The following is a 72,089-nucleotide window of genomic DNA, read 5'->3' as shown; positions in this document are numbered from 1 at the left end:
CAGCAAAATGTCACAAATAGAAACAGGTGAATTCATTTACATTTCAAATCGTACGACTGTAAAACGTATTATATTAATTGATGGCAGATTTTTTCCTTTATTTTACGAACTATGATTTAAATCAATGGTTTGATGCATCGTTAACCGATATCATTGGAAATGAAAATAACAACGAATCAAAGAGCATTGAAATGTGGGATAACGTATAAACACGAGAAGCATGTGTCCTACAGCGAATCGGCTGTCCACTAGCGCGGCTTCTCCTTGGCCCGTGTGATGAAAATGTACACTCAACGTGGTGGGTTTGAAATGTTTGCAGTTTGATAACTAAATTTTATTTTCCAACAATAAAACTATTTCATTACATAGACAAGATCACAAAGAACGCCCCTTGTTCAATGACAGTCATACAATCTATTTTTTTTTTATTACGAGAGCAAAAAAGCAATACTTCGTAGGTAATGGTATAATCTTTTTCCATTCACTCTTTAATATCGTTTAAATCTGAATTCTTTGTGTTTGCAGCAAAATAAATAAACCCGTGTGTGTATTACAGTAAGGCGCATATCTTGTGTATTGGATAACGGTAGACCGCTCGCTAGTCCAGCCGCTACCCATTTCCTCGGCCGCGGGCAAGGATCGGATACGTATAATTGTTTACATACATGAAGCTCGGAAAACAGCTAGCTAGATTTTAAATGCGACTCAAATACATTGCATAGAAGTATTTCTTTTACCCATAATGTGTTTCCCCTGAAAAGAATTAAAACGTTTAACACTTTCCGAATGCAAGCTAGTACACTGTCTATGGTAGTAGGTAAAGGTATAATCTTTTTTTATTTACTATTAAAATCACTAAAATCGGAAGTTTTGTGTTTGCAGCTACATATAAAAATTCATGTGTGCATTACAGCAAGACACAAATCTTGTGTATTTGATAACGGCAGACCCGTTCGCTAGTCCAGTCGTGACCTACTTCCTCGGCTGCGGGCAAGGGTGGATACGTAACTGTTCACATATACGGAATACAGCTAGATTTAAAATGCGACTCAAATGAATTGCATAGAAACATAATGTGTTTCACTAGAAAATAACTAAAATGTTTAAACACTTTCCGTATATAAACTGGTATCCTTTATGTCAGTTATACGCACAAATACCCCGTTTACTTGCCAAATAAAACACAAATACATGGTAACAAGTTTGGCTTTTTACACTCATATTACGCAATACCCGAACAAAATAGTATTGTTATGACATTAATAAGATCATAATGAACAACTTTTGCAGCGACAGCCATATTGAAATCTTAACCAATTTTGAGTTATAAAGTGAAAACTTTGAAGGGTTCTAGGCCCTTAATTTGAGGGGCCAGCCCCTTTTTCTAGATGTCAAAGAAAAGATCTTGTAAATATAATTTTTTTTTCTTCTACATGTCTTAACAAAATATTTGTGAGAAAAAAGATAATCTAAGAAAACCAGGCAAAATCACAACACTTTTTTAATCTCATTTTTCGAGCCCTACCGAGCTTTAGCGCCTTTTGTGCCTGAAAGTGATTAATGCCTTATTACATATCTACAATCTTTTGTCTATCATTCCTGAAAATTTGAACTAAATATCTTTTATAGTTTTTCATAACTCACTTGGACAAGCCGTCCCTCTGAAAATCAAGAAAACGTCGATATTTCAAAAACGGAAATGACGTCATCAACCAAAAAAATTTCCGATCAAGTTTAAATTAATATCAATAAGATCTGAAAATTTTATGAAAATTGATCAAAGAGTTTCTGAGTAATCGCTGACACAAAATCGGTAAGAAAAAAAAAGGAGAAGAATGAGAAAAAAAACCCGAAGAAAAACAATAAGGTCTTCCGTTGGAAACGGAAGACCTTAATAATAAAAGGAAACAATAGCATAACAAGAGGGTCTTCCGTTGGAAACGGAAGACCCTAAGAATAAGAAGAATAAGAAGAACTAGACACGATCTCGTTGCGAGCAACGAGGAGGTCTTCCGTCTGATTTTAGAAATTGAGACTGATGTTTGATCTTGATTTTGCTATTTACCAGCTATACATGATTTAAAACAGGAAAAGAGGGTCTACATTTTAAGGCCCACATACTATTTTGTTTCAGGTGTAAGAGCTTTGTTCAACAAGTGTTACGAAATTCGTCACCGTTCTTGAGATATCTGTGAAAAACGTTTAAGGGGTCGGTCCCTTATCTCCTAATTGTGGCCACTGAACCCAATTCTTTTTTTAGGTTGCATGCTGTTAAGTATATCATTTTGAGCATCTTTTCTTTTATACTGCATTTCAAAATATTTTCCCTTTTTGAGATACAGTCATTTCATGCATATCTTTTACAAATGTATGCTATGCTATGGTATGCGATTTTAATGATATGCTATGAGATTTGTATGCTATGCTATGAGATTTGTATGCTATGCTATGAGAAATTGAAATGAAGGGTTTAATGATATGGTATGCTATGCTATGCTATGGTATGCTATGAGATTTGAACTAAAATGCCTCCATACACAGAAGAGTTCCACACATTTCGAAGTAAAATAATAAGAATGCAATGTTAACCACAAATCTTTTATGTAAACATTTATTTTTTTAAATAAAAACATTTAAAACCGAGGTAAAAGAATGTTGTATGCTATGCTATGGTATGCTATGGTATGATATGACGAATGCGATTCTATGAGATTGTATGCTATGCTATGAGATTCCAATGGTATGCTATGAGATTTCAATGCTTTGCTATGAGATTTCAATGCTATGCTATGCTATGGTGTATGCTGTAAAAGATATGCTTGAAACGACTGTATATAGGTGATCAAAATTTTAGACTTTTGACCCCTAAAAACCCCTAATTACATAATACATTAGAAAATCATTATTTTGTTAGGCTACATAAATGTAAGATAAACATATCTGCTTCTATGATCTATTACAAAATATCCCTCGGTAAAAAGCTATAGGAAAAAGACTTTAGAGCCCTCTACGTCCCTACCTTTAGGGTCCAGCCCCTTTTTCTTGGTATCAGATGAAAGGCCATTTTGAGATATCTGAGAAAGAATGTTTAAGGGGCCGGTCCCTTATCTCCTTATTGGGGCCGCTGAACCAATTTTTTTTTAGGTTGCATGTTGTTAAGTATATTATTTTGAGCATCTTTTCTTTAATACTGCATTTCAAAATATTTTTCCTTTTTTAGATAAAGGTGATCAAAGTTTTAGACTTTTGACCCCTAAAAATCCCTAATTACGTAATACGTGAGAAAATCATTATATTGTTAAGCTACATAAGTGTTAGATAAACATATTTGCTTTTATAATCTATCACGAAATATCCCTCGGTTAAGAACTATAGTAAAAAGACTTTAGAGCCCTCTAGGTCCCTAATTTGAGGGGCCAGCCCCTTTTTCTTGGTATCAGATGAAAGGTCAATTGATTATAAAGACATTTTGTTCAACAAGTGTTTAGAAATTTGTTACCGTTCTTGAGATATCTAAGAAAGAATGTTTTAGGGGCCGGTCCCTTATCTCCTTATTGGGGCCACTGAGCCAAAATTTTAAGGTTTCAGGTTTTTAAGTACATCATTTTGAGCATCTTTTCCTTTATATTGCATTTCAAAATATTTTTCCTTTTTGAGATATAGGTGATCAAAGTTTTGGACTTTTGACCCCTAAAAATCCCTAATTACGTAACATATGAGAAAATCGTTATACTGCTTGGCTTTATAACTGTAAGATAAACATATTTGTTTCTATAATTTATTACAAAATATCCCTCAGTAAAGAGTTATGGGTAAAATACTTTAGAGCCATCTAGATCCCTAATTCAAGGGGCCAGCCCCCTTTTTTTTATATCAGCAGAAAGGTCTTGTAAATTTAAACTTTTTTTACATTGCATGTTTTAACAAAATATTTTCCAGAAAAGAGATAAAGAGAAAAAAGCACAAAAATTCACGACGCTTTTTTAATGTCAATTTTCGAGCCATAGCGAGCTTTGGCACCAGTAGTGCTAAACATACAAAACAACAATCATGCAAAACTTCAATCTTTCCTTTACCTACCGTGGAAATTTGGGCTTAATATCTCTTATACTTTAGGAGAACAACAGAAGACAAAATACCCATATAAAAATTAGAAAAATCTCAATATCTCAAAAACGGATGTGACGTCATCAACACAAAAAATTTCCAATCAAGTTCAGACCACTATCTATCACATCCAAAATTTTGATTGAGATCGGTCGAGTCGTTCCTGAGATATCGCGTGCACAAAAAAAGGGGAAAAAATAATAATAACTAGACACGATCTCGTTGCGAGCAACGAGGAGGTCTTCCGTTCGATTTTTAGAATGAAATATGACATCATCGACTTTGATTTTCGACAGCAAACATGTTATGGAAAAGGAGTAGAGTACTAATGCTTTATTGTATTGTTTTTGTATAAGTTCTCTTGCTTTTTTAACCTAATCTGGCTATAATAACCTTTCACAAAATGGCTCTCATTATAGGGCTATAGATAAAAGATTTTAGAGCTCTTTGATTCCCTAATTTAATGGGCAAGTCCCTTTTTCTTGGATTCAAATGAAAGGACATTTAATTCTGAACACATTTTGTCAGCAAGTGTTTAGAAAATTGTTGGCCCCTAAAAACCCTTAATTACGTAACACATGATAAAATCAATACATTGCTTGAATATATAACTATAAGATAAACACATTTGCTTCTATAATATTTCACAAAATATTTCTCAGTAAAGGGCTACAGATTAAAGACTTGAGAGCCCTTTGGTCTCCTTTTATTAGGGGCCAGCCCCTTTTTCTTGATATGGAATGAAATGTCATTAAATTCTAAACAAATTTTGTTCAACACATGTTTAGTAATTCGTTACCGTTTTGGAGATAGATGAGAAAGAAGGTTTTAGGGGCCGGTCCCTTATCTCCTTTTAGGGGCCGTTCAACGAAATTTTGACGGTTGCAATTTGTTGAGAACATCATTTTGAACAACTTTTCTTTTATACTGCATTACAAAATATTTTTCCTTTCTGAGATATGGGTGATCAAATTTTTTGACTTTTGGCCCCTAAAAACCCTTAATTACGTAACACATGATTAAATCATTATATTGCTTGAATACAGAACTATAAGATAAACACATTTGCTCTTATAATATTTCACAAAATATCTCTCAGTAAAGGGCTACAGATTAAAGATTTTAGAGCCCTTTGGTCCCCTAATTTGAGGGGCCAGCCCTTTTTTCTTGATTTCAAATAAAAGGTCATTTAATTCTACACAAATTTTGTTCAACAAGTGTTTAGAAATTCGTTACCGTTTTGGAGATATATGAGAAAGAAGGTTTTAGGGGGCGGTCCCTTTTCTCCTTTTTGGGGCCGTTTAACGAAATTTTGACTGTTGCATGTTGTAAAGTACATCATTTTAAACAACTTTTCTTATGTACTGCATTACAAAATATTTTTCCTTTGTGAGATAAGGGTGATCGAAATTTTGGACTTTTGGCCCCTAAAAACCCTTAATTACGTAACACATCATAAAATCATTACATTGCTTGAATACATAACTGTGAGATAAACATATTTGCTTCTATAATCTATTACAAAATATCCCTTGGTGAAGAGCTATGGGTAAAAGACTTTAGAGCCTTCTAGGTCCCTAATTTTAGGGGCCAGCCCCTTTTTCCTGATATCAGCCGTAAGGTCTTGTAAATATGAGCCTTTTTTACATTACATGTTTTATTAAAATATTTTCCAGAAAAAAGATAAAGAGAGAAAAGCACAAAAATTTACGACGTTTTTTTAATGTCAATTTTCGAGCCCTAGCGAGCTTTGGCGCCAGAAGTGCTAAACTTACAAAACAACAACCATGCAAAACTTCAATCTTTCCTTAACCAACCGTAGAAATTTGAGCTTAATATCTCTTATACTTTAGGAGAACGACAGAAGACAAAATACCCATATAAAAATTAGAAAAATCTCAATATCTCAAAAACGGATGTGACGTCATCAACACAAAAAAAATTTAATCAGGTTCAGACCAATATCTATCGTATCTGAAACTTTCATTTGAGATCGGCCGAGCCGTTTCTGAGAAATCGCGTGCACAAAAATAGGAAGAAAAAAAATAATAATAACTAGATTCGATCTCGTTGCGAGCAACGAGTGGGTCTTCCGCCCGATTTTTGAATAGAATACATCAAACTTATCAATTCAAATATAAAACCGTAGATCTAAGAGAAAAATAGTGAAAAAAAATTTGCGGCACTCGAGGCTTGAACCCGGGTCGCCTGGGCCATTTCCACGACTATATCGACTGAGCTACTCGGACTCCCGCTTCAGGACTTTGACGCTTAATTTCTCGAGAACGCCTTGATCGATGTTAAAACAAATTACATATTCTGAATCAGTAAAAGGGTCACTATCATCTAATTTGAAAAAAATATATCAAAACAAAAAGTTGAAAATTTTCATTTTTTAAATCTGCTTCCGGTGACGACCGGAAGTGACGGCCAACATTCTCTTGACCGAGGTGCACGAGGATATTGCTAGAAATATCATCTCTGAAAATTTCAGCTCTGTATCTTTACTCGTTTTTGAGAAACATCGCCAACAAAATTGACTTTTAAAAATCGTAAAACGGCGATAACTTCCGACCGGAAGTGATATTTTAAAAATTGTTCCGGCGGTATAAAATTCGTTTGACTAGGCATCAGCCCTGAAAATTTTAAGAAAATCGAACGAGTCATCTCCGAGAAATCGCCTGCACAAAATTTGTAAGACAAAAAAAGAATAATAATAATAACTAGACACGATCTCGTTGCAAGCAACGAGGAGGTCTTCCGTCCGATTTTTAGAAGAGGAAATGACCTTGCCTTTTATCTTCATCAACGAAACATATCAGGAAATGCAGATGTGAAAAGAGCGATGGATGAAGGATTATACACCCCGTTGGATCCCTTATTTAAAGGACCAGCCCCATTTTATTTCATATTAAATAAGAGGTCTTTTGACCTAATAACAGGTCTAATGACCTGTAATAAAAAGAAAAAAAAAGAGCGTCTGCCTTTGTAAACGGAAGACCCTAATAACAATAAGAATAGAAGGGTCTTAATTAGTTGAAATTAAAGGCCCAAGATCAAACATCATATCTCAAAACATGGCTGACGCGAAATAATTCTCGAATTTGTCTTTGAATTTGAGGCGTTTCCGCCCGGGAGAGGAGCTGAGTTTTTATATGAGATGAAAAACAACGTGTAAGATTTCTGACTATTCAGGTTTGGTAACAGTGCGATGTCATTTGAAATATTGATGCGTGTTTGTGTCTGGAGGGGGGGGGGGGGGCGGGTGGGGGGGATGAAAAGACTCGAGCTTGATTTTCGTCTTAAATAAATCGAGAATAGAATTTTGAGGTGTTGATCTCGGATTCGGTTAACAGCAATTAGGGGAAGTCATAAAACAATGACTGATGCATTTTACCCATGTATTTCAGTGTTGATAATTTTTTTTGTGTCGTTTACTATTATGTTTGACTGGGTTTTTTTTCAGCAGAATTGATAAGATCTTTATAAAATTAATGTAGAAATAACGAAATCAGTAACACGTAAATTTATTCGGTAAAAATTTGATGACAGTAGTTTCACAGTTTTGATATTCGTAAGTAGTTCACACGCTATCGTAGATACAGACGAAACGGAAAACAAGAAATATACATGCAACAGAAATATTATGCGGCTGCTTACATCCTTTGTACTGTGTAAATTTTAAGTCCCCGTACAGGCTATACTCGCCGTTTGATATCAGGAATTTCTTCTTAATTTTTCAATCCGCTGCATATTTGGCAGACAACAAGAATGGGGTCCAAAACATTTACATAAAATTTCATTAGGATTGAGTGAGGGGCTCGGGAGTTAGAACTTTTTTCTACAGTACATGTCAAGCACGCCAATCGAAACTCAAATGCCCAAAAATTCATAACTCTGTTAATAAGGAACGAATAGGTCTGGTCATTAGTACAGTAATCTAGTATTAAACTAGGTTGAAAATAAAGGTTCAAGATCAAAGATCCAGTAAAATCAGGCCAGAAAAACTAAATAATTTTGTGAATAGGAAGGTGGGGGGGGGGGGTGCGTGTACTGTGTAAATTTCATTCCCACGTTTAGGCAATAAGCACCGTTTAATCTCAGGAATTTCGTCTTTATTGTTCTATCCGCTGAATATTTGACAGACAATAAGAATGGGGTCCGAGGTTTATTTTCACGAATTTTCAGTAGGATTGAGTAAAGCGCTTGGGAGTTAGAATTTTTTTTAGAGTGCATCATGGTGCATGTCAAACACGACAATTGAAACTCAAAGGCCAAAAACTTCATAACTCTGTTAATAAGGAAAGAATTGGTCTGGTAATTAGTAAAGTAATCTAAAATGGTACTTAGTTGAAATTAAAGGCCCAAGATCAAAGATCAAGTAAAATCGGGCCAGAAAAACTAAATGATTTTATGAATTGGGAGGAGGGGGAGGGGGGTTGGTCGGGGACATCTTTATTAAACGTAGAATATTAAATTCTAAATATCACATATTACACAATTTCTAAAAAAAAAAATACATATGTTAGAACATTGTATAAGCCACTGTACCATTGATTTGAAATTTAAAATCTCAAAATCTTAATTATGATTTTTTCTTTGATATTTACTTTTATTCTAATATATGTATAACGTTAACATTAGGTACATGGAGAAGAATGCAACAGGTCAAAACGTCAAAAAATGGGCGGGAACAAATTGACGCGGACGTCTGAGAAAACACTGGATTGAAACTGTTGTTATAAGAAGCGTATTTTCAATCCACCTCAGCAATTTTAATTTGCTATATAAGTTAATAGAAAAACATTTTATTTCATCAATAATAGTGATTTTATTTCATCAATAGTAATCGGATCCCCATCCGAGAGAGATTATACGCAGGGCAAAGCATATTGTCCGATGACTCGTCAAAAGTCTGAAACCAAGTGGGGGCGATTTTGAAACGGGGTTTATTCCCAGGGGAGAATAACAAATTCCGATTTAATAAATTAATACATATATTATACCCAGATAAAAATTTTCGCCAGGCTAATTTATACGGATATGCACATTCATTGTTTATCTAGCTATTATAAGAGAGAGAGAGAGAGAGAGAGAGAGAGAGAGAGAGAGAGAGAGAGAGAGAGAGAGAGAGAGAGAGAGATGGAGATGGACAGAGAGAGAGAGAAAGAGAGATGAGTTAATCAAAAATCGATCCGGTAAAGAAATTGTTAATTTTTTTATCTGCTTCTTTAATTTGATACATCGATTATTATTATTTTGTCTCAAGTTTATCTTTGCCGACTAACACTGTGTGATAAAAAAATTCTGCAAAGTCGGAAAATAAAATAACATACATCTAACAAATGCAGCATGGTTAATTATCCCCTCTTTTCCCGAATCCACTCGATACCCCAGTGTTATGTCTAAACGATCAGTGTTAAACAATCAGTTAATAACAGGAAATTTATGAATTTTCGACCCCGCTGCTTAATCACTAATCCCGCTTTTGGGCGAACATGTACATGTTTGTAGACTTTTGTAAATAAATATAAACTTTATAAGACTGAGTGTAAGTGATTATAATCCCAATCCACCCTGCCGTAATGATTTTTATAAATCAAAAGTGAATAATCAGACTCTTTGTTTTAACAGTGTATTTCAACGATCAGTGTTTACATCTGTTAATACATAGGCCCAAACACAAATACAAGGGTGGTCAGAGAGAGAGAGAGAGAGAGAGAGAGAGAGAGAGAGAGAGAGAGAGAGAGAGAGAGAGAGATTTCATACTGTTTTATAGTGTTCAGGAAATCAATATATAAGCAACATATGTCAATAAACGCATGTATACATGCATGCGTGTATCTTTATAATTATGTGAATAAATACTAATCAGTCCTCCTTTTAAAGCCATGTAGAATATCGTTGGTGCATTGCTAAATGTTGTGTGCATACAATCATGGAGATGGCGGCATTTCTTTGATGCCGGCAAAGCGACCCAGTGAACTCTAATGCGGTCGTACTGCAGGGGCGCTTCGGCGGCATGTCTTTGATGCCGGCGATGCGACGAGCGTCTGAATTAAGCAAACTGCTGACAGAAACGAGCTGTATATTTGTACTAAAAAAGCTGTTATTATTTTTATTTATGATAAAAATAAAACGGAAAACAATAAAAACCACCATTTTAAAGATAAAATCGTTAAAGAAAACAAATTTAGGGAAGAAAAAATAATCGGCACTCGGGGACGGAACCCGGGTCGCCTGGGCACAAGTCCAACACTCTAACGACTGAGCTACGCGGACTCTCGCTTCATAACTTTTGAGCTCAAAATCTCAGGAATGCTTTGATCGATTTTAAAACGAATTTCGTATTCTGAAGTGTTTTAGGCGTCTCTATCGAATAAAAACATAAATAAAATTCAAGTTTAAAAAATTGAAAAATTAAGGTTTTTCATTTCCTTCCGGTGACGATCGGAAGTGACGGCGGACGTTCGGATATGCGAAGGGCACTGCGGCCGTTCACTCTCTACCATCTCTGAAAATTTGAAGGTTATACCCTAAATACTTTTTGAGAAAAATCGTGAACAAGCAAAAACGTAAAATCTTTAATATCTCGGTACCGGAAGTGACAACCAAAAAAAGCTCGTGTAATTTTCTTACAAATTTTGTCATGAATAAGATTTGAAAGTTTCATTAAAATCGGCTGAAGCATTTTTGAGAAAACGTGACAGAAAAAAAAAAACAATAAAAATAATAGTGAAAAAGAAACAAAGCAATAACAATAAGGTCTTCCGTTGGAAACGGAAGACCTTAATAATAAGAAAAGTGAAAAAGAAACATTACAATAATAGAAGGGTCTTCCGCTGAAGACGGAACACCCTAATAAGAAAAGTGAAAAAGAAACATTACAATAATAGAAGGGTCTTCCGCTGAAGACGGAAGACCCTAATAACTAGACACGATCTCGTTGCGAGCAACGAGGAGGTCTTCCGTTCGATTTTTAGAATGAAATATGACATCATCGAGTTTGATCTTTGACAGCAAACATGTTATGGAAAAGGAGTGAAGTACTAATGCTTTATTGTATTGTTTTTGTATAAGTTCTCTTGCTTTTTTAACCTAATCTAGCTTTAATAACCTTTCACAAAATGGCTCTCATTATAGGGCTATAGATAAAAGATTTTAGAGCTCTTTGATCACCTAATTTAAGGGGCAAGTCCTTTTTTCTTGGATTCAAATGAAAGGACATTTAATTCTGAACACATCTTGTCAGCAAGTGTTTAGAAAATTGTTGTCCCCTAAAAACCCTTAATTACGTAACACATGATAAAATCATTACATTGCTTGAATATATAACTATAAGATAAACACATTTGCTTCTATAACATTTCACAAAATATTTCTCAGTAAAGGGCTACAGATTAAAGACTTTAGAGCCCTTTGGTCCCCTTTTATTAGGGGCCAGCCCCTTTTTCTTGACATGGAATGAAAGGTCATTAAATTCTAAACAAATTTTGTTCAACACATGTTTAGTAATTCGTTACCGTTTTGGAGATAGATGAGAAAGAAGGTTTTAGGGGCCGGTCCCTTATCTCCTTTTAGGGGCCGTTCAACGAAATTCTGACGGTTGCAATTTGTTGAGAACATCATTTTGAACAACTTTTCTTTTATACTGCATTACAAAATATTTTTCCTTTCTGAGATAAGGGTGATCAAATTTTTTTAACTTTTGGCCCCTAAAAACCCTTAAATACGTAACACATGATAAAATCATTACATTGCTTGAATACCGAACTATAAGATAAACACATTTGCTTCTATACTATATCACAAAATATCTCTCAGTAAAGGGCTACAGATTAAAGATTTTAGAGCCCTTTGGTCCCCTAATTTGAGGGGCCAGCGCCTTCTTCTTGATTTCGATTAAAAGGTCATTTAATTCTACACAAATTTTGTTCAACAAGTGTTTAGAATTTCGTTACCGTTTTGGAGATATATGAGAAAGAAGGTTTTAGGGGCCGGTCCCTTATCTTCTTTTAGGGGCCGTTCAACTAAATTTTGACGGTTGCAATTTGTTTAGAACATCATTTTGAACAACTTTTCTTTTATACTGCATTACAAAATATTTTTCCTTTCTGAGATATGGGTGATCGAAATATTGGACTTTTGGCCCCTAAAAACCCCTAATTACGTAACATATGAGAAAATCCTTATACTGCTTGGCTTCATAACTGTATAATAAACATATTTGCTTCTATAATTTATTACAAAATATCCCTCGGTAAAGTGTTATGGTTAAAAGACTTTAGAGCCCTCTAGGTCCCTTATTTGAGGGGTCAGCCCTGCATGTTTTAACAAAATATTTTCCAGAAAAGAGATAAAGAGAGAAAAGCACAAAAATTCACGACGCTTTTTTAATGTCAATTTTCGAGCCGTAGCGAGCTTTGGCGCCAGTAGTGCTAAACATACAAAACAACAATCATGCAAAACCTCAATCTTTCCTTTACCTACCGTAGAAATTTGAGCTTAATATCTCTTATAGTTTAGGAGAACAACAGAAGACAAAATACCCATATAAAAATTAGAAAAATCTCAATATCTCAAAAACGGATGTGACGTCATCAACACAATTTTTTTTTAATCAAGTTCCGACCAATATCTATCAGATCTGAAAATTTCATTGAGATCAGCCGAGCCGTTTCTGAGAAATCGCGTGCACAAAAATAGGAAGAAAAAAAATAATAAGAACTAGATTCGATCTCGTTGCGAGCAACGAGTGGGTCTTCCGTCCAATTTTTGAATAGATAAGATTAAACTTATTAATTCAAAGATAAAATCATAGATCTAAGCGAAAAAAAGAGAAAAAAATTTTGCGGCACTCGAGGCTTGAACCTGGGTCGCCAGGGCCATGTCCACGACTATAACGACTGAGCTACTCGGACTCCGCTTCAGAACTTTGACGCTTAATTTCTCGAGAATGCCTTGATCGATTTTAAAACTAATTACATATTCTTAATCAGTAAAAGGGTCACTATAAGGTGAAAAGACTTGAAAGAAAAATATTAAAAAATAAAAAAGTTTAAAAATTCAATTTTTCAAATTTCCTTCCGGTGACGACCGGAAGTGACGGCGGACCTTCTCTTGACCGAGGTACATTAGAAAAACGCTGGATCTATCATCTCTGAAAATTTCAGCCCTATATCTTTACTCGTTTTTGAGAAACTTGACAGACAAAATTGACTTTAAAAAATCGTTTATTGACGATAACTTCCGACCGGAAGTGAATTTTGAAAAAATCTCACTAGGGTACAAACTTCATATAACGAGGCATCATCAGTGAAAATTTGAAGCAAATCGAATCAGCCACTTCCGAGAAATCGCCTGCACAAAATGTGTAAGGAAAAAAAGAATAATAATAATAAAATTGAAAAAGAAACAATAGAATAATAGAAGGGTCTTCCGCTGAAGACGGAAGACCCTATTAATAGAATTGAAAAAGAAACCGAAGAATAATAGAAGGGTCTTCCGCTGAAGACGGAAGACCCTAATGATATGGAAAAAGGAGTGAAGTACTAATGCTTTATTGCATCGCTTTTTATAAGTTCTATTACATTGCTTTTTTAAATGCTTGCATTTCCTCCAATTAAGATTGAAAAGATTACTTTTGTTTACATTTGGTCCCTAAAAACCCTAATAAGGTAACACAAGAGAAAATCATTATATTGTTGGGATATAGAAACGTATTATACTTAATCTAGCATTAATAACCTTTCACAAAATGGCTCTCATTAAAGGGCTATAGATGAACAATTTTAGAGCCCTTTGATCCCTTAATTTAAGGGGCCAGCCCCTTTTTCTTGAAATCAAATGAAAGGACATTTAATTCTGAAAACATGTTGTGAACAAGTGTTTCAAAATTCGTTACCGTTCTGGAGATATCTGAGAAAGAAGGTTTTAGGGGTCGATCTCTTATCTCCTTATAGGGGCCGTTTGGCGAAATTTTGAAGATTGCATATGTTTAAGAACATCTTTTTGAACAACTTTTCTTCTGTATTGCATTTCAAAATATTTTTCCTTTCTGAGATATGGGTGATCAAAATTTTGGACTTTTGGCCCCTAAAATCCTTTAATTACGTAATACATGATAAAATCATTACATTGCTTGGACACATAACAGTGCGATAAACATATTTGCTTCTATAACCTTTCACAAAATATCTCTCATTAAAGAACTACAGATTAAAGACTTTAGAGCCCTTTGGTCCCTTAATTTGAGGGGCCAGCCCCTTTTTCTTGATATCAAATGAAAGGTCATTTAATTCTAAACACATTTTGTTCAACAAGTGTTTAGAAATTCGTTACCATTCTGGAGATATATGACAAAGAAGGTTTTAGGGGCCGATCCCTTATCTCCCTATAGGGGCCGTTTAACAAAATTTTGAAGGTTGCATTTTGTTAAGAACATCATTTTGAACAACTTTTCTTCTGTACTGCATTACAAAATATTTTTCCTTTCTGAGATATGGGTGATCGAAATTTTGGACTTTTGGCCCCTAAAAACCCTTAATTACGTAACACATAATGAAATCATTACATTGCTTGAATACATAACATTAAGATAAACATATTTGCTTCTATAATCTATTACAAAATATCCCACGGTAAAGAGTTACGGGTAAAAGATTTTAGAGCCCTCTAGGTCCCTAATTTGAGGGGCCAGCCCCTTGTTCTTGATATCAGCTGAAAGATCTTGTAAATATAAACTTTTTTTACGTTACATGTTTTAACAAAATATTTTCCAGAAAAGAGATAAAGAGAGAAAAGCACAAAAATTAACGACGCTTTTTTAATGTCAATTTTCGAGCCATAGCGAGCTTTGGCGCCAATAGTGCTAAACATACAAAACAACAATCATGCAAAACTTGAATCTTTCCTTTACCAACTGTAGAAATTTGAGCTCAAAATCTCTTATAGTTTAGGAGAACGGCCGCAGACAAAATACCCATATAAAAATTAGAAAAATCTCAAAATCTCAAAAACGGATGTGACGTCATCAATGCAAAAAATTTGCTATCATGTTCAGACCACTATCTATCACATCTGAAAATTTGTAGGAGATCGGTTGAGCCGTTTCTGAGAAATCGCGTGCACAAAAATGGGAAGAAAAAAAAAGAATAAAAATAATAGGGAAAAAGAAACCGAAGAATAACAATAAGGTCTTCCGTTGGAAACGGAAGACCTTAATAAGAATAGGGAAAAAGAAACAAAGCAATAACAATAAGGTCTTCCGTTGGAAACGGAAGACCTTAATAAGAAGAATAGGGAAAAAGAAACAAAGCAATAACAATAAGGTCTTCCGTTTCCAACGGAAGACCTTAATAAGAAAGTCGACAAAAACAATATGTCTCCCCTTTGAAAGGGGAGACATAATTAATTTTGCACCATTACGGAGATCCTATGGAATTGTAGCCCTCTCCAGTAAACATCAGATATAAAAAAAATCGGAGAGGGCTACATTATTGCAGCTAATTGGAGGAGGATGGTCTAGAATTGTTTAAAAAGTTTTCTTTCTATTTGTTCTCTACAGTAAATTATTTTTTTTTAAATTTGCTTTAAATGAAAGACCATACCTGAATGTGAGATGAATGGAAAAACTGCTATTTTCTGTGTGATGAACTGAAAGACTGCTATTTCTAAAAAAAGAAATGAATATTAAAAATAGATTAAAAGGCTAAATAAGGCACAAATAAATAAAATAAAATCTGCACAAATGTAAAAAGAAACTACTTACATAATAATTACTTCCATCTTTTTGGGGAGTAAAATTAACTTGTTCAATTTGAGATTGTAAAGCGATTTTCAACTTGATTTTTATGAAAAAGAGATGCATTTTTCCCTCCAATTTTTTTGCACTTTTTAAGTTTATTCTGATTGGATATTAGTGTTGTTTTGTTATATATTGTGAATGTTGAACTTCCCTCCAAAAACTATTTTACTCCTACTCATTGGATGCAGAAAACAAATTCTTTGCAGCTGGTACAGCGTAAGATTTTCTGATTGGATATTAGCGTTGTCTTGTTATACATTGTAAATGTTAAATTTCCCTCCAAAAACTATTTTACTTTTTCTGATTGGATGCAGAGAACGAGTTCTTTGCAGCTGATACAGTGTGTTAAAACAGGTTAATGATATGATATATTATCCTACGGGTGTAGATAAAATTGATACGGTAACCCATTCAAAGTTTGATAAGATTGTACTTATAATGCTGTGTAAAGTGACGAGAAAGAATTTTTTTTGTTTAGTTGACATCGATTTTAAAAATTAAAGAGAAGCGCATAGTTTATATATTGAATGTATAACTTGATACACTGGTAATGGGTTTTAAAAAAAAAATGTTTGCGTATATTTAAGAAAGTGCTGAATAAGTGAAATACCTTTCAAATAGGATGACCTTATTGAATGAGAAGTGCAAATTACCCTCACCCTCCCTTTTTGCAAGTATTTGTAAGAATGAATCACCCCATGAATGTGAGATGTTTTGACTGGTAAAAGGGCACAAAGCTGCTGACTTTATATTTTTCACTTCTTTTGGAAAGGTTTGACCAAATAAAAGTAATTGCATTTACAATAAAATCAACCCGATTAGAAACCTTTCTGACTTTTTATATCAAGTTAATTTCAATTTTTTTCTTTTTTTTTTTATTAGTGAATTCTGTTGACAAATAATTGTGCTGATTCAATTTATTTTAACACGGATTTACTACACTTCCCTTAAAGCAATGAACTGATGGTCAAAAGGCACATTTTGTGTCATCATGTATAAGTCCGCTCTTTACAAGTTTTGAAACTTTGGGAGTACTTCAATTATAGAACTAATTGCTACACCCGATTTTCTATTACCTTTTTTGACCCTCTAATGTTTTGAGACAAAGTGCGGTACTGATAACATTTTTACCTTATATAAGTAAAGGTAAAACTGTTATCAGTACCGCACTTTGTCTTCATTTCACACCGAGTATCTTTTATTACGTGTTGAATAGTAAAAATGTCATTTGCTGTTTTTCTCCTGTTCGGAATTGTTGGACTGTCTGCTCAACATTGTAATTATGTGAACCGTTGTTGTCGGGAAACCACTCGTGGGTTTGATTGCGCCTTAAAGAGAGATCCATGTTCCTGTATTTCTCTATGCGGGGTGGCGGACAACACGATTGTGGACATCGGTCGCGCTACCCACAGAATATTTGCTTCAGAGAAACTAATTGTCCACCAGCAGAGCTCCACAGTCTATACAAGGATGCCATGTCCAGGTATATTTTTAACAATATTTATTCAAAGTTATGTTTTATTATGTAAAAAGAAAGTATGAAAGGGGGATGGAGTTACGAGTTTGTAATTGCTTAAAAAAGAAACGAATAAAAATCTAAATTAACAGAAAGTATTATAAAAAAAACATATGCTAGTTTATAAGAAAAAATATATAATTGAGAAGGGTGGATGGCCATTTCGGAATAATTTCGCATGCTACGTCATCATTTTTCACCTATTGAGCTTTATTGAGTGCGCATCTTTCGAAGAAGATGGTAGGTGGATGAAATGTGGATTGTCATTCCGACATTTAAAATTTTGTATATTTAGTATGATGGCTTTGATGGAAAGAAAATACTAGTTAGATTGTGAAAGGTGTTAGATGTACTTAGCTCACGATCCACTGATTTTCCCACTAAGAGATCGGATTGCAGTCGACGGTTACCTGTCAAAGTCTCATACCCCGCGATTTAATTTACGGAGCACGAGGTCACATTTTTTTAGTTGACGCATTGCAATGCATATAAAAGGGGGAAAAGGAATAAACATAAGAAAGTTGATATATAAAGAAGAGAATACCTATGTGTGTTTTGTCATAAAAATACATACATATTTTTCAAACAGATATACCATTCGAATTTCATCGATTTTTTGGTAACAATATGGTGCACAAGCGGGGCCAAATTTCTATAAAACACTCTCACCAGGATTTTCATACACCTAACCAAATATACGAGCTTTACTTTTTGAAATTTACTGCAGAATATATTAATTATTTTTATTAATTATTATTATTATGCAGAAAAATATTAAAACATTGTCTTTTTATAGGATCAACAACAACCAGAACAAAGGCCACCTCCGGGGATGGTACCCCCCAGCCAGAGTCCAACATGACGCAGACTGTCACCGGGGAGGGTACCCTCCAACCAGAGTCCCTTACGACGCAGGTTGTCAAGAGGGAGGGTACCCTCCAGCCAGAGCCCATCACGACGCAGGTTGTCGCCGGTGAGGGTACCCTCCAAACAGAGTCTGTCATCGTCCAGACAGCACCAGTAGAGGGTACCCCCCAACCAGAGTCCGTCGCCGTCCAGACAGCACCAGTAGAGGGTACCCCCCAACCAGAGTCCATCACCGTCCAGACAGCACCAGTAGAGGATACCCCCCAACCAGAGTCCATCACCGTCCAGACAGCACCAGTAGAGGGTACCCCTCAACCAAAGTCCATCACCGTCCAGACAGCACCAGTAGAGGATACCCCCCAACCAGAGTCCATCACCGTCCAGACAGCACCAGTAGAGGATACCCCCCAACCAGAGTCTGTCGCCGTCCAGACTGCACCAGTAGAGGGTACCCCTCAACCAGAGTCCGTCGCTGTCCAGACAGCACCAGTAGAGGAGGGGATGAGGTCTACAGGTAGAATAAGTAATTCTACCCACCTCTCCTCTACTGGTTTAACACCACCTGATGTTTCGCCTAGTTCTACCACACTCATATTAGGTAATTTGCAATCAAATATTTATCATATGAATTTAAATTACCTTTACTTTCTATTTTTACTTGTTTTGATTCTTCCAATAGTCATATATAAATTCATTATTTATTCCAAAAAAAGTCAGTTTGAAACTAGACAAAGAACCATAAATATGGCTGGTGTTTATAAAGAAACATTTATTTTGAAGTCTTATGAATCAAACAATATTGACATGGATGAAAGTTTTTCTGATTCATCTTTAAGTAATGATTATGCATCTATTGCATCATTATCAGAAAATGAATTATATTTGGAACCAATTACCAAGACTATAACGAAACTTTAATTTTTTTTCTTATCATCATTAGCGTCTACATCATCATCATAAGAAGAAAAAAGCACACAACACTAAGAAGACTGTCATCACCACTACCTTCTCCATCACCACTTCAAATTTCCCCTATTTACACCCACCACCACCTTTAAGTATTGACATGTCATCACTTTTGTATACACCCTCATTGTTTTCAACCAGTACAAGCTCAGAGATATCTCTGTTTGATGTTTCAACGGTTACTGCAGCAGCTTCTTCTAAGCCATATTATGAAGAACACTGCGAAATGTCAACCTTTGGAAATGTAAATAGAAGGGTAAGGAGATCAATGACACAAAAGAAAAAAAGATTAAATAATTTTCATATTTTTATTTTGGAAACTTTGGGGTAATTTTTGATCTAAAGTAAAGATACGCTACTGCAGAAACCGTCGAAACATCAAAATAAGAATGTTAACATTTGTTCTAAGAAGTTTTTAAAAAGATTTGATAGTTTTGCTACAATATTTGAATTATTTTGTTAACTTAACAATAAGTATACATTGCATTATTTTTGTAAGCTTTACAAAAAGTATATATAGACGGCTGAGTTTCACAATAAGTATACATTTGAATTATTTTTAAGCTTAACAATGAGTATATTTGTACTGTTGTGTTATGTAATTACACGCCACTTTTTGTTTAACTTAAGTTTAAAAAATGTATATAATTATACATGGTGATGTGTTTTTTAAATGAGACGAAGGACGTGACTAATTTGTAAAAACTAGGCGAAACATCAGGTGTCATTATGTTAAATTGACTTTTATTATGTTTTTTTTTTCATTTAGATTACCAATTTTACATTTGCACATTGATATGCAAAATTGTTTTTAATTTTTATTTTAAAAAAATATGATATTTTACTACAATATGTGCCATTTCTTAATTCTAGTCTTATTTTTAGTGTTTACATGTAATAAATAGAACACTTAAGCATAAAAAATTCATTACCTTGTTCTAGTCATATTAATAGTGCTTTGTGTATACATATTTTACATATTTTTCTCCTATAGCATCAAAAACTGTTTCTAAATGAGGAAGTGGGAAGGACATTGGCACTGTTATTTTGATAAGAGCACGATAATCACAAGCAAACCGAAAGGTACCATTCTTTTTCTTTACTAAAACCACTGGCGAATGCCATTCTAAATTTGAAGGCTGAATGATATCATGTTTCAACATTTCAGATACTTGATTTTCAATTTCTTTTGAAGCTTGAGGAGAAGTTCTGTAGAATTGAAGCCGAACCGGTTTTGAATTTGGTTTAATTAGGGTCTTCCGTTTCCAACGGAAGACCCTATTGTTTTTGTTAGGTTTCTTTTTCTCTATTTTTCACTATTATTATTCTTTTTTTTCTTAACATTTTTCTTAAAACTCAAATATCTCAAATATGCTACAATGGATTTTTATGAAAATTTCACGAAAAATACAAAATATCAAGGTCTTTTATCATGTACAGTTTTGTTGATGACGTCACTTCCGGTCGGCCGTTATATTCGTTTTTCTTTTTGTAAAAAGTGATCTTGTCCTCCCTTTTTCTCAAAAACGATTAAAGATAGAAAATTGAAAGTTTCAGGAATGATAGATTTTTGAATTTCTAGGGCCGATCAGGTAAAACTACGATCGTCCGTCACTTCCGGTCCGCTCAAACAGCATTTTCGGAAAATTGTGTTTTAAAATTTTTTTAAATCAAATAATCTACAATTTTTTTTCGATCAGAATATGTTTTAAACTTATCAAATTTTAATATGAGCAGGTCGTCCGTCACTTCCGGTCGCTACCGGAAGTGATTCTAATATTTGGATTTTTGGCATTTTAAAGCATATGCATTTTGTTGACATTTTTGCACTGAATACAAAACTAAAAACCGTTTTAAAATCGGACAACGCATTGCTGAGATATTGAAGTTTAAAAATGACGTTTTCCGGGAATCTGCATTTCGCGCAATGTCTACCCAGAGTTATCATTCCTGCTTCACTGGTGGGAGATTGCATTTCTTTGTGTAGGTTGAGAAAGTAGTTTAAAAGGAAGTTAATATGATAGTAAATCGTACCAAATGTCAACAGTTTAATTGAACGCTATCAATTCAAAATCAAACGAAAGACCCACTTGTTGCTCGCAACAATGTGCTTTCAGGTAAAAACACGATAGTAATTTGTACCAAAATTCATTCCGAAAATTGTTTATTTGTTCCTAAAATTATTATAACTATAGCTATTATCTTAGAATTTATAAGGTAACCAACACTACAGCCCATAAAATTTGGCTTCGTGCAAAAGAATCATACCAGTGATCTATCTCCCTTCGTTGATCAGTTGATGAGATCAGTAGTGACCACTTTGATACATTATATAAAGGATCTACTGTTCATCCAAATGACCGTAGCGTTATTTTTCATTAATTAAAATCAAGTTGCAATATTCAATATATTGTCGGTTTGAAATAAAGAAATGTTTTCGTACGAGTTAACTAATAAGCTATAGTTCTATATTTAGAAAAAAACAAAACAAAGGAAACTACGCAGTTAGTTTGTCGAAAGATATCGAAGACATTTCAAGAGGTTTTTACGGTGCTGCTTTGTTGCAAAACAAGAAGATAGATCTTGTATACTCTTTTATTAAGAGAACGATAGTACAGTTTTGTTATATCAATCAAATTGAAACAGAGTAAGTCATGTCAGATTGTCTTTCACGTCAGCATATAATTCCAGTTGCATGAATAGCTGTATCTCTAGGTTTGGATGTCGGAACCGATCGTTAAGATCTAAATTGTTATGAAAGATAATCTGCTATAAATATATATATATATATATATATATATATATATATATATATATATATATATATATATACATTCTTGATTTACATACTATTCCGAAGATATATTTATTTCAAGTACAGATGGTAGTGATTATAGTGGGCACTATTGAAATGAAACGCAGACACATGAGGATGATTATGTCACCTGAATAAATAGACATTGCTTACTAAAGTGAAGATCATTCGAGAGTATAACTATTATAGGGTCAACTTTTAAATAAATATTTACAATCTGACAAAACCATGCACAAACTTCTGTTACGTTATCACATCTATGAGATTGTGTAAGAAAAGTCTGTGCTTGAGTCAAATTGACAAATATAGAGGTCAAGTTCAAATTTGGTTCCATCCTAGTGTATGATTAATTCAGAGTTATTTCTCTTGTTCTAAAACAAGATTGACTGCTCTTAAATTTTAAATTGATGCTTTTGTTAACTTGACTAGAAAATACAGGTCAAGATTGAAATTTACTTCTGGTCTGATGATTTGTGATGAAGTTATGCGTCTTGAAGTTATATAAAAAGAATGATTTTTAGGGATTTATATATCTTTTGTATTGAATTGTTACAGTAAAGGCGATTCCAAGTTTTTTTTTTATGTTTAGCGTCCACGGACGGATTGGTTTCGAGATGTTGAAATAAAATTTAAAAAATCATTTTTGATAAGATAAGATCGCTTTTTCATATGTCGGGCTTGGGATCGCATTTTTAAATGAAATCGGAAATCAAATATTCATAATAACAACATTCAAAATGAAAACCATAGTGGTTATTTGTTATTTTTGCATTTTTCTTACAAAATAAAGAAAATGCTTAAAAATATATTATAAATTTTATTTTGTTTAATCTTTAAAGTTGTGTGTTTTTTCTAAGGGTTGTGGGTTTTTTTCCTGATAGAAAGATGGGTTTTTGAGTTTTGGGTGGACACTAAGCAAAGACAAAATTTGCAATGGCCTAATTTGGCATATGAAGATTTGACTGATTGTGGGAGCATTCGTGGCTTTTCGACACATCTAGTTTGCATGTATATGCTAAAAATTTTATCTTTAAGATGTAAATTGTTCAGTTCAAAGAATTTGTAAAGTTAGGATGAGGATGTAAAAGAAAAGACAGGGTTATTAAATTTGTTCTAAGGAATCTATTACTTCAGCCTTAGTTTCAAATAAAGATATCTTTAATTTATTGTGTCATAAAGACAAGATGTTGATACAGTGAATATTCATAATACTTTAACTTATGACCTATTTCTAAATATTTATTGTCACTGTCTGAACAGAAATTTAATTGAAAAGATGAAATTGGCCCTGCTTTGAAAATAAATGACAATAAAAATGGTAAACCATGTGAAATCCCATGAAGTAAAAGTACTCAATGTTACAAAAACTTGACACATTGATCTAACAGTCCTATCACTACTGTAACAAAATGTGCATAAAACACATTATGCATTTGCCATGATCTATACATGTATATATATGTACATGTACTAAAATTGTTTTAACCATGGCTTTGAGACAAAGGGTGTGGTGTCCAATAAATACATGTATAATGTTGACCTTACCAGCCCCTTTCGAAATTAGAAATGATTAGATAACTTGTGAAAAAAGTTGACACCATAATCCTTTATCTATATATTTTTTTTTATACCCTGTGTCATTCCAGGTGTAACTCATAGTTTGTGTCATTGTATATAAGATATGATCTGCAGGGGTGACCTTACCCTCTTAATAAATAGAATTGATCAAGTATCTTTAATAATGGGGTTGAATTTGGAACAGGGTTCTTTACTACTTTAGGAATTCTCCTCTACTCCCACACAGCTGTAATGAAAATTGAATTCATAATTTTGTTGACTAGGAAACCCTCTACCAATATTATCAATTTTATGTCCCCCAAGATAGGGGTTTTGACTCTAGGGCGGACCAAAATGGTCATATAGATTTAAGGTACTATGAAACACACTTGAAATTATTATTTGAAATATTTTCTCAAATACAGAAAATAATGACTTAATATTATGTAAAAGTGAATTTGAACCCATTATCTTAAGAAAAAATATATAAATCATACTCATGAATTACTTGAGGCTAAACAAATTTGATATAAAACATACTTTGATAATTTTGAAACACACAGTTGGATGGCGTTCATGTGATTTTTGTGCAATTTAGCCTTATATCATTTAAAAATGTTCAACTTGTGTTCTTTTCAAAGTAAAGACTTGAAATTTAGACACAATTATCACCAGTGTTCAGGCTTTAATGTTAAACAAATTTCAAGGTCATATGTGGCCGAAATGGTCATTTAGTGTTAATGTATATAGAATGTTTAAAAAACGTCCACTGACACAGAATAAAAACTGACTGCATAATAAGGAAAAAAAAACATTGAGCCGTCATCTAAGAATATTTCATATCACATACATGTAAGGCAAGGTTTAAGGCTGGGGGGGGGGATGTATATTTGTCTTTTTATATTATTCTGCTCAGGAATTTCAATGAAAAAAAAAAGTTAATTCAGATATTTAGAAAAGAGACAGAATGAATCTGTCTATCAAAGTTAAGAAATTGTGAAAGTTAAAGGTGTTTTCTTTCCTTGCTTCTTCATAAAGGAGTTATTTTCCCTTGCCTTGCCATAATTCTGTTTTTAATCATTAAGTTTTATGTAATTAAGAAGTTGTATAATCAAAAGAGTTTTTTTTTTTATTTTTTATTGTTGGAAACAAAAACTGTTACACTTTATGAACTTAGTAAATAAACAAATAGACTTGTTAATAGTATAGTAATAATTGGCTAACCAAACTGATTGATAAACAGTACATGTAAAATGATTTTGGTATAAAAACCAGATGGTGAACCACTGATTAATACTAAAGCCGGAATAGGATTAGCGAGTATCTCTGGATGTTGTATGAAGAAGAGTGGGGTTTTTTTTGTTTAATTTCCCACAGGGAGAGTTTCTGTCTGCCCTTTAGGATGAGGGATTGGAGATTGTTTTAGATAAAACATGTTTACTAGCCACCTCATATTAGTTTATCCATGAAAAGATATACACTTAAATCCTATCTTGAAAATTAACAAATATGGGGAAAATTATTTTCTATCAGAGCATTTTCCCTTTTCAATATTTGGTCATGCACTCTAATATGATCTTTTTTCAAAAAATAATAATTAAAGGTTGAAAGATTTCAGGCAGGGAGTGGTCATTGTTTCAATACTATAATTTTTATACACCAGAATGAAACTTAATTAAATGTAAAAATGAGACTCCTCGACAAGTTTGTGTGTGGGCTATGGTACTCAGGTGACCATTAAGGCCGTCGGGCCAATCGTTACAATAATCCTATTTATTTCAGTCTAAATATTCCACTCTAAAATAGGAAACGTACGGCAAATTGAGGTTCACAATTTTTTGTATATATTGGCCCTATATTTCAATTTCAGTAAAATATAAAATCAATTGACAATATTGTGTATCATTTAATCTATAAGAACATTTTTCACTCTTCAGCAAACTGGCCCTCTCGAATATTAATTACTGCGATTAATATTTTGTAAATATTATAAGGATGGAAAAAGGGACTGTAGTCTGTTGTTGTCGATACAGACACATAAAAATTTCAGTCATATTTTGCCCTGGTTTAAACTGATTTTTAAAAATATCACAAAAAATTAAAATGTTACAATTATTTTCATAAGAATACCCATAAATTAAGATATAAATTGTTACCTAGAAAGACTTTCACAAGTGTAATTATGACATCATAAACAGTGCATTTTCCCGTAATTTTCTTAAAACTGAGCAGAAGACGCCATTTCCTCTATGATCTTTTGAACAGAACAGTTTGTCCACAACCGTCGCCCATGATGAAACTTACGTTATCACTTTATCATGTGATATCACATTAAATATATTAATTTAGTTGAGGACGACAGCTGCTTACACATTTTCCACTTCAAAAAACTATGAGATATATGCCATTTTTCATTATTTTCCTCTACATCTTAGGAAAAGGAAGAAATGTTGAACACATTATTCATTTTCAAAACAGAGTAAAAGTGTATAACTTGGTACTTTATATGCACATGTGTTCAAGATGGTATACGTGCATTTTCATGAGATTTTAATAACTTGTGAAATTTAAGGCAAATTTTGAAGGAAACTGTACCTTCTTTTCTGTCCAAACGCCATGAACATTGCCAATGCTCCTAAATAAAAATACAAATTGTATTTCTAAATAATGTCCATAACAATGAGATTTCTATTTTCATTCATTTCATGAATTTTTTTTAGATGCCAAAGAGAAAGGCATTGTCTGCAAAATACCAGCGTGAAAAAGACCGGTTGAGAAAGAGAAAACAACGACTTAACTCTGCAGCATTGGTAGAGCCTGATATTTTACCAGAAGTAGTCTCTGGAGCTGTCTCAGCTCCTCCCAGCAATGTTCTGGGGTCAGGTTCTATGGGGTGCCTACCTAAAGAGGAAAAACCCCTGGCCAGGATGCAGGCCTCGCCTAGAGTGAAAATGCATCCACCTGCCCAGAGGTTGCCATCTCCTCTGGGAAGTCGTCTGTGTGCCCAAGACGGAGGCACGGCACCGTCCCCTGACTCCCCACCGTGGGTTTGTGCTCCACCGAGGGCACCTGGACCAGACACCGTGCACGTGTCTGGACCAGCAGGTCAGGCGCAGCTGGAAACCTCCATGGATGAAGGGACCAGCAGGAAATTAAAAGATGAGGGATATTTTGAGGAAAATAAAAAGGAATCAAAAGGAAATACTATGCAATATATGAAACAAAATGAAACAGAGTATGAAAATATAACAATGAGATTTTATTATGATAAAAATGACTTGTCACATAAACTAGCAGAAAACAAAAAAGACAAAATTGAGAAAGACGCAAGTTTGAGTCATCAAAGTTCAACATGTACAGGTATCTATGAATTATATCGTTCTGTTCAGGGCTCATTCCATCAAGCTGATTATTTGTTCGAGGAGAACGCAGGAACTCAATGTGTTGCAAACTGTTTATCAGCTCTTTCTTATCACAAGTTAAAGAATACTAAGTTTTGGTCAGCGCAAGACATGAACAGAATCTTAATAACAGGCGATGAATTGTATTCATTTATGCAAAGAAGCTCATCCATTAATGATAGATATTTGCTTGTAGAAGAGCTGCCACAGAATTTTGAATGTTATGATCGTTCATTTGAATTTCTCTCGAATGAGCCAAAGACAAGTGTTATTTTGCCAGATCAACATATTAATTTCACAGAATTTGATGCTTTACCATTGCAACAAACACTCACTAATACTCTAGAAAATACTGATGGTTGTTTTGTTTGTTTTGGTGGGAACACTTTACTCATTGGCAAAACAAAGAATGGATTCTTTAGTTTTGATTCTCATTCAAGAACAATAGAGTGATTGTTTTCTACAAACGGCAAAAGCACACGAGTTTTATTTGATACTATTGACCAACTATTTTTGCATCTTACTGGCCTTGCTCTTTCAATGGGGTATTCCTCAAATGTAGAGTGTAATTTGACTGGAGTTCACTGCAAAATGACCAATATTTTAAACATTCCCGAAGATAAGGGAAACGACAATGGAACTCAAAATTTGACAAATAATGATGATTTGGTATTTGTTTCTGAAACACATGAACAATATAGATTCCTACTTCTAAACAATAAAGAAAAAACGACGCTTTGTAAATCTCTAAACGTCCCTTTTTTGCACAATACAGATAATCAACTGTCGCAGTGTCATGAACAAAACCTTGGAGAACCAATTTGCCATAAAGAAATTTTAAGAGATGGCAACTGCTATTTCAGAGCAATATCATATGCGTTGACAAATACTGAAGATTTTCACAATATCATGCGTAATGCTGTGTGTGCACATATTTTGGAAAATAAAGAGTTATTCAAAAAAATTTTAAGGAATGATCAACAGTCCGTTGAAAATTACATTGCATCTTCATCAATGTCACAAGATGGTGTATGGGCAACAGAGGTCGAGATTTTGGCAATGGCTCATCTTTTGAAAGTTGATATTTACACATTCTCAGAGGGTCATTGGTTAAGGTATTCTGGACAGATAGTAAACACAGTTTTGCCAAAAAACAATCTTGGTGCAATTTATTTGGATCATGTTGGCCAAAATCATTACAATGTGGTTCTAAATGTTGCAGAAAACCCATGCAGAGAAAGTCCAATAAATTTAAATTCACAAGACTCAAGACCAGTTCCCAAGAATTGTGCAGCAAAATATCAAAGTAACAAACAATTGCAAAGAAAGAAGCAAATCAAGAGAGATGATAAAAGAAAACAATCTTTAAGAAAAAAATACCGGGAAAGTGCAACCTTCAGACAAAACAAACTTGAGAAAGCACTTAACCGCTACAAACATGATGATGAATATCGAACTAAAGTAAAATTAAACAATGCAGACAGATACCACAAAGACATGCAATACCAAAAAAATGCTAAATTTCGAAGCAGGAATCTTTATGGAGACACTGTTCAGAGAGCTAAAAAACAAAAAGCCAGCATTGATAAATATGCTTCAAATGAGATGCACAGAGAACATGTAAAGGCAAGAAGTGTACGCAAATACGCAGAAAATCAAAAACATAAAGAAGATGTCAAATTGAGGAGCAAACGCAAGTATAAAACTGATAAAGAAAGCAGGGAAAAGGACAGGAAAAGAGGATTACAAAGCTATACACAAGATAAAAAGCATAAAGAAAAGGTCAAATTAGAAAATGTTCAGAGATATAAGAACAACACTGAATACAGAGCAAATACTAAACTCAGAAGTAAGGAAAAGTATGCCACAGATACCAATTACAAGATGCTCATTAACAAAGCAAGCATTCAAAGATACAAGGAAAATAATGATTTCAGGGAAAAGAAGCTCAAAGCTGCTGCAGAAAGATATAACAAAGATGAACTATTCAGATCAGCTGTCAAAACTTATAGCCAGAGGCGTTATGAATCTAGTTCAGAGACAAAAAACATGAAGAAAACAGCTGTTAGGCATAGTAGACAAATAAGAAAGGAAAAATGTACAAAAGAGGATGAAGTTGTGAGAATCTTTAAGGAGAAAACAAAAGAGGGCATTGACTATACATGCTGTTGTTGTAACCGACTTCTATTTCAAAATCAAGTTCAAAGATGTGAACAATCTATGTATATAAAAAATGAAAATGCAGCAAAAGTGGCAAATTTATGCATACAACAAAAATACCGTCATAATTGCACAACTTCCTGTCCGCAAAATTGTGTGAAATCAAATTTATGGATTTGCTATACGTGCCACAGAAAGATCTTGGCTGGCAATATTCCACCAGAGAGTGAAATTAATAGACTTACACTTGAGGATATCCCAGTAGAACTAGAAAGGTTAAATAACCTTGAGAAACACTTGATTTCTTTACACATTGGTCAAAAAAAACATTCATGGACAAGTAGTGTGCGTTCCTTCCAACTTAAAAAAAGTCACAGCTTTACCTTCAAAGGAGAACGAAGATTTACTGCTCCGTGTAAAGTTAAAAAGAAAGTTGAATTATAAGGGATACTATGAGTATCAGTTTGTCAATCCTAATCACATACTGACAGCATTAGACTTTTTGAAAAAGAACAATCAATGGTATGAGCATGTTACAATCAATACAGACTGGAGTGAAATCAGTGATCACAATGAAGAACTTCTACAAGAAAATGATGTAACTGTTGAGGAACCACAGGAAAATGCGATTGATACATGTTTGCAACCTGTGGATATTGCGCAGGAAGTTCTTGACCACTATTTTGACGATATCTATAGCATTGCCCCTGGTGAAGGAAATAATCCAGTGAGAATGTTGCAGGAACCCGGAAATGAAGCTAAAACATTTCCATACCTTTTCCCGAGTGGTCAGTTTTCATGGAATGATCAAAGGGATATAAAGATATCTTTATCAAGATATTTCAACAACAGACTAATGAATGCTGATGACAGATTTGCAAAGGACAGCACTTTTATATTCTTTAGTCAGTATATGTCTGATCTTAATCAAGTAATAGAGAAAACACAAATATCAGTGAGGAAATCAATCAAAGCAATGGGATGCAACAAGGTTATAGATTCTCAAATGGTTCAGGACCCTGATATTCTTGCAAGGCTCATGAAAAACAACGAAGCTTTAAGGTTTATGCAGCCAATTCGTGGAACACCAGCATATTGGTCATCTGCCCAAAAGGATCTTTTTGCAATGCTTCGTCAATTGGGAATCCCAACATGGTTCTGTTCTTTCTCAGCAGCTGAATATAGATGGAATGATGCAATTATAACAATTTTACGACAAAAAAATGATAACAGAGATCCGTGTTTGTTAGACTGGTCAGAGAAAAATGAGGTGCTAAAAAGTAATCCTGTTACTGTTGCAAGAATGTTTGAACACAGATTTCATGTCTTTCAGACAGATGTAATTCTTTCACCTGTTGAACCCATTGGAAAAGTTGCAGATTACTTTCAAAGAGTAGAATTCCAACAAAGAGGGTCTCCACACATGCATTGTTTATATTGGGTAGAAAATGCTCCAAAACTTGACCAGGATGGCGAAGAAGCTGTATGCAAATTTATAGATAAGTATGTATCATGTGCTTTGCCTGCAGAACATGAAGATCCTGAATTAAGAGACATTGTATTGGCAGTGCAACAACACAGCAAAAAACATTCGAAATCATGCAGGAAAAAAGGCACAAATTGTAGATTCAATTTTCCACGACCCCCTTCTGCTCGCACTTTCATTACTTCTCCAAACGAAACACAAGAGGGAGATGAAACTGACTCAGTTGAATTGAAAGAACAAAAAGTAGCTGCAAAAGAAATTCTTGAACGTATTTGGAATGAAGTGATAAATGAAGAAAATGAATCAAAAACATTTAAGGACGTTTTGGAGGGAGTAAACGTATCACAAGATCAGTATGAAAAAGCACATAAAATCTTGACAATGAAACATTCAGTTGTTCTTCAAAGAAAACTTGATGAACTATGGACGAATCAATATAATCCATGTCTCCTGAAATGCTGGAATGCAAATATGGATATTCAGTTTGTTACAGATCCATTTAGTTGCATCGTGTATATGATTTCATACATATCAAAGTCTGAAAGGGAAATGGGTATGATATTGAAACAAACAAAACTTGAAGCTGAGGAAGGAAATGCCAGTGCACGAGACACATTGAAGAAAATTGGATCAGCTTACCTAAATCATAGGGAAGTAAGCGCACAAGAGGCTGTTTACAGAGTCTGTAACTTAAGAATGAAAAAATGTTCCAGGAAAGTTGTATTTGTTCCAGTGGGTGAAAATCCTACCAGATTGACTAAACCTCTCTCTCAGATTAAAAGAAATAAAAAGACAGAAGATACAGATGGAGACGAAGATCATGATGAAAATGACATTTGGATGACAAATATAGTTGAGAGATATGAAAATCGACCAGACAAACACGATTTTGAGACCATGTGTCTGGCAGAATTCTGCTCAGAATTTAGAGTTCTTGCAAAATCACAGATTCCAAAGACTGCAAATGAAAACGTCTTCAAATTACAAAATGAAAAGGGTTATATTCAAAAAAGAACAAGAACACAACCAGCCATTATTAGATACCCAAGGTTTAATGCTGAAAAGATGACCGAGAAGTACTATCAATCTCTTCTTCAATTGTTTCTACCATATCGAAATGGTTCTCATTTAAAACCACCACCGTATGAACTTTTCGAGACATTTTATGAACAAGGCCACATCAAATTTATGGTAGAAAAGCAGATCAGATCAGTAAAATCTATTGTTGATCAAAACCATGCACGATTTGCACAAAACGAAAAAGTAATAGATGAAGCAATGGAAACATTTGAAAACATAGGAGAACCAGAAGATGCTTGGGCAAACCTTTGCCCAGAAACAGAGTCAATGAGGCAGAAATTCCAAAGAGAAAGAGGCCAATATGATGACTGTAATGAACAATTGATAGAAACAATCCCAGACATGCAGGAAACCACTAATGCTGATGTTCCATTAAGAGTTGAACAGAGAATTAAATCAAGAGATGAGATATTGCCGGTCTTACAAACCTTAAACAAAACGCAGATCCAATTATTTTATCATGTGCGTGAATGGTGCCTAATGAAAAGTTTAGGACAGAATCCTAATCCGCTACAATTGTTTATAACCGGTGGAGCTGGGACAGGTAAAAGCCATTTAATTAAAGCTATACATTATGAGGCATCCCGTTTGCTTGAAAAACAAATGTTATCTCCAGAAAGTGTAACTGTGCTCTTAGCTGCATTCACTGGCACGGCTGCGTTCAATATCGGAGGAAATACACTCCATCATTTGTTTTCTTTGCCAAAATTTATGACACTACCATATGAACCATTAAAAGAACAAAGTTTGAGTGAAATGAGATTACAACTTTCCGAGCTACAAATTCTTATAATTGACGAAGTTTCGATGGTTTACAAACGACTGTTATATTACATTCATGAAAGACTTGTTCAAATCAAGAAAAAAAGAGAACCATTTGGAGGAGTGTCCGTTATTGCTGTTGGTGATTTTTACCAACTTCCGCCAGTAAAACAACGCAAAGATGAAAGGTTATACAAAGACAATCCCACATACCCTGAAGATTTTTGGGTAGAAAATTTCAGGAAAGTGGAGTTAACAGAAGTGATGAGACAAAAGAAAGACATGTCTTTTGCAGCTACATTGAACTTACTGCGAACTAGAGAACGAAATCAACCTTTAACTGACCAAACCAAATCTATGTTGTCTCAATGTGTTAGAGAAGGACCAGAAGATGCCCTTCACATTTATGCAACAAATGATGAAGTAAACTCGTTTAATCTTACAATGTTAAGAAAACGATGTGTAAATCTTGTGGAAATTGATGCCAAAGACTTCACAAAAGATTCCTCTACCGGGAAACTGAATCTGAGGAAAAAACCCATTAGCTATAAGACTGAAGGATTGCCCAGTACATTATTGCTGGCCATTGACGCAAGAGTAATGCTAACACGAAACTGCAAAGTAGATGATGGGCTGGTAAATGGAGTAATGGGGCATGTATCTAACTTTCAATTTGGCCAAGGAAATAACTCCAACACTATAATGGCTGTGGGAGTAATATTTGACAACATATCTGTTGGAAAAAAATCTGGAAAAAGAACGAATCAAGGAAACATTGTCATGATCGAAAGAGTCCAAGAGGAAGTAGTTGAACGAAAAACAAAAACTACTATTCGACACCAATTTCCATTGCGTTTATCATGGGCTTGCACAGCGCATAAAGTGCAGGGTATGACAGTCGACAAAGTAGTTGTCAATATAGATCGAGCATTTTCACCTGGCCAAGGATATGTTGCTCTAAGTAGAGTTACATCTCAAGACGGATTGTTTATTGACACCAATGACCTACAAGGATTACAGAAAAAAATATATGCTGACCCAGAAGTGAAAGAAGCTTTACAACAAATGGCAAATATAACCTTTTCAGATTGCTCCGCTGGTTCTGCGCAAAATCTATCAATTCTCCTTCTTAACATACAAAGTCTTCCAAAACATTTTGCTGACCTCCAGAGAGATATTAGGACTAAAACTGCTGATGTTATATGCCTAACAGAAACATGGCTAAAAGCAAATCATATCGTCAGTAATTTTGAAATGAATAATTTTCAGTTTCACCATGCATCTAGAGGACTTGCATATGAATGTAACAATGATGAGATGATACATATGCGTTTCGCAAAAGGTGGAGGGGTTGGTGTGTATTTGAAACAAACTGGACCAAGGAAAACCATCATTTCCTTCCCAGAAAAAAATATTGAGGGAATTGCAGTACACATAACAAAAGATGATATCATTATTATCACTGTCTATCGATCCAGTTGTGTGAATGTTTCAAACTTTTTACTTCAGCTGCAAAGAGTATTAGAAACATATTCCTCAAATCATAGGCACATAGTTTGTCTCGGAGATTTTAACGAAGATGCAAATTTGCATGGTCCTATCCAAAATTTAATGGAGAAACTTGGTATGACACAATTGGTACATTTCTACACAACTGAAGGAGGAACAATATTAGACCACGTTTATGTGTCACCAAATGTACAGGCGAAAGTTCAAAAAATGCCAACCTACTACAGCTATCATGAGGGTTTGCTGATCACCCTATACCCAGAAAAAAACTCATTACAATCTGCTGATTAAATATCAGTCCTAGAAATAATGATAAAAAACCAATCAATGAAAATCAGTACAGCATTTCAAGTTTCCATTTTATCGATTATGAAAAAACGTTTATCAACCTATTAATAAATTTCATTTAATAAAAATGCACGTAAATAGATATGATTTTTAAAATCCCTGAATTAGTATTACTCTAAAAACTACAGTGATTCAAGGAAAGTCAGTATCTCATACATGAATTTCATGGTTGACGTGCTTAATTTCTCTCTAAAACTTACCAAAATATAAACATTGAGCTGTAACATAATCACATTTGTATTAACATTCTATGAAAACATATCTTGCCTTAAAATTAGAAAGCTTATTCAATTCTGAGAAAAGGTATGCTTCATTTTGCCAATCCATTCAGTTTTAAGAAAAATATGGCCATTTAAATGAACCTACCATTTCCACTATTCTCTATCGATCTATATCACAATTATCGGGCTCTCCATCATTAAAAGATATTTACTTAATCTTTTAACGGTCATTTGTTGTTCAAATTCCTTTACTAAAAAACATTATTCAATACTACATACATTTACATGAAATTATCTTGAAAAAAGCATCACATCACTTAGAAATATCCTAACATGTATACCCTCCCACTATCTTTTGATTATAATATAAACCATTAAGGTTAATATATTTTGCCTAATAATATGCAACCTGTGGCAATTTCCTCAATTAAGTCATTTCTTACACATTTTTCAAATAATCATCACTGATGCTAAGAATTGCTCCTTTTTGGTAAATTTAAAAATGTGTAGCATTTTTTAACTCAAAGATAGACATGCCGTCCTGCATGTGGTTTCTTGTTTCTATGAAAAACGAAGCTAACAATCATATCTAATGACCATCAAATCTTTCCAGGTTTCTCAGTCTAATTTTATTAAGGTCTTTGATCAATAAGAATCACATTTTGTACCTAATAAATGATTAATCCAGTATTCTTAATCATTAAATCATTTTAAAGGTGTTATCAAATAAAAATACTCCACCAAACAAATTTGTAAAATTTTAATTATGGTCCAACTAATTACACCTTGAAATTTGAATTGAAGTCTATGGGCAACAAATGTTTCATTAAGATATTGTTAAAACTAATTTTAAATGTTAAAACAAGGAGAGGCATGATCCGCATCGCACAACATTTAAAATTAACCAATAATTTCGCCGGATTGGACAACATCCAGATTCAACAAGGTAAAAACTCTCTTCGATAATACATGTATACACATTTTATATATTAAAATATGAAATAAAATGAATCATTTACTGCAGATATTTTGACAGAATTAAAATTTTCTCTTTTTCATCAAACAGAGATAATAAAAAGATTTAAGATACAAAATGACCGGCTTTTTATATGTTATCAGTCATGTGAGTTTGGTTTATATCAGTTTCATTGTTATCTAGCAATACATATTTAATTAAGTAGCTTGAAATGATTCAAAATTGTTCAATATCTCTTCATTATACATTGAATACCTTAAACCACTCTAAAACAGTAAGACCTACAACTGTGATATGCCTGCCAAAAATAAGAAATAAAATTCAAACACACCAGGGTAGCTGGAGACACATAACCATTTCATATGAAAAATGTTTTAATTTATATGTGTTTCTATATTTTTGAAGCATATATACAATAAAAAGGTAAAAAAATGTTAATTCTTGCTCATATCAAAAGTAATAATCCTACCAAATCTGTTATTTGAAGGTCAAATGTACATTTACATATCCTACATGTAATGTTAATGGAGACAACAGGAGGGCATGATTTTCCAACTACCTGTATGTAAACTATAATTACAAAACATGAATTTTGGACAAAAGAACATAAAATTGGGTTATCAAAGATTTTGTATACCATGATACCTGCATTAGTCTACATGTAAAGTACATGTAACAGAAATTGATCGACATGTGCTGAAAACGATTAAACATCTTCGCCCGACTACAGTCATCATCGAATAAGATGTAAAAAAAAAAATCCTCTTGGCAGAACACGTACATCATCACTACCTCAATATCGTATAATTAACTGATTAAGAAATGTGTATAAAATTTCGATCGGGTTCAGTATTTTTGTATATAATGAACGATAAACTTCCAGAAAATGAAAAAAATCAATCCAATTATTTATTAAAATTTGATAATTATTTTTGCGTTTTTATCACAGGACCTGCTACAGCCTAATTCAATTACAGTAATTGCATTGTGTAAGTGAAGTCCTTTCAGGAGTTATTTTACGTTATTGAAATTAATGGTTAATGATTTATATGAAAACATTCATTAAAATCCATTTGTTTTATATGTTTTCTCTGACATTACTCATCCAGAAAAGAAAAACAAAATAATACTATATTTTATCACGGACGTATGTATATACATGCGCGGATCTAGAGGGGGGGGGGGTCGGGGGATTCCCGACCCCCCCTGGAAAATGAAAATTTATTAAATTTACATAGTAAAATTATCGCGAAAATATGCCTCGGACCCCCCCTGGCAAACACAATTATCCTTCGGACCCCCCCTGGAAAAATTTTCTGGATCCGCGCATGTATATATGTCTGATTTTATATCCGCATGTCGCATATGACGATTAACTTCAAAAAGACCGGTTTTTAATATCAACTAAACTTAGCACAAAGCACATACCTTGTTATCATGTAAACAACAATATGTAACTAATAAATGGATTTTAAATGACTGATTCCGGGACAATATTCCCGAAAAATTCAAAAACGAAAAGTACGGATTGCACAAATGGAACATTCCACAATGGACTAAAAAACTGCTTACGGATTTTTTTCCATTCCAAAAACAGTTGGTATTTTACCTTTTAAATCTAAAGATTCAATAATACAAAATAACACTATTTCAATTTCTTATTTCCGCAAAATTACAATCAATATTAACCTCATCTGTCTGTACTAAAAATAAATGACCAATCCCGTTCACCCCTTCATATTGTCTAATCCAATGTATCGTACACGGTGTATAAAACATTTCGCCCCCTCGTCAGTTCTGCCTGGCTCCAATGGATTTTTCATCATTTCAATACGAAAATCTATAGACTTTACTAAGAAAAAAAAATAACTATAAGATGATATATTCCTATCTCATATAAGATATCAGAATGATATTCATATCTTTATAACTTAAATAAAAATTATGTGTCAGAATAGCAGTAACCATTTAATAAACCACCGCCTGAACAGCTTTCGCGCGCTTCTATCACAGACGCTGAAAAACAGAGAACATCTTAAAATCGAAACACTACAGAGAAAAGACGAAGGATAGAGACATGGCATTAGCGGGAGCTGCTGGTGGCGATGGGGCTCCATCTCCCAAGAAACATAAATCCTCACCGGTGAGTCATCATTATAAGTTGGGAATGTTTATTCAAATAATGCGATGAAACCATGTCAGTAAACAGTTTTGAAACGACGCCATAATTTGACTCTTGACCGCAACCAATAAATTTGTATCAGGTGATTGTTTTATTTAATTATATCCTTTATTTTATACAAAAATATATTATACATTCAATGTCTTCAAAAAATTGATTATCGTATCGCGAAGCTACGTACTTCAATAAACGGTTCGAACCAATCGCCCAAACAGCCAAATGGAATATAATACTAAAATAACTCATTTAAGATATAATAGCACAAATGAATTATAAAATTAATTAACTTTATATCCCATTTCGACTATGATATCCCAAACGCCCTATTTCTTCCCATTTGGGGGTTCGTTCCAACCTGATTTAAACATATACTGTGGTTTCATCAATATTCGTTGAATACCAATTTTCGTAGATTTCGTTGTTTAGTTGATCCACGAAATTAAATGTTCATTAAATTGCCTTTTCTATTCACACTTTGCATTGATAGGGTCATTGACCACGATTTTACGTATCCTTGAAACTGTAATTTTCACTTTATCCACGAAAATTGATACCCTTGAATATTAATGAAACCACAGTAGTTCATTTAACTTGCTGAAAATGTTATTCATTGGATTCTGAGGTTAAAAATCACATCTTTAAATCTTCATCATTGAATATATAACTATTGTAAGCTTCTAATCCTGTTTCCAATGTCTATGTAAAAAAGCATTTATTCCACTTGTTTTCTTTCTAAATCATTAAATATTCAAGATGTGATTTTATGGCATATTCAGTTTTTAAAACAAAGACCATTGTAAGTATGATAAAAACCCCATTCAGAGATTAAACTTCAATTTGACTTGGTTATGAGTAAAAACAATATATCTAAAACAATTTTACCAAAATAATTAATCATAATTATTATAATAAATAAAATTAAATCCTTCTCCATGCCATGAAAGTACATAGGGCCAGTGCTTGTCCCCCAGTTTCCGTCATGCTAAGTGGATGAGAGTCATTGACTCCCCCTGGATAGGACACCAGTCAATAGCAAGTTAACCCCTAGCAATGCTCACCTACAGTGCAATTATTAAAATTATGCTTTTATTAATATACTTTTTTGCATTAATCATAAATTACTAAACTGCTAGTATAAATCTCCCAGATCAATGTGTATATTTCTCTGCAAATTAAGATGACAAGAAAAAAAAATTAATTGTCAAAGTTAAACGACTCTTCATACCAAAAACCATTTTTCATCTATAAATAATCTGTTGATACCAAAGTTAATCCAAATTTCCAAAATCTCTTAGAAATATCCAATGATATTCCTCCTTCAATAATACAGATATAAACACTTTTAACAAATCTATTTTGAAAAAGTTTCTTGCCCTTATATCAGAGCAGGATCAATCAGATTATAAAAGTTGCCTCGTATATAAATTGAAACAGAAAATTCACTTAACAACGTTGGAATTTGCGATCATAAGTGTTTAACTTTTTATCAAAAGTATTTTTTACAATTCTACATACATAGCTAAACCAAAAATAAAAACAAAATTTTGGGGTTTATATGTTCCTTTCGCTGCTACAGTGAATTTTTAATATGATCTTTCTGCACTCAAAGTGCAAATTGCACACAAATCACTTTTCCCACAATAATTTTTAATCAGATAAACCATGGCATCAAATACAAATTTATATTAAAGAAATTTAATATAATTAAAATAATCATTAAGAAAAATTGTGCAATATCTTCACCATATTGATATTTTGACCTTTTTGCACTGATGAAATGCTATTTTTATCCATTAACAATTCAACATGCAATAAAATTATTTAAAAATCTCAAACTTCCTCTCAAATTTTAATAGACTTAGCAAAAATATCTTAAAAATTCTTCAGAAAATAAAACCAAAAGTATAACTCTATGATGTAAATTTTAAGATATAGCATCAAATAAACTAATGTTTAGAAAAAATTGGAGTTCATTTTTCTCTTGACTTTTATGAATTAATAGTTAAATCCACGAGACTTTTTTGAAATAATAGTTAAATGCGCCAATGTATGTCAATAAAAAAATTTAAATATTATTAAAATATGTTTATTGAAACAAGACAAAGATAACCCAATGTATAAACTAGCTGAAAATATGGTCTGCACTGAAAATAAAAAAACTAAAATGACGTACCCTAAAACAACTGAGTTATGAAAAATGTTCATAATATTCTTAAACATCCTCTGCCACCAAATATAGTCTCTTACTAAACTCTGTAAATATGTAATTGTCCCCTCACTATTTTAATCAATATACTTTATTTGGCATTGTAAAATACCAATTTACAAGAGAACTAATATATGCCACATATATTCCAGACTAGAGATGACCCAAAATGGCTACCCAAAATCAGACCAACAGACCCCATTAAACAAAATACAGACAAACAATAAAAATTTCAGATTTGATTTTCCAGAGAGGAATATTTGAGAAATTTAGTAGTAAGTGCAAACAGAAATAAATAAATCATTAATGAAATAATTAAAAACTAATCTTCCAAACATAAACCGCAAACTGCAACAACCATGGATACAACAGCATTATGGAATGTGTAATATATATTTTAGCATTAACAACACTTCCAAATCGTTTTATAAACAATACTGTAAATAACATATACATGTACATATTGCATTTTTTATAACCAGAAATTAAATAATTTAAAATTTCACATACTTTAACATCCTGACATAAATGAATTGTGTACCTTCATTTCAGTTTCAAGCCGCACAACAGAAAATCTACATCATGGAAACACCAGAAATCAGGAAAAACCCAACAGATGCTAAAGAATATGCTGTTACAAACGTTCTATCAACCACCACAGCATTCAACACAAGACACGAACTCTACCTAACCATCAAACATCTCGAAAAAATCAAAAAGTCAACTGGGAAATGCCTACTCATAAGAGGTTTTAGTCAAAGAGATGATCATTCCATAAGGATAACTGACACCACCATTGTAAGAATTCAATATTCAACTTATTTAATAAAAGAAACTGACATATCAATTCAATCTACCATTCAATCTAAAAATATTAAGGTAATCTTTAATGTTTACAGATGGCACAGAATTCATAGTCTTCTGTTTACATAAAAATGTACTCGATTAAACATGTGTAAGTTTAAAAACACAATTATTATAAAATAGATGTATACTACATTGAATTTTGCTCCTTTTAACAAAAGGTCATGGATACTGCTATGGAAAAGAGTATCTCAACTGAAATCATCAAAAAGCATATTGAACCGGACATATTATCAATTGCTGAAATCAAGACAAAGCAAAAAGGAGACAGAGTTTCTGTCAAAGGCCATGTAGACAAAGTAAGTAAATATTTGTAGAAAAATTGTGATATTATTTATCACAAATTCTGCTGGACCTTCATTAATAGTGGAATTTATGTTGAATAATTTTTTTTCATGCTTTTCATGCTATTCATGCTTATTGAGTGCAATTAATTTGAACACATACATGTCTTATCTTCTACTTTATTGATTTTATTTCATTCTCCTACATCATCATTTCTACTAGTATAGCATATTATATTTACAATAAGGCATGAATTTTTGGTTTGAAGATTTCACTTCTCCCTAACAGAAAAATTATAGAGAAAGAACTTTGTGAATTGAATCAAACAGACTTCATTTATTTAATTAAGTTTACATTGATATACACAAATTCAAAACATAATTTTAAAATATTGTAATTTAAATACCTTAAGACAGACTATACTTAAAATACAGGTAAATTAGATTAAAAGCATGTCTGCAACAACTAATAAAAAATCTAACAATATTTTAATAAATAAAAGCTTATCTAATTTAAGAAATTGGATTTATTTATTGTATTTAAACCTTAAATAAAGGAAATATCTCGTCATTATTTAACCTAAGTGACAAATAAAACATGTCTCTTTACTTCAGTGCATTTAGGGGTATTAGTCCAACCCAATGACCCACTTACACTGTTTCTTTTTCCACCAATTTGGGACTGGGGGCTAGGACGCTCTCAATTGGGAAAATAGCGACAAAGCCGAAAGATTGGGAAAATTGCTTTTCATTTATTTCAATGAAATTTAATGGTTTCTATGACTATAATTTATTCAAAATGAAATACAAAAAACACCACAATGCGTTTATCCAGCATTCATTACCGTAACCGAAACATGTTAGATAAGACATACGTAAAATTTTGACAACTCGTACAAAGATTTTTTCCTAAAATTACAATTGGGAATTTTCAGACCGAAATTCGGAAAATATTTAAAATTTCCGATTGGGCCTGAGGCCAAATTTCACCCCCAAATCAGGCCCAAAGAAAACCTGACTTTCCACCATTATGTAGAGAATAGCCAAATGGTTACAAATGCTATATTTTACCACCTTACGCATTAGATCCTTATTACAAACATTACAAACTAATAGAAGACCATGATTTTCATCACATTAATTTATTTATAGAAATATCAAAAATAATGTATTTGCAACATATTGCAATGTATCCACAATTCAGAGTATGAAATTGCAATATGGCTTGCACTGCCAACACCCAACTCTTCATTAATCCAACTGTTTTCTTCAGTAAATCAAGGTTCACAGAAAAAAACCCTAAGCAAACTAACTTCAATATATGTATTTGTAACGGAGATTAACTGGTTTAAATCTCAACAAACGTTCAAATTTTGCTTCCATTGATATTCAAAACAAAATGAATAAACAAAACAATCTAATTCAAAACACAATTATTTATCCTCCTTTTCCGATTAAATTTATAAACAATGCAGAGAAGTTGACAAATGCAGCACTATGTATATTTGACACATATTTGAATTGCTCTGTGAGAAACACAGTTCAAAAATAAATAATGGTTAAACTCCCAAAAATGAACTATTAAAACAATTAATATTATATTTATTACACATTGAATATCTGTTTGCTCTTAGATTACCAACGTCTTGGAGACAAAAACATCGAAAAGGAGGATCATCACATTAACTGACCAATCAGGATCCCTTGACATCAAAATGTGGGGCTCTCACGTCAACAAACTCACCAACCAATACGATGATGTAACTATCATATGCCTAACAGTGGATCTGTACATGGGAAGAGTTTCACTAAACTCAAATACATCCACAACACTGCAGGTATCTATATAAACCAAGAAAAATGTCAATAAAATATACAAAACACTAGCAGACCCTTAAAATCATATTTTATAACAATTTCCATGCAGAAAAGTACTGATTATATAAGCTGTTTACCAAAATATTTCCAAAGCAGATTTTTATCAACAAATATTCATTCCACAACTTAAAATTTTAACATAGTAGAAATCATACTAATCATATATATATTGCAAGAATTATTCTTATGCAAACCTGATGTCAACTTTAAGAATTCTCCCATAGACTTACCTTTTAGACATATATTTGTCACTTTCCTCTACAACTAATTTATTATATTGAAATTCAGAACCACTTTTCCATGGAAAATCTGATATAAGAAAAATTATAAATCTAATTAGCTAAATAAAAATTTTCTCTTATTTAACCTAAATTTAAATCCTACAAACCAAAAAAAGTGTTTTCATACACAGAATTGATTGTTAATCTTCCCACCATGAAATGGCCAGGACATAATGTTCCCTGTTTTATCAATCTGCCATTCCATCATTAATGACCTATGATCAATGTCTTAAAACTGTTCCACTCATTAATTCATATAAATGGATTTGACAAAAAAATATCCACTCACTGAAATTTCAAACTGCTTACACAAACATAAATATTTGAAAACAAAATATTAGAATAAAATGAAATTATCAAAATTTTGTATTTCATATGCCATTTCATCAATAGCACAAATAATATCACACAGCACTGATTTAAATCAATTATATGTGATGACACATTAAAACATTAAATTGGTATTTTCCCTGTGCTTGCTCATTATGTTTTACATTCCAGTGCAGGGTCTTTCAGTTATTAAACCTCAACACTCATTTACATGATTTTCATGTTTGACAAAACCTTAAGGGATTTTGTCGGGGGGGGGGGGGGGGGGTGTCATAATTTTTTCGATTGGACAACAAACTCTGTTAGTTGGTTTCATAAGCAGTGTATGATATAAAAGATTTAGCGTATGTAAAGTATACCAGTGTTCCGTAGCAATTAATACAGACAGGAAAGCAAGCTAAACGCGATTATATCTCTAACGTATATAAAAGATCCAAGTTGATAACCAGTTTTGTTGAGAAGATGTAAAACAAGAGGGGGAAACGCAAATTTTCTTAACTTTTGAGTATTAAAAAAGGTGAAACGTTAAATTAAAACATCCATAAAAGGAATCAACACATAAAATTATAACCGCCGAATTTGTACAATATTCGGTATTTTCCTTATCGAGAGATTACGAGATTTCTTGGGAATTAGCCCAACATTCGCTGTATTTTCCACATTCAGTTCAGTTAATAGCATAACAATATTACATAAATAGTGCCTGTTTGGGAGGATAACAGTTGAAATTGACACCCCGAAAAAACCATTGTCAACCGACGCGAAGCGGAGGTTGACAATGGTTTTCGAGGGGTGTCAATTTCAACTGTTATCCTCCCAAACAGGCACTATTTATTTTGTTATACTGAATGTCTTAATTTTAAGAAAAAAATACTGCTTTTATATAGGAATAACGTGAATTCTTCAGCGAACCGTACGCACATAATTTTCGCGCATGTAACATTTTTTAATGTTATTCGTTGCTAAGTGCGTTGCTTACGCTGAGGGTAATAGAAAATATTATTAACTGCGTCTTAACCAATCAGATTTCAGTATTTAACATGAAAGTATAACAACATTTATTACTCCCCCCTCTAAATCTTTAGCACGCATACTTTCTCCAATCAAAAAATATTTCTATATTCCTAAACTGACCACCGCTGAAGTAAACTCTCATTTATTCTTGTGCGCTAATCTAGCTATTTATTGTTAAGTAATTATACATTACCTCTATTATTCACCAGTATGCATGTAAATGGACACCATTGGTCTTCAATCATCACTTTCGATTATTTTAAGAATAATTTCCTACAGCTTCAATCTTATTAAAATCAGATGTTAGATCCGCCCGCTTAATCGCTAGTATGCAATATGATTTAACATCTAATAATAATAAGATTGCTAAAGCTACATTTGATTACTTTGATGTTCTATTTCTTTGTTACAGTTAAGAGGTTCGATATAATCATTAATTTACATTCTATCACATCAAAGACAGGAGGAATTCCACAAGAAACAAGAAGAGTCACTTTACCAACAAGTTAAAGCTATAAAAATATTCTCAACATGTAAAATATACTTTTTACATGGTGATAAAATCGTAAAAAATGTAGAAAATGGAATTAGAGATGTTTTTAATAAATTGTTGATTGAATACTTTGAATATTCAGTAACTTGCATATAACTGCATTGCAGCATTGTAGCCTGTGTCCGACTTTGCTAAAACAAACAACTTCGCACCCCACTGATGTGATTTTTTCGCCGGCACATACTGCACAATGTCGTTTCTACCCTTTATGAATTCAAAAACATTTCATTTGTTTATTGTTGAATCGTAATTCGTTTGACTATATGTTAATAAAGTGTTTCATTATATTACTGAATTTTATAACCTTTAAAGATTAATATAGGAACATTTACATTACATCTATATCATGTAGATAGAATATCTAATTCAAATAGTATACTTTGTAAATTTTACATGTATATTTTGCCATTGATATACCGGTATGGTGTTAATGTGTGTGTATACCTTAAATCCGACCATGCTTTCATCAATGGTTAAATCCCGAGCTAAGTTATAGGCTTTGGAAAGGTTTCATTTAAAAGATCAAGAATTGGTCGAAATTTGTGTGATGGATCGTAATTCTCATCTCCACGTGGCATTTGTGTTAAATTATTATTGCAGTGAAGAAATTTGGATAGAATTTGTAATCTGTCCCGCGTATGTGACTTCTGCAAATCCAGGAGTGCGAAAAAGATATGATTGCTCAGATTCCTGCCAATATGCCTCAATGCTAGGATTTTGTACAATTCCCATTGATAGATACAAGCCTAGGTAGGCGGACATCTCTGCAACATTTGTGTCGTGCCATTTTAGAGTTCTTGAAAATGGCTTAGGGTTGTACTGCGGATTTGACAAAAACTGATTTGCATATCTATTTGTTTCCTCAACAAGAATTTCAATAAGATTCCTGCCTTCATCTGGAACTGTAAGTTTGTGGAAATAATCCACAGGGGGAGCATCATTCACTGGAGGGTTCACAGGACGGCGAGAGAAGGGATTAATTTCATGTGGGTATTCAAAGTTTTCAACATACCGTACATTTGTCCATAATCGGTCAACAACTGGAACGTCATCGTCATCATCATCAGTTTCAGATTCGTCAAAAACTACTTCAAAATCGGATTTGTTTTCCGAAGCGGAATCCATGTTTCTCAAAAAAACGCCGTTGAAATGACGTAATTAATTGAAATGACGTAAAATTTGCAATTTTACTGGAAATTCTGAGTAAATCTTAAGTACAGGTTCACGTTAGAATCAGGCAATATCGAAATTTTGTGATAAGTGATAAGACGCAAAATAAAACGAAATTTTACCCAGCAAGAAACTGGGATGGTTAGAATGTATATGCCAAATTATTCTGAAATATTCCGTTTCGTTTTTGAAAACGGGCCCGATATATTGACAAGGCGCTCAATTTTGACGCCGTGCAAGTCTTAGTAAAATAGCATATATTTTTATCAAATTACTAAAAACAGCAAACCTTACGAGAGAATTTGATTATAAATTATTACGAAACTCACTCAGCACAATGATTTCCAATTTTAAAAAGTATTGAAAAGTTTGAGTTTCGAGTTTAAATTGCCGTTAAAATTATCAAATTCGAGTGAAATCTGGTTGTCTTTCTTGGTTGATTCACAATATCGTCGCTAGATGGCGCCTCGTTGCTACGTACGCTAGTGCGCGAAAATGGAAGTTCGAGAAGACTACACTGTTTCGGGACACTACGCAAACAGTTTCACAAGTCTGTATAAAGCCGATCCAGAATAAACAACTCCAGTGACCCTTTGTAATTGTTGCAGAGACATACCAAGACATCTGCAAGGTTTAAAACTTAGTGATGGCCGACAAACAACCTGCCAACCCAGCCGCGGACAGCGAAGGAAGTCATACCCCAAAGAATCACATTATATACAGGTATATTATTGCTATACATGTTGAATGAAATAAGCTTTTTCAAACAGTGATATAAGTTAACTAACAACTGCAGTGAAGTTCTTGTTTTATTGGCATATTTCACTACATGTATCGGTGATCATACTGGTTTTCCCCGAATCTATTTTTAGAACATCAAAGCGATTGATTTTGGTAATTATCCGGTCACTCAAATATAACTGTATACTTTATGAATGTATGCTTTCATCTGTTCATTTACAAGTCTAATTATAAAAGGTGCGTTGTTATAACTTATATTCATATCTTGATTTGAATAAATGTACTGCAGTAGCCTTACACTGCCCTTTGTTTTCAGATACATTGAAAAATGATGTATCCCTACATGTATATTAGAAACTAATATATGTTCATGCCTCAATCAACAATTGAAACAAAACACCAGTCAATCTTGAATGAAAAGTTCCACATTGTAGTTTTTTTTCACAGCTGTTTTCATTGTGGGGTAAAAATAAGGTGGGTTTTTTTCCCTCACTAAACTTGGGGGTATGAACACCTGTCGGTATTGATGTGGATAAAAGTACCTGTATATTATAATCAAAACACTTTCACTCTTTTATAAATTTCTTTTTAACAATATTTGACCGATAATATAATTTCATAAAATAATTGCAAAGATTAAAATAATGATTAGGTCATTTCCACCCCCTTAATATATACTGGTAATTCGCTGTGTTCCAGTAGAGATCCCCATCCCTAAATGTACGGGTACATGTAAATTCTTTGATACAGCTCATGATTAGACGTGGCGATTACTTTGGTATGCAAATGCCCGGGGGTTATCTTTTATCCCATATTTTTATAATTCATTGGTCAATTCACACGTACCCCACCCTTAACAATTATATTTGTTGCTGGTATTTGAAGATCTATTTAATTTATGTAATGGTTTGGCAAGTATCCCCTGTTGTTTTTCCCTATTCCAAACCATTCAGTGTATCATAAATGGTCATGGGTTTAGATCCTATTGCAGAAGTTCAAATCTTCTTTGATTAATATTCATCTAAGATTACATTGATTTAATTGTGTCTAATAGGGTTCCACGATTGGCCCTACCTTCAATTTTATTTACATAGACCAATCCACCCATAGACCAATCCACCCAACCATCAACTTTCCCTATCTACTGATTCTTTCTTTTCAGACTGGAATAGGAATCAATGTTTTATCTAGGCTTTATTGACATGACTGGTGTATTAATATTTATATGTTGTTTTACATTACATATGACAAGTAACAATATTTTTAGTTTTTAAATCTTTCTATTTCAGGACTCAGACTTTTGACAATCACAGACCCTGTCAAAACATCAAACTGGACTGATGAGGCAGAATATATCTTACAGAATGTTTCAACAAGCGAACAGTCGAAGAATGTGTTGACCCAGTGCTTAATCTGATTGCACCAGGGCAATCAGAGAAATTAAAACAATGATTATGTTAGGACCTGAAACAACTCCAACATATAAAGAGCTTACAAACTACATGTATATGAGGAGATAACTAACATTGAACCTCACACTCAAATTTTTTCAATGTCAAAAAACTATGTTAATATATATAACAGTAATAAGATGTACATGTATAACTAATTTATGTAGAAATAAGTGCATATATGTATGTCCCTTTCACACTGATTGTCCATTATACAATTTTATTTCTCATTACTTCAAGAAAAATTATGTGTAATTAGCATTAAGAAAGACAAATTTAGCTGCATGGTTAATAACCAAGGAAGACAGAACAATAACTAATGATTAAGTTAATTGAATTTCTAATATAAAAAAAGAATCTCAGAATGCTATGATATTTATATAATAATTTAATTCTGGTTGTAACGCGGCATTTGATTGGATAGAAAATTTTAGTTAAATTTGTATAACCTGGTTTGCACGTCACAAGACACGTCACAATGCACCAACGTACCAATTCACTTGACGTTACGTTTGAATTTTGAACAGATTTATATCATTTTTAAAAGTAAAACGGACTCAATTTGTACAGCAAATTCCAGAAAATTAAATTATAAGGAATGAACTCAATATCTACCCAAGTTGTACTCGTATAACCTGGGTTGGAGCAATTTACGCTTTTTTATAATCCGCTTCGCGGATTATAAAGCGTAAATTGCCCCAACCCAGGTTATACGAGTATAACTTGGGTAGACATTGAGTTCATTTCTTAAATAACAAGTGAAATACTTTGTACTTATCATGATATATCATGATTTCATCTTTAATTACTAATATGTGTATTAATGTAATTACCATGATGGTAGCTACATTATTTGGACTACATACAGTGTTTTCCCCAGAAAATGTTTGATGCATGGGGGGAAATTTGTCAGAGTAGGTGCACGGTGCAGTGTTAAAGGGCCCACACCGGGGCAAAAACACTTCGGGTAAAAATAATATAACCATCTGATGAAATGTACTGCATGATATGCACTATAATTAATGCATTTTCATGAAATTCATATTTTGTATTTATGTAATTACCATGATGGTAGCTACATTTTTGGACTACATATACATGTATATAGGAATATTCTAATAGCATAAATTTGTATACACATCATTTACCCAACTGCTGCACATTCATATAAATGTATGCACTATTTTTATCCCCCCTTCGAAGAAGGTATGGCGTATCACTTTGCTGCTGTGCGTCTCTCTCTCTGTCTGTCTGTTGGTCAGACGGCCAGTCCACCAACAGTTATCATTCATTTTCTTTGCAGGGGTTCCACATTTTGAAATGTATACAGATTTATCTGAATAAGATCTAGGCAAAGTTATTTTTGGGTATGATTGAGCAATTTTTGACCTTGGAATCAAAAAAAAATTCCAATTATTTGCATTTTCTTCTCAGATGTTTCCAAAGGAGGGGGCATAGTTGTTTCACAAACATGTCTTAAAAAATTGTAAACTTTTAGCCTTTCCAGGGTCCAAATTGAGGGAAAAAATCAATATGTAATCTATTGGTTGATGTTTGATATAGCCATCTATAGTATGTGTGATACATTTTGACATGTATGGTGTCATGTATATCGAGTTATTCATGTGCAACTTGTTTATTATATGTATGACTGGAAGTCAGTTTAATAAAGTACTTGTTATGGTGTCACACATGTTTTCTACATATGGTTGTTTTTATTAAGTATACTACCTTGTAGTATATTTGAATAAATATCTAAAAATGTATATCTATATCTATATATATAAAGGGAGTGAAAAATGCTTATATGTTTGTTAAATTCTGGAATATAAAGCATGCCCTTAATGATTAAACTGTATCCAATGCACATTATATAAACTAATACAGGGTTACAATAATTACGCTTACAATAAATTGATGCTTACCCCCCCCCCCCCCCATATAGTCTACAAACATATTCTAAATTTATATATCAGATATGAGCCTGTTTTACTGTACATTGTAATAGTATAAAATATATTTATTTTTGATTGGAAAGGCTGGGCTAAGGGTCCACATAAAAAGATAAATTCATTTTAATTGCTTAATATGGTGTACATGGTATTTAACAAATCTGCAGACATCTTTGTTCAAAAAAAAGAATTGTGTTATTTTTTTTAAAGTCAACATCCCCAACAACCTCATTTCAAATTACGTAAAAATAATATGAATTCCTCAAAAGTACATGTAGGTTCAGGTGTTATTGACCACCGAGACAAACAATATTGTATATAAGTTTTTTAATGGTTGTACATATTACTCACTATAACCATGATATACAGCAGGTCGGACAGTTAATAATGTTCCTTTTCCCTGTTAGTTATCGACTTGCTAAGACTTGCTAACTTTGGCTACTTCCATTATTTTTTGACAGACATACTTATATATTGTTTTAAGACTTGTGATACATCATTAAATATTGTTGAAAACTAAACTTTTGATAACTTTATGAACGTATCTTTTAGAAGTCTGAGAAAATTCGGTATAAATTTGAAACACAATATTTGGTATTCCGATCCCGATCAATAATGATGTATGATCACATTTTCACAGGTAATGGGTTAAAACAATAACATTTACACATCAATGAAATTAAAGTATAATCCTTGTTTTAAAATGAAACTATGAATATGCAATATAATTATAATATTACTCTTAGATACATGTAAAAATGATAAAGATTTTTAAAATTTTGTTAGGAATCCCACATGATTGCTTAGATTATGTAAACCGTCTGTTAATTTTTCAAAACTTTTTATTATGTAAAAAAATATTTCAGAATATCCTTTATTCATTTATTTATAATACACAGTCATATATGTTTGCTGTTTTTTTAAAAAAGAGACATAAAAGTGATCGTTTTTCTCTAATTTTAAAGACTGTATGGCTCATTATTGTCGTGGTTGCCATGGAAACCAATGGGATACTACATCTTTAACATTAGAAAAAAGAAGAGGGCATTGTCTTCTCTTCATACCAACATTTTTGAATAAATGAATTGACACTGAATTTCTGAAAATCCTGTCAGATCGTCATACCATAGTGTTTTCATTGTGTTTAAAAACTGTGACAGAGTGGATCTATTTTTAGTAACACAGCTTCACAATTATGCACGATTCACTAAAAATTTTATCATTTTTTGAGAACACTTATATATACTGTTCTCAAAGTAAATTATCATCTCAATATGAAACATATGACTTATCACTGTTTGCCTGATTCTTACGTGAACCTGTACTTAATGCCTCTTTTGTTCGTTAAAATTCAAAAGAAATGTTTTTATTACGTTAAATTAATGCATGCATTGAAGTTCTGATGTTTTCATTTAATTTAAAATATTACAGAGCCAGACATTGCTATTATTTCAAAATTGCACAAAATTACGCCATATAACACCATAAACAAATTGATGTTAAAAAGGACATATATGTCCCTGCCGCAACCAGCGGTAAAAGTACATATATGTCCTTCCCGCAGCCAGAGGGTTAAACAAATTCTTATCTTCATGCAAAAAATTTAAAAGTTCGGAATAAATAGAATCATTAAATTACTATTTTTGATTTGTTTTTTTAAGTTTACAGTCTGAAATTTAGTTAAGTATCTTTGTAATGATTATTTCTCGGTGAGGGAATCTTTATCGTGCCAACACCTACAGGAATTTTGGATTTAAATATGTCATATCTTCTAACATGTAAAGCTTGGTCATCCGAGAAGTGATTGTATCAATTATGTTAAAAAAAATTATAGTACACATTTTGAGGTTTATCGCATGGAATGTATACCTTGTTAATTATAAGAGAAAAACATGTATTGAAATATCATGTCATATGCATGGTTAATTTGTGCCCATTGCTTGATAAACTCACCCCTGCAATTCTTTTTTTAGTGTGACTCAATTGAATAAACGAGGGTGAGTGTATTTGCTTTGAAATATGCAATGTAATAATATTCCATTTTTCATAAATGTTGCACGTTTGAAAAAAAAGTAAGTAAAGATATAATAAATGTTTTTTAATGGAATGTTGCCCCCTTTGCAGTCATGATGAAGTTCGTGTTCACTCTCGTGTCTTTGACCTTCGTTGTCATTGTCAAACAATAATCCACAGTATCCGCATAAGAAGAAGGTGTTCATCTAAAAAAAATACTCATGTGTACTCATAAAATGAACATGCATTTTAATCTCAATAGTGTAATTGTCTTTTTTATGATTTTACTACTTAATTTGCATAGGATAAATATATTGAAATGAAATTTGGTATACAGGTTTATCATAATAATAACTAAGTCAAGTTTGATATTGGGTACGATCGAGCAATTTTCAACAGAGTTATGGCCCTTGGACTTACAAAAATTCCAAATATTTGCAGTTTACGTTCAGTTTTCTTTGTGTATGTTTCCAAGGGAGGGGGCATAAGTGTTTCACAAACATCTCTCGTTATTTTCCGTTTTTATCACTTTTATCACAAAAAGAACGATAACTCTGCAGTCAGACTTTTCAAATTATATTTCCCTTCCCCATAGAACAACAGAAAAAAGATTGTTTTTCTACAATATTTATTAAAGGATGACCATGCATCGTATGAATAAAATATAAAATAATCATATGATATAATACTACAATGACAGTAAAATGATATCTTAAAAAAATAAATACATAATATAAAATTACACAAGCTATTGAAAATGGTTTTACAAAGTTTTGTAAAATTATTCTCTTAACAATAAGCAGTAGCTTATCTTTACTTTAGATAAAAAAAATTACCCCAAAATTTCCAAAATAAAAAATGAAAAAAATTTAGTTATGAAAATTATTTAATATTTTCTTCTGTGTCATTGATCTCGTTACCCCTCTATTGACATTTCCAAAGGTTGACATTTCTCAGTGTTCTTAATAATTAGATTTAGAAGAAGCTGCTGCAGGAACCGTTGAAACATCAAACAGAGATATCTCTGAACGTGATGTACTGGTTGAAAACAATGAGGGTGTATGTAATGGCATTGATATGTCATTACTTAAATGTGGTGTAGGTGGGGTGTAGATAGGGGAAATCGGAAGTGGTGATGGAGTAGGTAGTGGTGATGACTGTCTTCTTAGTTGTATGTCTTTTTCTTCTTATGATGATGTAGATGCTAATGATGATAAGGCAGGTGATGCAGGTAATGGACGTGACTGAAAAAAAAAATTAAAGTTTGGTTATTATTGTCCTGGTAATTGGTTCCGAATATAATTCATTTTCTGATAATGATGCAATAGATGCGTAATCGTTACTAAAAGATGAATCAGAAAAATTTTCATCCATGTCAATATTGTTTGATTCAAAAGACTTTAAAATACCGGTTTCTTTATAAACACCAGCCATATTTATGGCTTTTTGTCTAGTTTCAAACTGATTTTATGGGAATAAATGACGAATCTTTAAATGCTTATTTTAAGAAACAACACAAGTAAAAATAAAAAGTAAAGGTAATTTTAATTTAAATGATAAGTATTTGATTGCAAATTACCTAATATAACATTGGTAGAACTAGGCGAAACATCAGGTGTCGTAGAACAAGGATAGGAGGGTAGGTAGAATTGCCTATTCTACCAGTAAACCTAACCCCCTCTTGTACTGGTGTCGTGGTCTCCTCCTCCCGGCCCGAGTCGTGGTGGCGGCCCCCGATGGTCTCCCAGCGGCATCCTCCTGGGGGCTGGAGCCCCCTGGGGTGGTGGTGCTGGTCTCGCTACTGCTGGATGTGGGAGTCTGAAGGGGGGGGGGGTTGGTGGTGAAAGACTCACCGGAGGGGATGGACTCCTCGGAGGAAGATGGACCACGATCATCCCCTCCGATGGTGCTGGACGAACTGGTTGTCGAGGCATAGGGTAAACCACTGCTACTGGTCGATTCTTCAAAACAAAAAAAATATACATATTAAATATGCATTGCTTTAATATTTTGCTCTTTTAAATGAAATTGTATTTGTTATCATAAAATCTAAATATTCTCGTTACCGTTCTATTTGCATTTCCAAAGATTGACATTTCGCAGTGTTCTTAATAATAAGGATTAGAAAAAGCTGCTGCAGGAACCGTTGAAACATCAAACAGAGATATCTCTGAACTTTATGTACTGGTTGAAAACAATGAGGGTGTATGTAATGGCGTTGACATTTCAATACTTAAATGTGGTGTAGGTGGGGTGTAGATAGGGGAAATCGGAAGTGGTGATGGAGTAGGTAGTGGTGATGACTGTCTTCTTAGTTGTATGTCTTTCTCTTCTTATGATGATGTAGATGCTAATGATGATAAGGCAGGTGATGCAGGTACATTGTAATGGACGTGACTGAAAAAAAAAATTAAAGTTTGGTTATTATTGTCCTGGTAATTGGTTCCAAATATAATTCATTATTCATTTTCTGATAATGATGCAATAGATGCGTAATCGTTACTAAAAGATGAATCAGAAAAATTTTCATCCATGTTAATATTGTTTGATTCATCAGACTTTAAAATACAGGTTTCTTTATAAACACCAGCCATATTTATGGCTTTTTGTCTAGTTTCAAACTGATTTTTTGGGGAATAAATGATGAATCTATTCCTGATCCAAGTGATTCCCCATGCTCGGTAGTTCGAGACATAACAGGTCAGAATACATGTACTCACCGACAATTTAACTAAAAAATATTTACCTAAAATGTTTGTTTACAATGTTAAATAGATTAATTTTAAAGACTATATTAAGATAAAATAAACTGTATCCCCCCCCCCCCTAAAAAAGCAAGGTACAAACTAAAGACCTTGTATGAATATATATAACTTAATAAAAATTAAAATGTTACATAAAAAGGATACATTAAATCCATAAAAATTACTATCATCTTACCAAAGAATAACTAGAATTTGTATTGTAACTTGGTTAATATTGTAATCTTGCACATAATATACCCCAATAAAAAGCTATGGATGAAGAATTAAGATTCCTCTGGATCACTAATTTGACAGCCAGCAATGCAGAACTCCCAGGACAGAAGATGTAATAACTGATTTAAGGTGATATAAGACACTTGTCAATATTTATGTGGATAAAAATGCTTTGTAATCAAAATTCTCCCAAGATGATGTTTTATAATTTTAAAATTTTACAATACATGTATTTGGCCAAAAAAATGTTTTTTAAACTTAAATAAGATATAGAAAAGCTCCAGCAGGATTTGAACTATCTACTTACGGACACGTAGTTAACGCTCTAACCCATTGTACTTCACTGTTAGGTAACATTATTTTGGTGGGGGGGGGGGGGGGGTTATATTCATAGTTTATTGTTTTTTTCAATAGGGAGTGCATCACAATATGCAGGTGTCCTGTACCACCTTAAGACTAAAATGTGTGCTTTACATAGCTATTTACATGTACCCAATACAATAGTGCAACAGGTTTTGAAGTTTTAAAAAATACATGCATGTTACAAATAACTGATCTTTGTCTGAAGTAACAACACAGCTCTGCAGGCCGCACTAGCTGGTACATTGTACTAGTTTTACCCAGCTCTTCGGTTAGATGGGTTCGTGTGGTGTACATACTATGATGTGTTTTCCATATGCAGAAAAACATTAATAACCATGCATAAACGTGTCTTTTGTGATGATCAGCTTAATGGATGCATATTGTGTTCTAATTGGATTATCATTATGATGTTGACCAATATAAATAAGCATAAACATGTAGTAGCACAATATTATGAGACACCGGTATACATAAGTTTTACTTTCACTTTCTAAATATGTGACCTCCGTATCATCATCTTTTGATATTTAAATAAGGTTATCATCGTTACCTATCCTGATCGCATTTGAACAGTTGCTAAAGTTATTTTTTCATTTGTCAGACTTGCACTTTTGAGTTGACCCCATATTGACACTGTGACTTTATGTATTATATGTAAGTTAGTGTAAAGTCATGTTAATAGGAGTTCTAATAGGAAGGACGGGGTCTTTTTTCTTAATGTATGATGATGCATCAAGTATAATGTAGGCCATGATCCTTTGGGATTGTCCCATGAAACAGGAAAATATCAAGTAGCTTGAAAACTGTTAAGATCCCCACCCCTAAACCATAGGCCATATTTCATATTTCTTGTTTCTAATGTGTACATGACCCTCAGGAGTTGTCTTTAACCCAATTTATAAAGCAATTTCCAAAATTTTACTGTGTATTTAGAGAAAAATACCAATCAAGAAATGATTTAAAATTTGCTTCTGAACACATGTAAGAATGTACAAAGACTCTGAATTTTTAGAACTAGGTTTATTTTTTTTGGTGGGGGGATAGGCATTTGATTTAATCATTTATTGTTATTGATTTTAACCTGAATATTATTTTGTAATTGATCTCCAGGTAGAAAAGTAGAAAATAAGACTTCTTATCATATCTCCGTCAATAGATCATAAGTCAATCATGCAAAGTGTAATGTGTTGTTTTTTTAAACATATTAAGGAAAAACATTTTTTACCAGTTTAAGAACGTTTTTTAGATCCCAAATTATATTTTCATTTTAATAGATCATTCAACAATTAAGAAGAATGTAAATGTAAGATGGTTTTTTTTTATTTTAAGGTAAAATAAATGCAAGGTTTTTTTTCTTAAGAAAAATGTCATTTTATTTACAGTTTAATGAGAGATACATGCATGAGAGCAGGGGGAGGGAGGGGGCAACGGTTATTTCAGTTTCCCGGGGGGGGGGGGGGGTTCCGAGGCATATGTTTGGCAATTTATAATGTTATTTGAGGAAAGAACAAAATAGGATAAGGGCCATTTATGACCCCCTTAGCAAATATGTTCATTTTACTACCATGCATAGTATTGATCTCAGTAATCAACATGATAGGATTTTTTTCTTGGTAACCCTTCAGTATAGTTGCCTAGCAACGATACAAACGTGACCATGGTTTCGGTTTAAATTAAGAAAAAAAAAACCTCTTCATTCATTTGGGAAATGTTAAGTTACTGTTATTTGATTAGCATAAGTTTATTTAATTGAAGTACCAACATGAATTAATGCATTAAATGCATAAAATTATTTACTCAGCGTTTCCATGGCAACCATGTATTTCCTTAGTAACCAACTAAATAACTTCTATTTCAAGCCCGATTGCATTCTGAGAAGTATACAAGTTAATAAAAAACTTTTAAAAGCTTTTAAATAAATAATGTGTCACATTTTTTTTAACATTAATGTTAATGACATTGTGTTTCCTGTTACCAAAAAAACATTCCATAGCAACCATACGAATATAGTATAAGGTTGTTTGTGCTTAACATAGCATTGACCTTAGTTCTCGACATCTAAGAGGATTTTCTTGGTAACCATTTGATATACATATACATGTAGAATCATGCAATTCAAAAGATATGAGTGTGGGTTCTGTTATTAAATAGATGAAGGAAACACCTTGTCCTTTTACTTATATGGTAGTTACAATAAATTAAGTATTTATCATTCTTCTTTTTAAAACTTATAAAACTATCAATAACATTAACACATCAAAAGAAAAACGTAATTTAAATTCAGAAATTTATTTATTCAATACTTTTTTCGGTAACCAATTAAATAATATTTCTAGCCCAACTACAAACAGCATGCACAAGTAAAAAAGGTACATAGTATTTAACATTGAAGTTATTTTTCTCCATATTTTTTTTACATATTGAAATGTGCATGTTTCCTAGCTACACATTCCAGAATATATGTCTTCAGAGAGAGAGAGAAGATAATGTACAAAATAGTATTATCTATTTTATTCAAATCCAATGATTGGTACCTGTACATGTAACAAAGAATAATACATATCTCCCTCAAGTATTAACAATCATGAATGAAACACATGTAAAAATTAGTATCGTCCATTATACTTCACATATAATGGCTTAAGCAAGCACAAGTTTATTAATGACTCCATAGAATAAATGATAAAATGTGGACAGGGCAATACTTTCTGCTATATTTCATGAAATAAGACAAAAATAAGAAATATGTTTCACATTTTAAAAGGGCATGGTCACGATTTTAATCAAATTTTATTTTTCTGTTTTTATTATTTGCAATGCTTTAAGAATGCATTTCTAATGATCAAATGAAATTTGGGTGCCAGTCGTTGAGTTCACAATTCTTCGTCATGAAAACAAGGCTCGTGCCCAGTTTTTGTTTTCATAGGTTCAATATACCAGTAAAAAATCTTTTAATGCCAGTTTGTGTATCTTATTATTCATTTTAAGCATAAAGAAACAGTTCCTAACGATAAACACATTTATTTTAGGTCTTAACTGGAATTTTCACTTCAACATTCGAAATGTAAACAAACGCTTTGTTTACATAGCGAAGAATTGTAAGCTTTGTAATTCGCTTATAACTCATTATATGACACTCAAATTTGGTTGCCTATTAAAAATGCCTTCCTAAAGCATTTTAAACAAAAATATTGAAAAAATAATTGTTGACCAAAATCGTGACCATGCCCCTTTAATGATTCGTAAAACAATTACAGCACAACTTTCCAATTTAATCTAGTTTGTTTCCCTTATAAAACATGAAAAGATGCAGTCAAAGCAGACACATGTCCCGTTAAAGGAAGAATGACTGAATTACATACATGTATAGCACAAGTAAAATACACCAAATACGTCCAAAATAGCATTTTGTTATATCTGTTGACATGTTCTATACACTTTCACTTGGTTGGCTGACCATAACTTCATCCTCGTCGTTAGATGCTGGCTGGCTTGTATCAAGTACTGATACCATTGACTCAAACTCTTGCAAATCTTGCAGTTCGTTGCTCACAGTAGAAAGCTCTTCCTGAAGTTTATATTTTTCTTTTCTTAGGCTGGCCACCATGTCTTGTAATTTTCACTTTTTCCTTTGTTATTTCTTTGTGATAAATATCAGATTTTTTCTGCAACACCATGCGTTTTCTTCTCACTTTTTCAATAATACTCAGAGCGTTCTTCATCTGTCCGATTGTTATGTCATAACAAGCAGCCTTCAACTCAACATCGATCTCCGAAATGATTTCTTGTAAGAAGGAAGGTTTTTAGAAATATTGGACGCCATTTCTTTAGAATCTACAACCAAAAAATTTGGTTATTAATTAAAATTAAAAAAATGATTTCATTCCGTCGCAACTTCGTGTCGGGAAGGATTGTCCATCAGTCTGATTAAAACACCTCCTTCTCCTTACACTTGTCAGAGCCTGACAGACCCTGTATTTATAAAAGGTCATCTTTACACGACCATTTCTTCTTACCAATTAGAGCTTTAGAAAATTGATTGGAACTCTTCAAATGGAGACAAAAAAGATTTAATTCATGCTTATTTTCTGTGTAACCTCTAGATTGAGTATTGCACCACTCATTAAACAGATAATGGCATATCTTTGCTAAGTAGGTGTTAATTTAGATTGTATGCAGATGTGGAGGTCAAGTGGAGATAGTCTGTTATTGATACAGGTCTATCAGACCTTGGCGAGTGTAAGGAGAAGGGAAATGGTTTTAATGAGACTATATTATCAATATGATAATAGTAAGTTCAAGAAATCGAAAACGAGACTCAATTTCAAAGTATTATTTTCATACCCGGCAATTTCTTCGTTTAACTTACTTCAAGTTTAGGATAACTTTAAAAGTACATCATTTATGTACATGTATATAATTAATGTAATTATGATAAAAGTGTGTGTGTGGCGGTGGGGGTAATGGCCCAAAAATCTAAACGTAAACTTAAGGGAAATTTTGGTTGAGAGAAAGGGGGGCATTGCTCCCACTGGACCATCTAAAATATTTTCAGCTTAGAATGTTAAATTAAGAACACATTTATTACATAATTTACAATGAAAAAAATGTCATTGGCTGAGTCCATTCAATTTGGTCTTGAAACACTAAACAAATGACACAAAGACAAAATACAAGCTTTTTGTCTTGTCATATTAAACATATACACCTGATAAAGCTTTACTTAAAATTTGAAGTGCAGTAATGGAAGAATTTTGCATACAATTTACTGTAAACGCACTAATTGTTGTTGTGATTCAGTAGAGTTCCGAATATACTTGTAAATCTTACAATTACTCCTGAGCATTTGCACAGCATGTGTAATTTATCAGCTGTTTATAGACATATCTCAGATGTGTTAATCAGTGGATATAGTTTAATGGCAAAGTTTAGTTCCTACATCATATATAAGTTATTTTTGTTCAATGTAGAACCCTGCCACATGGGTTGATAAGAAAAGAAATTCTGTATCATTTGCAGAATCGATTCGAATATCCTCGGCGATTTGATTTAAAAAATCTCACATATTATTGATATACCGAGCTAATCTTGTTATTTCATTTCCTTGTGTTATTTACTCAAAACAACTCGAAGCATATTGGTTTATGGGATCTATGTTATACATTGATACATGTATATACAAGTAAACCAAAATAAGGCACAGATCACAAGTTTAACACTGTTGAAGACATGCACATGGGACATGCACTTACATGTACAAACTACGAGTGTAGGCCTACAGAGGTGTGTTCACGAAAGCAGGATTAAAACAGGAGATTAATGAATCAGTCTATTCACCTTGAACATTTGTTTATTTTTCTCATTTTTCTATATATTTATACTCTAGACATTATTTACATTTTGATAGATTGTACATGTTGTGTAGTCACACAAGACTGTCACCTTAATATTGTTTTGTAGATATTTTAATGTAGAAAAAATAATCATCTTAAAATAAATGTAACGTGTAATGATAATTATCATGATTACTTTAATTTACTTGTGAACTTTTAATTCCTTAAAACTGAAGTGTGATGGAATAATGGTGTATGTCTATAATATTATTATGCATGTTAAACACTCAAAGACAGCATGTAAAACACTCAAAGACATGTATGATATGATAAAAATACATGTATCCCCCTCCCATTTAAAGTGTTAATATTATGTATGTACTATATTACATCGAAATGCCATATTTCCAATAATTTTAAATCAATATTCAATATACATGGTAATAAAAAAATCCAAACTTAAATGGTGTAGTAAATCAGGCATTTGCATATTTAATACTGACGAACCACGTTTGACTACAGAAAACATGTACTTAACCACCAGTGTAAATACATTGTAAGTACTTAACTGCTGTATTTATATACATAGACACACACAAATATGCCTAACCTCTGTTGTCTCTCTCAGTAAATCAAAGGGATCATTATCATCCTCATCATCAACTGTTACAGTAAAAGAAAATTCAGTATTACTCAATCCAACTTTTTTTCCTAGATAAACCAATGTCATTACATATTGAGTCATACTATTACCTCAAATCATGCATCATTTAATGTTTTGAATTCAGGTACAGTTTTCATATGAATTTGTAATTAACAACAAATAGTACCTTTTCTTTCCTCTCTATTTTCTCTATATTTCTAAAAACAGACCAAAAAGTGCATATACTAGTCTATGTACAGAATAATTTTCATTCTCTTTCCTTCATTAACAATACAAGTTGTTTATACACTTAATCGGTAATCATGAGAAGTCAAATACTGTTCCGGCAAAATGACGTTGCTTTAATTTATGATTAGTTAATGAATGAATGCGAAAAATGATCTCTGATGACCTCTAGTGTAGTTTTAGTTAATGATGACCTCTTTTGTAGTACTAGTTAATGCCAAGTTATATGCATACATATACACCTTAAACATTTCATTTATAAAATATGAAAGTGAAATAATACCTTTCGCCAAGGAGCATTTTCATCTCCACAGTCGTAACGTATCTCCTCGCCAGGATCAATGTCTTGGGCAGCGAATAAACAAAGCCTTGGGTAATTGTTAAAAATTTTCAACTTCATAACCGCATTTCCATGCTTTTCGTCGTTAACAAAACGACATCAATACGACAAAACACAGATAAAAGTCTGTCTGAAATGCCACTTTGTAATAAGCAATGTTTGTTTTCTGTCTCCTCTAGAAAAATGATGTCATAATTGCATATATAACCCCCTCCCCTCCGTTTTGTCTGAGAAAATAAGACATTAATTAACAGCTAAACACTGTTCGTTCATAGGCACTGTCCACCATTTTTTTTCTTCAGCACTGCTTTCCATACAACCCCTATATATAAACCATTTCTCTTAATTACATCTTGCTTCACTGTGTTACTCTGTCCCAATGAAATTATCAAGTTTTATGCACAAGCTGTTCTCAAGCCAGGAGAGTACTTACATCAAATAATCAGGTCAACGCGTTATTTACAAACAGAATATCCACAAAAATGAGAATAAAATGCAGAAAAATCCAAATACAACGAAAGAAATACTACATGTCTGCCACAATTTCAGGTGTGCATTCGGGTGTAATGTTTATTTACCAGGCACCTGTGTGACTGTGCCTATTTACGAGCTGTGCTCAGCTTTAATTTTGTTAAAGAATTTTAGAGATTTTTAAGTGTTTATCACAAAGTATCTTGCTATTTCAACCACACACTTACACATGTTTTCCATTCCAAGTAAAATAAAACATGTAATTATGTCGTCCCTTTTCTCTTCTTTGCTCCGCTTCCTGGGGTGTAAGTCTGTCCCCTAGCAGGAATTCTCCTTTCATGAAACTTTGAGTAGCAAATACTTCAAATCCTTCAATAAATATATCATTTATAAAAAGGTGGTTCGTGGAAAGGTATTTTCGTTGGTAGTGTAATCAGGATAATTTTGTTGTAAAAATCTTACGGGTATTTATAAATCATTGAACTGATAATAACATTTTTCATTAAGTTTTCGGCGACTGGAATTTATATCACAATTTTAGATGGATCCTCTCAGGTTGCACACCACTGTTAACTTAATTTTTACTATATATTCTTATACAAAATTACGCAACTTTAGACACGGGTAGCGAGTTTAAAACAAACTTCTGGGAAAATCCCTCTTTACAACTTTTTTAAAAACAATTGTTCCTGACCAATCTAGTAGCTAAAAACACACCCATCCACAAAGGCACGAGTTATGTTTACATCAATGTTACACATGTGCTTGAAAATCATGTCCGAGCCCTTTCACCCCCTGCCTAAACAACTGGCATCGAAAATTCAAGTGATAATTTTTACAAAGGTGGGAAAATCAGGCATTTTACACGTTGTTTTTCATCTCATAAAAAAGTCAACTCCTTGTCGCTGGCGGAAAACCCCTATCAAGAACAAGAGGCCCAATGGGCCACATCGCTCACCTGAGCAACACTGGCTTTATATGGGCGTTCAAAGGATATTGTGCCATGTGGCCCCTCAGTAGATTAACAAAAAATGAATATCCGAATTTTCACTTATTTTTGCATATACTTACTCTTTGACATATTTATCTGGAATACCATTTATACCAAAAATAAGATCAGATGCAATATAAATAACTAAATTTTCAGTTGGTGTTCACGGTTAACTTCCAGTTCCCTTTATTTTAGCCCCACCACCAATCACTTTATAAAACGATTAAAATACATGAGAGCATAAGGGTACATTTTCTCCCTCCACTACTTACTAGTTATTGTATTTTAAAAAATTCTATATGTGAAAGAAGAAAAGTGTCGTTTTCATTTACTAGTGTTTGAATAACTATCAAAAATTTGTGTAGATTTTAGGCAATTCATCGTTCAAGAAGAGGCACCAGAAAGTAGTTACAGCATATCATCCTTTTAGCAAGACATTTCTATTGATCTACCAAAATTTCAGCGTCAATCGTAGAATTATAAGCAAGATATATAGCTTGGTTTGAGTCACGTTTTTGTTCATATGAGTTTATTACATTCAAGTTAAGCAGTCGATTTCGGACAAATCTTCCCGTATTACTTACAATAGAACAAGTCCAAATTTCAGAGGAGACAAAAGCATTTAGAATCGTCCATCAAATCAGACTACAGATCACTAGATCTTCAGCTACGTTTAATAATATATACGGGTCGTTTATGTATCCTTCTATAAAAATGATTGTCACCTAATGAATCTGAATAATTTAACTTTAAAGCATATATGTACCTGTGTTGAGTTTCTGCTAGGAATAGGAAAACTGTGCAACCACGAACATGTAACCCCCTCCCCTAATTTATACACCACAAAGCTTGGGGATTAGGATAAAATAGTTATTTAAGAAATGAATTCAATATTTATTTATTTAATAAGAAATAAAATGGTTTGGGGCAGTTTACGCAAAAGAATATGATAAAGACAAGTTAAATATACATTTCTGAGCGGACCGTTTCCGCCCCCTTTTGAACACTCCCATGAAAATAAGAACATAAAACATTCATTTCGGAGCGGACAGTTTCCGCCTCCGATGAAACACTCCTCATTATCTACTCGTGTTAATACTGTTCATATACGTCCAAATCATCTCTGATTTTCTTTGGGAGCAATCCGGACGGTGTGAGAGAAAATCCCGATGTCCAGATCTGAGATCTGGAGACTGTCTCAGTCCAGGGCTCAGTCTTCCCTCGGGCGCCCTTGACACGCCTAGTACACGGAGTCCAAGCAGTCGTCTTGGATCCAATGTACCACCTCACAGTCACATGTTGACAATCAATAGCCAGAATGCAGCAGACTTGAGGCCAATCTCCTGCATACTTTGGAATGTCCACCAGAACAAAATCGTCTACCTGGATCTCTTGTGTCGACTTTCTGGGTCCGCAGGCCTTTCCTATAATGACCTAAATAGAAATATTTAAAATGAGTTACTATTCTGTAACGTAGGAGTTTTGTTATTGAATGTGCATGTATAAGTGTATAATGATTATTTACCGGAGGGCACATCTTCGTCATCGTCGAAATCAAAGACGCTCGCACTGTCCTGAGAATTTGGTTCCGAAAGACAGAAATACCTTACTTTTTAAAGTTTATTCACACACAAATACACACAAAGAAAAGAAGCGTACAGTACCTGCTTTGGAGTCGAGGATTTCTTCAATGAACCACTCTGTGTGATTGCCTAAAAATACATGTAACAGTTTGTGAGTATGTACTTAAACAACAAGAATGACTGATATCATCATAATTAATAATGAAGATGATTAATATCCACTAAAATATTGTGCCTATAAAATTAAGCTCAAATAAATAAATACCTATTTCGTAGTTTTCAAAAAATGACCTCCACCTTTCTTTGTCGCCCTCTTTAGCAAAATATTTAAAACTTGCCCTGACATCTCCCTCCAGCTTCTCGATGTTAGAAGCTATCTCCGTGTAGTCGCTCTCTACGACGTCTGGCGAGTCCTCTACCTGCGTCTTCAGAAGATACTCCCCAGTAGCATTCAGAGTCTTAAAAATAAGATACATATACATTTTGTTTTTGAATACGAGTAACATATGACTTATGTTTTATCTCAGTTATCTGTGTGTTTGCGTGCGAGCGCGCGCGCGAGATAGAAAGAGAGAGAGAGAGAGGGGGGGTTGCCATATACCATAAAAAGTGAATTGACAAAAAACCTTACACAGGTCGACACCACTATATTTTGTGACGTCGGCATAAATTTGCATACTAAATTAGCCATATGTTTACTTTTATCGACTAACCAATCAAGTGAATGAGTTGCAAGGCATTGTGGGCTACTACAAGTTTCAGTGTATACAAAGCGTATTGAAAAAAAATACCATTTTGAATTGTCCTTTGGAAACTCATTTTGAATGATTTTTCAAAATTTATGAAATTAATATGGACAATTATGTCTGAACTTCAATTTCTATGCTCACATTTAAAAAATATTGCATATGAGGACTGATATCAACCTATTATAATGCCCCATCGTCAATGTTCAAAAGAGAGGTACGTCCTATTGAATTAAAAGCAGTGAGTACCGTTTTTTCACGTGATAGCCCATATTTGAGACAACTTTAGTAGAATGCCCTTTGATATTTTCTTCAGTGACGTTCATCAGAATGCTTAACAGACAAAATACTATATGCTGCATAGCTTGCACTTCTGCGTTTGTATATTTGTGCATTTCTACTACCGTGGCTATTCATGTATGTTAAACATGTACAGTTACCTGTATTTATTTCTAGTGTACAATGATAAAGTCACTAAAATACAATTGGCGGTTTCTCTTACCAAAATCTGTTTGTACTTTTATGCGTATGTTTGTAAGTCGCTTGACACTGATCATCTTTTGAGGCAACAATTGATCAACTAAAACAACGGTATTTCTCAATGTGAGCATGGAACAAATTTAATGGTACGTAATATTTCCTTTTTTACCTTCTAAAGTAAAAATCAAGATGTACAAACATTCCGGCAAGCAATTAAATATTGTGAATAAAACGGACAAAAACTACGTGCGTTTGTTGAATCGTAAACACGTTGTAAACCGTCATGCATTGCAACTCAGTTACTTGATTGTCGAATCTGTTTGACGTAAATACTGTCACGTGTTAAATAATGCTATCCATAAAAGGTAGTGTACCCGACCTGTTACAACATTAGTTAACATCTCTAACTTTACGGCACGTACTTTGTCTGTAGACCACTCTTTCCAAAAAATTCTAGCCCTGCCATTGTCATCTTTTGCGATTTTAAAACTATGTGGCTTGGAGTTGTTTTTGATGGTGTTAAGATGTGGAATAAGCCACTCGGTGATGTTGAACACCGTGGAGGTCCGTATGCTTGCTGGTGTTGGAGTATAACATTTCTCAAATCCCTCCATCAGCTTTTCCAGGGTCATTGCTGCATGTTTACACAACCACGCAGGACAGTTAAGGCAACATTTCGCTTTTAAACAGCAGTAAAAGGAGGTCGTTTTGCTTTTGTCTATTCATTTCTGCATAATGAATAGTTCTAAACTATTTTGGGTGTTATTGTAAAGATATGGGTCTCCTTTACTTGACCATGTCTAAATTTGTCGGTCACGTGACTTTTTAGGGTCACGTGGGCGTCTTTTAGACAAAAATCGCCAATGCTAAAATGAGACAAAAAGTTCAAGGGCAAGGCAAAGAATTTTAAGAGTAAGTAATATGGCAACATATTCAAAATTATCCATACATCATAGATATCAATGCTCATTCAGTTGTAAAGTTTACTAGTTATGTAAATTTCTTTAAAAACTGGCTACTTGTTCCTAAATAGTGCATTTTTGTACATTTTCATTACAATTAAAAAGTAAACCTTCATCTCTCGACAAATGAGCATCAGTTTTTAAAAAGAACTCGTATAAGGGAAGAAAATCATACCAAGTTTAATAATATCTATAGCCGTTTTGCACTTGAACTTTTGCATTTAATTTCTCAATCTAGAAGTCCTCTCAAATCAATACACATTTCAAACGCACAAGTGATCCCAAAAGGGGAGGTAACTCTTTGAGCGATAACTCTTTTGATATAGGCGCGATGTCATTTTATCACATAATCCGAATTAATTTTAGGATATGTTTCAACAGTTCATTATGTAAATGGTTATTTAAACATAGTGCTTCTGTTTTATTTATTTTAAAAGAAACAAGATGGTTACGATGAATCGTCCGCATTTCCTCTGTTGTATAATGGGTGTTAACAAAACACCGTTTTGTATCAGTTCTCTTGGTTAACCGCATTCGCAGAGTTATTGGTTTCTTAATATTTTTTTAATAATGGGAGAAAAATAAATAAGAGCTAATTGTACACAATTATTTGAGGGATTAGATGTCAACAGAGACAAATGAAGCCCCTTATATTAATAAACTAACTAAATTGGTCTCATAATATATATTACAAAATAAGATATGGAGTATTTTTTTCATTATTTATGTGCAGCCTTTGCCCAATGACTGCATATTCTATAGCACTGCTTGGGTCTGTTAATATTAATTCTGGGGAGGGGGTTCAAAGGGGTAACTTTATTCTGTTTGCCAGGGGCCAGGTACCATGGTGTTCTACTATGTAAATTGTGAATTAAATTATAATTTGCCACAGGGACTATACATGTAGATCTGCCCATGTATGAGGCCTTTTCCCATCCCCCATAGGCAATCAACAGTATTCACCTTTGTATTACACATTACACTTGTAATTTAAACACTCATTAAAATTGACTTTTATTTTTATTCAACACATGCATAATGATTAAGATTAAAGAGAGGGGGGAGGGTTAGCATATCTATTCATTCACAAAATAAATTCTAAACGCTCATTTCTCATTACCGAGAAAGGAAAGAGAGTGTGTAAATCCTGCAACAAGGCGATCAAAAGCCATTTTTGGTTCACATCAATATATTGAATTTAAATAAGTCTGAATTCTCCTATGTGAGAGACTCTCTCTCCCGTCCATTTACATACCATCCCCTTTCCACTTCTCAAACAAAATTATATATATAGAAACAATTATATATGGTTCATTTGTTTTATTAATTCAAGAAGATAAAGGGACTTTCTGAAAAAAAAATCTGTGACAACATTTAAACCTGACATATGCATGCAAACTCAAAATTGCAATTTCTTTTTATGATGTCAATGTGTTTATTGTATGACTTCTTAGTTCTGGTCCTCTTCTCTCTTCAAAAACACAGTCTTCTTTCTAAAGTTCAGGTTTTTCTTTCCATCATTTCATCTTGTATAGGACACCAGGATAAGGGTGCGGGTAAATGATCACCGATAAGAACATCATTTATGTAAATCTCAAAACAAAGCAGGTATCAGCTAAAATGAAAATTATATATATATATTTCAGTAAGTTTAACTTGTTATCAAAATGGCTGAAAGACTGAAATGGAGGATTTTCTACAATTTGATAGTCAATGGAATTTATTTATCTTTATAAACATTTCATTATGTTTAGATGTGCATTTAATTTTGCACAAATTCAAATACAGCTTTTCAGTTTGATCGATTTGAAATTATTCGCATCCTCACCCCTGATATGTGCATGATATTAGTTTAATTGCACCCCTTTATTTTACCCGGCCTGACCTTAAAAATGCACCTCTCTCTCTCTCTCTCTCTCTCTCTCTCTCTCTCTCTCACACAACTGATTTGATTGATTGATATTATATCATGCTGGTGCAGTCAGTGTGAATTAAAACATACCATGTATTGTTGATTTGTTGATGAGCAATATTCAATATTGTAGATTTATAAATAACTTAGGTTTATATCAATCATTTTAAAACATTAAATGAAACCATTCGTACTTGAAAATACTTTTTCTAATTGAATTGTCTCATAGAATAATCAGATTGGTCATTATTTCAATGATAAATAATTGAACTTATACATGTATGTTATTTACTTACATTTTCTTCCAGCCTTTTTTTTTCAAATCAGTGTGACACTTTTCAAATTACTCTGCAAATAACAAAATATAATTATGAGAAGTCATACAATTTATTTTACATGAATATAAGGACAAGTCAACAGTAATTTGAACATTTTTGTGAAAGGTCTACATATATTATGCATGGATGGGTAAAATGACCAACACTTCAAATTTTATTTGAAAGTTACATATGCACATTCTACACAAACAATACCATATATGACCATGAATGTAGATTCCTCATTTAGAGAAAATCAGATGGAGACATGCAGTCATTTATTTATTATTATTTGGTTTTTTTTTATTACCAATAGTACAGCATCATAAGTATGAACCCAGGTGACAAGATTTCAAACAGTGTTATGGTAGTAATATACTGAGTTCTAAAAACAAACTATAGTAATAATTAAGAATTAATGTGCATAAACATCTTAATATATCAACTGGATGAATGTGTAAACAATATAAATGAACTGTCATGGAAGAATTTTGAACACAGTAGAAAAGTGTTATTGATCACCTGTTCATCAATTTCCAGAAAATGGAATCAGCATCTTTTAGCCTGCACTGTACTGATTTTCAGAAAAAAACAACAAATCGGCTGTTTTCACACAGTCTTTGTATTGTTTACTTACAAATTGAAATAAAAACAAACAGCTGTGTAAAGCTAAATATTGTCAGTACAAGTACTATGAACTGATTCATGTCGATTGATGAAAATGATCAACAATTTAACGGACTGGCAATAAAGCTACATGTACAATGTACATTGTATAGGCCTAAATGTAAACAATGCAGTCTCTCCTCATGTTTTGAACGAAACAACACATTAAGTCGATCAGAAATGCATCAACAGTATAAAATCACAATAAAATAGTTATTGAGCTATCTGGTATATTACAAATACACTGTATATCTAATCTACATACCTGATAAATCATCAAAAGATCGCCATCATCGGGAATACCAGCTACACGTGTTTACATCGTCTGACGAGCGCTTTTGGGACGCAGATTCACACCCATACGACAGATGCGTTATGGAAATTCTTCGTATATTCTGATTGTTGTAAACTTATAAAAACACACAAGAGTGATTCGTAGTTATATTTTGCTTATGAAGTATTAAATCAGCCGTATTTTATGCTTAAACTGCTGTTTTCGGTATATATTCTATATATGGTAATACAGAGACGGGGCGTATATTATGACGTCATAACTCATTATCCCTTCATTAGCATATCAAAACAATGTGTTGCCTTATCTGTCCTGCGCAGTGGCTGAATCTGATATACCGAAAAAACATTAGGACATGTCAGCTTCATTGGTGTGTTTGTGCGTGTTTGTTTAGCGCAATATTGCTATTGCATTATCTTGCAATTTTAATCACTTTTTTAGAACACCATTTTTTCAAAGTGAGTGTTTTTATGCACATGCATTTATTACTTTATTGTATATAACCCAACACCCCCCCCCCCCCCCGCAACATAAAAGGGAGGGCACTTTCAAATGCAGAAACAACCAAAGAGTGAGGATACATGTAAGATGATAAGACTGTTATTCGTACTTTGAGAACACCTGATCAATGTCCTCGTGGGTATGGCCCACCATCAAGAAGGAAACCTATATTTTCCTAAACACACCCTTTTTCCACTAGATAAGCCATGAACGCTAACAAATACCTATTAAAGAAAATAAGCAAATGATGTTAAATACTAAGAAAAAAACAACTTTTAAAAATATGGAACACTGAGATGAATTTTTGTGTTAAAAAATTGTTGCAAATCATTACCTATTCTTGTTCTCCCTCGCGCAGTTGTCCATTTGGAGATAGAGGACATCTGGAAGAGACTCCCTCAACATGTAAGTGACACTCGGCAAAACAGATAATGGCAGATTGGTGGAAAGGCTGTATTCAAATAAATCGAAAAAGGCGTATACCCCAATCCCATGTACTATCACCCATACCAATCGCACACGCAACCTCCACATAGCGGAGATGAATTTACTGGCATGCACAAAGTGCGGGAGTTGAGTCTTACTCTGATCCATTCCGTCTATTATGAGTGACATATACCTGTTTGGAGAGGATTTTGCCTTTTGCTGGTGTTTGTAGTATTTTTGACGTTCGAGACTGAAATGAAAATACTAGTAATGTATTTATTATATGGTGACCTTTTGCAATTGGTTGTCGTCCTTCGTCGTGCGTTGTGCTAACAATCTCTCT

General features: G+C 33.1%; 3 protein-coding genes and 1 long non-coding RNA gene across 4 annotated transcripts; 3 read left to right on the top strand and 1 right to left on the bottom strand.

Annotated features, from left to right (window-relative positions):
• Window positions 1-17,134: 17,134 nt before the first annotated feature.
• LOC136276072 (peptidyl-prolyl cis-trans isomerase G-like) lies at window positions 17,135-30,745 on the top strand. The gene is made up of 7 exons (XM_066086943.1): window positions 17,135-17,396; window positions 18,226-18,894; window positions 19,451-19,518; window positions 26,355-26,964; window positions 28,516-29,208; window positions 29,744-29,922; window positions 30,725-30,745. The coding sequence occupies exons 1-7, from the start codon at window positions 17,135-17,137 to the stop codon at window positions 30,743-30,745; spliced, it is 2,502 nt and encodes an 833-aa protein (XP_065943015.1).
• A 6,567-nt stretch (window positions 30,746-37,312) lies between these two features.
• Window positions 37,313-43,033, top strand: LOC136273971 (uncharacterized). The gene is made up of 4 exons (XM_066079823.1): window positions 37,313-37,720; window positions 40,518-40,763; window positions 40,991-41,128; window positions 42,748-43,033. The coding sequence occupies exons 1-4, from the start codon at window positions 37,655-37,657 to the stop codon at window positions 42,961-42,963; spliced, it is 666 nt and encodes a 221-aa protein (XP_065935895.1). The 5' UTR covers window positions 37,313-37,654; the 3' UTR covers window positions 42,964-43,033.
• A 3,511-nt stretch (window positions 43,034-46,544) lies between these two features.
• On the top strand, window positions 46,545-50,220 carry LOC117685838 (uncharacterized). Its single transcript, XR_010710659.1, has 2 exons — window positions 46,545-47,062; window positions 48,370-50,220. It is a non-coding gene; the product is annotated as an uncharacterized lncRNA (long non-coding RNA).
• A 3,929-nt stretch (window positions 50,221-54,149) lies between these two features.
• Window positions 54,150-59,444, bottom strand: LOC117685830 (uncharacterized). Its single transcript, XM_066086942.1, has 2 exons — window positions 59,282-59,444; window positions 54,150-54,457 (listed from the first exon to the last, which is right to left on the bottom strand). The coding sequence occupies exons 1-2, from the start codon at window positions 59,442-59,444 to the stop codon at window positions 54,150-54,152; spliced, it is 471 nt and encodes a 156-aa protein (XP_065943014.1).
• Window positions 59,445-72,089: the final 12,645 nt, after the last annotated feature.

Source organism: Magallana gigas, chromosome 1, assembly GCF_963853765.1.
Source record: "Magallana gigas chromosome 1, xbMagGiga1.1, whole genome shotgun sequence".
Lineage (NCBI taxonomy): Eukaryota > Metazoa > Mollusca > Bivalvia > Ostreida > Ostreidae > Magallana > Magallana gigas.
Note: the sequence above shows the minus strand (reverse complement) of the source record. Positions and strands in the feature narration are given on the sequence as shown.

Coding starts and splice junctions, on each gene's coding strand:
- LOC136276072 (XM_066086943.1), top strand. CDS start 17,135: ATGTCATTTGCTGTTTTTCTCCTGTTCGGAATTGTTGGACTGTCTGCT. Junction 17,397..18,225: donor TACAAGGATGCCATGTCCAG/GTATATTTTTAA, acceptor GTCTTTTTATAG/GATCAACAACAACCAGAACA. Junction 18,895..19,450: donor TTCTACCACACTCATATTAG/GTAATTTGCAAT, acceptor CGGTTACTGCAG/CAGCTTCTTCTAAGCCATAT.
- LOC136273971 (XM_066079823.1), top strand. CDS start 37,655: ATGGCATTAGCGGGAGCTGCTGGTGGCGATGGGGCTCCATCTCCCAAG. Junction 37,721..40,517: donor AGAAACATAAATCCTCACCG/GTGAGTCATCAT, acceptor CCTTCATTTCAG/TTTCAAGCCGCACAACAGAA. Junction 40,764..40,990: donor GGATAACTGACACCACCATT/GTAAGAATTCAA, acceptor TTTTAACAAAAG/GTCATGGATACTGCTATGGA.
- LOC117685830 (XM_066086942.1), bottom strand. CDS start 59,444: ATGGTGGCCAGCCTAAGAAAAGAAAAATATAAACTTCAGGAAGAGCTT. Junction 54,458..59,281: donor AGTTATGGTCAGCCAACCAA/GTGAAAGTGTAT, acceptor TTTGTTTTGAAG/AATCGACCAGTAGCAGTGGT.